Below are 72,089 nucleotides of genomic sequence, written 5' to 3'. Positions count from 1 at the left end.
TGATGTTGTGCATAGGTGGATCTATAAGATAATACTTGGCATAGATGCGCGCGCAGCAGCATGACGTGTAATTGACGTGTAACTAGGGGGTGAAGGGGACTTGACATTTAGCTCTACATGTGGAGACAAAAAGTCTAGGGGGTCAAGTCAACCTAATCCCAAATCATATCTAACATCCTATGTTTAAAGAACTATGTTATCCACAAGGAAGGACTCTCGGACAGAATCTATTCTATACTGACTGTGTGTGTGCGTGTACAAGCGTCTAAGTGTCTATATGAGATGCGAGAGGCAGAAACTTTCCATGGCAACAGGGCTATGATTTTCTTGCATGAGGACAGAAAGGCCGAGCCCTTTGCTTGGGAGCTGAAGGAAATGTTTACCTAAACTACTAGACAGGAATGCATCGGCTGAGGAGCAAAGTAGATAATTCGAAGGTGAAATACAGCTTCTTGGCAGGCAGACGAAACTGGCCGAGGCAGGCACCGTTAGCTGCACAGGGAGTAGGACAAAGTTCATGGGTACAGATGCGAGCTCAAGCTGAAGCTGTCAGAGGCAGAGAGCAGGGAAAGGCTTGAGGACAGAATCGGGCCTACTCTGCCTGAACTGCAAAGATGGAGTAACTTTAGCCATATAAAGTCGGTGGCCTTTCATACTTAGGAATTGAATATCCAGCCCATTGATGGCGGATCTGACAGAGGACATGTTGATGGTGGACGCACATGTGTTTGCGTCTTCGAAACTGGAACTGGAGGGAACATACATGTGTTGGTAACATGCACATAGAACCGTTGGGGTCCAAGATAGGGAACATAACTGATCAGGAAAATCCACATTTCCACATTCCCTCCTTGTCCCCTACTTGCCCTTCAAGAGATATCGATCTTCATTAATCCATCGATTTGCTCATGGAGCATCATTTCTTCTTCTTTCTTCTTCCGTGATTTTGAACGAAAACCTTGATGTGGAACACACGATGTGGCACACAGACCACAAATCGCTGGTCCACATTGCAGGCATAAGCAGCAACTGAATAGTATAAGAAGGCCAATACCTAGGAAGGACAGAACTCTCCATCCCCAGGCTGATATCACACTCCAAAACCACCCGGACCACGTCCAAGTGCCTGGATTCTCGTGTATCTGGCTCACAATCTTATGAAGGCGTGTTATAGCTTTATATACAGATGGCGAATTTTTTGGTATGAATATACAGCAGCTGGATCCGATGACCCTACAAGCTCCGCCCCTATCGGCCAGGATGACGTCAAGGACAAGACGATTTTGAAGAACAACAATTCTCATCACCGATTGCTCCTCTGTCAGATTGCCTAGGGCGGCTATAGTCTCATTCACTACAGCTTCAAGAGTCTTGGTTAGCCTACGTATCAGCTTACTGTTTGAAATTGTACCTATATAGGGAAAGATCCCTTTATTGAAATCTACATACTTGTCCCATGCCGTCTCAGTATAATCGACAATTGGGAGATCTCTTCGCTCTCTATTGTGTACTAAATGAACATTTCGATAATAATCAGGAGGAGCTAGGAAAACAGGTGGCAAAAGGAATGCTATGTAACAGGTACCATCCCAATCTAGAGGCAGACGCATATATGCGGTCTGACCACATATAAAGTAGGAATGGCGAGAAGCTCTAAATGAAGATTTACCTTGATCACTATATTCTACTGTAGTAACGCATTTGCTATGGCCCATATGTATTGAACCAACTTTTCTTACACATAATTCACCCTTAACTGGAAATACTGACATAGTGGGCAGAATTAGTTCAACTTCGGATTCAACATTCAGAATCATAAGATTAGGTGTAAAATTACCTAATCCATACACTTCATTTTCTAGATCAGTTCCTGTTCTACTGGGGTGACCCTCCTTATCAGGGTAACAGACTTTGAATAAAACTAGATTCAGATTTCCCCATATCCAATGGTATTGATAAACTGCTGTGTCTGAGTCTATGGAATTCAGTAAACGAAACCATGCTCCACAGGAGCCATTATGTGTGAACGGATGGGGGAAAAAAGGCAGAACTCCTTTGTTATTCTGATAGGGAGGGAGTCGGCCACACACCCAACAATTAGTGGCATTACTAGTCTGATGGGAATGATGTAACATACTAATGAAAGTGTTATTACGCAGCGCAAGTCTATAAGATAATTCATGTGGGGGTAGATCACTAAAAGAATGTTCATCAGTTATATTGAAAATATGTTTAGAAACAGGATAATACATATGCAACAATATACTTGCAGTAATGATTATAAAACTCAAGAAAAACAAAATTAATAATGTCACTATACAGTGGCTACGCAGTGCTTTACAGTATGTATGTCGTTTCAACATTGTTCTTGATTGTTCATGATTCAGACCTAAGGGATACATGTCGGGACAGATTCAACCGCTTCACCTAGGAGAGGACTTAAACAATCAAATCGTCCGACGGCCTGGGTCTAAGTTTTAGTTTGTAGAGGTCTGTGCTACTGGCCTCAGCCAAAGGTAGCTTTGAGTCAATGGGTGAAGACACACGAGGAGGACTGTTTATATCTGAAGGAAGTCCATGAAATTTCTTGATGTGGCTTGAATGGATCCAACCTTTTCTTCCTTCGATCTTCACGGCTGTCCTTGTGGTCAACAGGACTAGCTTGGGTGCCTTCCACCTCGGCTCCAGTTGGGTCTTTCTGTCAAAGTTCCTCACAAGGACATAATCACCCGGGATTACGTCATGGGGTTTCACCTCAGTGTTGTCAGGAAAGGCTGCAGCTACCTGTGAACGACAAGATTGTAGTGCAGACATCAAGGAAGCCAGGTAATCTGTCAGCATATTACAATCAACATCAGTTATTTTACGGGGTATAGGCGTCCCCCACATTCGGTGGTCTGCCGAAGATCACCTCATACGGGGATAGCCCTGTTCGAGAGTGTGCTACCATTCTTATGTAAAATAGTGCAACTGGTAAGGCTACTATCCAGTCAACACCTTTCTCCTGACATATTTTTGACAGTCTGATTTTCAAAATTTGATTATGTCATTCCACGAGACCTGCTGCCTCGGGGTGTCGGACACAATGAAACTTCCACTGATATCCCAGCAAAAGTGAAACATGTTTCATTAATTCAGATGAGAAAGGCTGGCCGTTATCTGAATATACAACACGTGGTAAACCGTACCGTGGGAAGAATTCTCGAACTAGCTGCTTAGCAGTGGTCGGGGCAGTGTAATCTGATACTGGGTACGCTTCAGTCCATCGGGAAAGAGCGCAGACAACTACAAGAACATATTTGAATCCTCGACATCGTTCCATCTGGATATAATCCATCTGGAGAGCTTCAAAAGCATGATCGGGAGGCTGAAATCCACCCTGCTCTACGGGAACACTTTTTCCTGGGTTGAACTGACAACATATCATACAGGTACGGACTTTTTGTTTAGCTGCTGCTCGTAAATGTTTATTGAACCAAATGTGTTGAATGCTATCTAGCATAGCTTTTTCTCCTAAGTGCGCCGGACTGTGAATTGTGGCTATAATGGCTTGAACCATAGAGTCAGGAAGAAACCATACAGATTTCTCCTTTGTCACCCATCCCTGATCTGTCTGGATCCCTCCTAGTTCAGTCCATTTCTTTATTTCTTCTGTTGTGGCATGTGACTGTATGTCAATTATATCAAGTGCGGGATCCTTAATTGTCATACACTGTGTTGGTGTCGGGACTATTGGCTTTGTCATGTCGGATGTGCGAGTCTGAGCAGTCTGTTTAGCTGTTCTGTCAGCTAAATCATTGCCTTGAGAAATGATATCAGTAACCTTCGTGTGTGCTTTACATTTCATAATCGATATAGCTGTGGGCAGATGGATTGCGTCTAACAACGCATGAATGAGAGACCCATGCTGAATATGGGTCCCATGAGAAGTTAAATAACCCCTCTCTCGCCAAAGCACCCCGAAGTCATGTACAACTCCGAATGCATAACGTGAATCAGTGTATATGTTAACTTTCTTATTTGTGGCTTGAATACAGGCTTGTGTTAGAGCAATAAGTTCCGCTGCTTGGGCTGACAAAGTATCTATACAGTTTGTTTCAATAACTTCAGTGTCTGTTGTGACTGCATACGCGGCCACTAAATTTCCTGTACTTGTTCTCATGCACGATCCATCTACATACAACGTCAGGTCTGGATCTAACAATGGAACGTCTGTTAAGTCTTGTCTGGGTTTTGTCTTTATTTCAATAACTTCAACACAATCATGAGCTAGCGGGTCTGTTCCAGTTACAGGTAAAAGTGTAGCAGGATTCAATGTATTACAACGTCGGATCTCTATGTGTGGCTGAAACAATGTCAGTTCATAACCGGTAAGTCTTGCTATGGTCAAGTGTTGTGTTTGCGTTCGGTTCACAAGGACTTCTACTGCATGTGGTACTTGTACTGTCAATGGATGTCCTAACACTATGGCATCGCTTTGTCTAATTGCTAAAGCTGTTGCTGCCACTGATTTCAGGCACGCAGGCAAAGCCTGGGCTACGGGATCTAATGTACTGGAAAAATAAGCACATGGCTTGCGTGATCCTGCTTGTTCCTGAGTGAGTACTGACAAAGCAGTACCTTCGCGTTCTGTAACAAAGAGTGTAAAATGTTTGCTGTAACATGGTGTCGCTAAAACAGGTGCTTGACATAAAGCTTTCTTTAAGCTTTCAAAAGCTTGTGTGTGTTCCTGGGTCCAAGGGAGGACAGTCGATGTGGCTGCCTCCTGTGTTGTCAACTGAATGAGTGGTTTTGCTAGAAATGCGTACTGAGGGATCCACTGCCTACAATATGAAGTGAGGCCTATAAAAGCCCGCACCTCCTTTTGTGTCTTGGGTATTGACATGTTAGCAATTAACTGAATGCGATCTGGTGTAAGCTGCCTTCCCTCCTTGGACAGCGAGTGACCAAGATAAATAACTCGCTGGACACAGAATTGCAGCTTAGAAGGAGACACCTTGTGCCCCTTGTCTGCTAGAAAATGTAAAACTGTCAGAGAAGCCTTTTCACATTCGGGTTCGCTTCGGGCGGTGATCAGCAGATCATCGACATATTGAAGCAGTGCAGTATTAACTGGCATGTGGATACTGTCAAGTTCTCGTTTCAGTGCTTGGCTATAGATGCTGGGGCTTTCTGTGAATCCTTGAGGTGCGCGTGAGAATTTAAAACTGCGCCCATTTAAACTGAATCCGAACAAATATTGACTGTCCGGATCTATGGGGACGCTGAAAAAGGCATTCTTGAGATCAATTACAGTAAAGAATGTTGCTTCGGAATCAATGGCTGTCAATAATGATGAGATATCGGGGACCACAGGAAATTGTGGCACAATGCATTTGTTTAATTCGCGTAAATCAATAACCAATCGATACACTGGCGGGGCTGTAGGATCTGTTCGTTTAAGAATCGGAATTATTGGTGAATTACATACATTGGAGTCTGTTTCTACAACTACTCCTTGGGCAATTAGCTCGTCAATGATTTTCAGCAAAGCCACTACAGCATCTTGCGGTAACTTGTATTGTCGCATTCGTGGTAGTACCACTCCTGCCTTTAATGTGACTCGGTATGGTGTAATGTTCATGCAACCAACATCAGTAGGGCCTTGTGCCCATAGATGTGCTGGTAAAGTCTGTAATCGGTGATCCATGTCTCTGGATACGTAATGACCTTTAAAATCACGTAAAAACAATCGTACTCCTTCCGGAGAACAACAGATAATGGCCCCTAGGGCTTTTAATGTCTTTATACCTAACAAGTTTTCTGGACAAGATTTGGTAAGCAATAAATCAGTAGTTCGTGTCAAGGGACCAATCGTAAGTGGAAGTGGCTGTGATACCTCATTAACAATAGGCTTTCCTGAAAAACCAAGGGAAACATTTTGAGAGCCTGAGAGGGGTGCCCCTGGAACTTCACTACGTTTTATTGTAGTTCGACTTGCCCCTGTATCGAGTAAGAATTTTCTATCTTGACCTAATAATTCACTATGTACATAAGGTCCTTCTTGATCTACAGGAATCTCAATAAGGGGTAAGTCAACTTCCCTCTCTAGGCTAGTTCATGCGTAACGCTGATACTCAGGATATTCATACTGTGCAGTCTGATACATTTGTCGTGTTGTGGTTTGTGTGGCAGCAGCAGGCATCGGTGGTGCAGCTGGCACAAACTGTATGGATTGTTGTGAGGCTGGCATAGACTGTTGCTGAGCTGGCATGGACTGTCCATGCTGCGTAGCTCCTTGTTCATTCTGATCCTGTCTGAGTGGTCGTGGTCTTTCTTTTGCAATACCTATAGCTATATTACGCTTCAGGACTTGACAATCGTGTACATAATGGCCTAGTTGTTTACAGTAATTGCATGTTCCCTTTACAGGAACTGCTGAATCTCCGGAATGTGTCACACCCTTTTTGTGACCATCCGCTGGTACTGTCTGGGAAACTAGCATTTTCATTTTTGTATCCTTCATACGTCTTTGTTCGTGTTCTTGTTCATCTCTAATTCTATTGTGATGATACTGTAACATTTGTAGCATTTGTGACGGAGTGTTACTTTGCCAGGTACTCTCGAATTTCAATATTCTATTCTTCACTGGAGGCAATGCGTTTTCCACTAATTTTGTCACAAATAAATGTGGATACGACTCACTACTTGTTTTTATACCACTATTTATACCAAAACATTTTTCAAATCGGGCATAATAATCACTTGTGTCTTCATCATGCTTTTGTTTACAGGCTGAGATTGCACCCCAATCCTCCTTTTTCGTAGTTAATAAACGTGGCAATACTTGTACTAGTAAACCTGGTAATGCTTTAACTTTATCCCCGAGCCCTGAACCTGCAGTTCGGGCCCTTTCCTCGGCTTCTAATGCTGTCCAATCTATTTTTTGGTCTCCCACCTCCCACTCTTTTTCTTTCAGCTTTTCATAAATGCCAGCAGGCATTAGTACCTTTAATATCGTCATAATATCAGGATAGGTATACTCTCCCATCAGTAACATGTCTTTAATTTCTCGGTGAAAACCCGCTGGGTCTTTGTCATGACTCGGTACTACTTTCTTCATTTCTAACAATTCAATTTTTGTTATGGGTGTGTATACAAATACACGGTGAAACTGATTGTCTTCGCCTTTTATTGGGTGCACTTCTCGTAAGGGATTTTGTCTATCCATGTAATACGGCATTCTTTCCTTGCTGGGCAGCGAGAAAGGATCTGGGCTTACAAAAAGGACGTACTGTTTACGTGACACTAATATTTCTTTAATCAACTTGTTACTAGAACCTCTCCATCTATTCGTGAGTAGTTCCGTTAATATATCAGGTAAAGGACCAGGATCAGCATGTTGGCTCTTATATAATATAAGGAGTTGCTGAATCATATAGATTCCAGCTAAACGTTGTTCATCTGGACTGAGGTTAAAAAACGTGTGTGCTACGGTCTCATCACCGTATTTTCCAGGACTGTCAATCCAGTGGACGGCTGATCTGGCTAATTCTTGCTCATCCATGGAATCGAGGAGGTGGTAACCCCTTCGTTCTCGGAGTATTTTATCTGCGGCTTGAAACAAATGTTCAGGAGACTTCAGATTTATTATTGGCGTCGGATACGTTCTGCTATTATTTGGACATACAGAGTGTATTGGATCAGAAAAACATCTAGTGTTATTACAGGATCTTCCTCTACCTACATAGGCTATGGTCTCTGACTGTCTGACGGAATCCCCTGATTCGGACACTTCATCTTGCTCGAACTCGTCTGTTTCTAATCTTTCCTCATGAATACGTTCTATTTCTTTACGGATCTTTCGGCACATGGCTATTATACAATTTTGCTTATCGTGTCTCCCTTTTGATATATTCTGGCTCCATCTTGTAAGAATAAGCATTGCATTTGGGTCTACCCCCGGTCGGTCTTGATTTCTGATCACACAGTTTATGAGGAAACGTAACAGTTCCCCCTGTATCTCTACTTTCTGGAATTCCATAGCTCGATTAATACATTCTGGATCTCGCCCTGTTTGAACAAAATGATATATTTTATCTAGATGCGCAGTCATTCCTGGTAACTTCGCTAAATACCCTGCGGCTCGTCTAATGCGTAATGATGCCAGAACCATTTCGTCCTCTTTACCGACCACCGGGTCATATCTACAATCTATAAGAAGTTCCTTAAGCGCACGTTCACTTACGAATTTGGGTGTACGTGAATGCGCTGACTCTTGAAAAACAAGTTTATTTATTCTAGGTGGCGTAAAAGTATTGCTAGCACCTCCCGTGGCCCCATCTGGGGCGTCGGGTGTGAATGGATTCGTCGAACGTGACACAGCAACTATAGGTGTGGACACCACTGTAGAATCGGTTGCGGAGACAGATGCGGAAACAGATGTGCTTGCCGAAGCTTGTATCGGGACTTGCTGTTGCACAGGGACAGATACCTGATCCTGACGTTGAACCCCCCCGGCAGACGGTCTATGCGGTGCGGGGTTAGCATACTCGGGAGCTGCGTCATCTAAATATGAGGAAAGAAAAACATCTTCTGCGGTTCTGGGATGTCCTTTAGGATGTACTTTAATTGGAAATAATGGGGGTGGCAAGTCTTTCGGTATGTCTGGAGCAGCTTTAGGTAATCCTTCGGCTAGAAGGGGATACATACCATTCATAAGGGCATTTCTTTGTCTATCTATTTGTTCTGACTTCACTCGGATACCTTCCTCAATTAATAGATTTTCTTGAACTTTATTTGAACTTTCTTTACTCTTCTCTTCTTGTCTACGTGCTTTTTCTGTACGTCTATGAGATTCTTTACGCCATAACTCAACAGCGTCTTTCTGTGACTGTCTGACCTTTCTTTTCCATAATTCTTCCTCGACTTTCATGATGCACTCTGCATCCCAGGTTCCCGCTGCGGGCCACCTTTGACTTTCTGGCAATCCTTTGGTATAATCTACCCATAAATCAAGAAATAATATGGCATCTAAGCCATGCTTGTGATACATAAAATGCCCTGGAGTGTCCCTAGGAGGAATAGGGACTGCTTCTTCAAGCACCCCTTTTCTAGTAGTAATCTGTCTTAACTTCGAAAAGAGCGGCATATTGACAACTGATCTGATACCTGGTCTTGAACACACTTAATACGAAAAAAACACAATAATGAACAATCACTCATACCACAATATGCAAGACGTTTAACACATTAAACATTAAACATTAAAACATTATTAAAAAAATGACCAACAATGATGACAGTCTGCATAACTAATCACCAAGCAGAATTCTCGACAATAACTAGATACTTCGGAATACTTGATATACTGCTAAACAGTACATATACACTGCTAAACAGTGCAGACCGGATTTGTGTACCCAAATCCGTCTTGACCGGCACAACCTATGTGCGCGTCAACACGCCTCCCCGGCGATGGTACTCACCGGGTAGCTCCTTGAAACGGAAGGCCTCGGAGAATGGACTGGACTCGATGACTGTGGACATCGGACCCTCTGGACATCGGGACTTCGAAAACCTGGTGGGCCTCTGTATACCTCGGATCTTGCTCTCTCAGCTAGGCTCTGGTCGGGATACTTCGCACTTCTCACCGCCTCGTCTGGGTTGATCGCAGCCTCAGTCGCCCCCGCTTGACCGGAGGGAGCTACAGGAAATCCTGCTGGTACGCGTTATGGTCCGTCCAGCTGTGGCAGGAGACCGGGCCTGCAACGCACCGCCGGCGCGTGAGATGAGAAAGTGTCCCTGTTCGGGCGCCATTATGTGGTAAATATTCTTTTACCTGGACTGAATTTCATACGGAATCTTAAATAAAACAGCTCAGAATAATAAGAGGCAGAATCCGTGGTATAAGAGGTTTCTGAATGGGCTTTATTCCAAAATGGCCGACTCGAGTCGCGGCCTTCAGGTTCCGTCACCACGAGGGTTCAGGAAGTGAAGAACAACATTTTATTGACAGGAAATTGCTTTTATAGATCATACATTACAATGAAACCAATGTAGAAGGCGTAACAATTGATAAGAGAAACGATGCTATAAGCGCGTAACCGAAAATGGGCGTAATGAGGAGTAAAAAGAAACATGATTGGTCATGATGTTGTGCATAGGTGGATCTATAAGATAATACTTGGCATAGATGCGCGCGCAGCAGCATGACGTGTAATTGACGTGTAACTAGGGGGTGAAGGGGACTTGACATTTAGCTCTACATGTGGAGACAAAAAGTCTAGGGGGTCAAGTCAACCTAATCCCAAATCATATCTAACATCCTATGTTTAAAGAACTATGTTATCCACAAGGAAGGACTCTCGGACAGAATCTATTCTATACTGACTGTGTGTGTGCGTGTACAAGCGTCTAAGTGTCTATATGAGATGCGAGAGGCAGAAACTTTCCATGGCAACAGGGCTATGATTTTCTTGCATGAGGACAGAAAGGCCGAGCCCTTTGCTTGGGAGCTGAAGGAAATGTTTACCTAAACTACTAGACAGGAATGCATCGGCTGAGGAGCAAAGTAGATAATTCGAAGGTGAAATACAGCTTCTTGGCAGGCAGACGAAACTGGCCGAGGCAGGCACCGTTAGCTGCACAGGGAGTAGGACAAAGTTCATGGGTACAGATGCGAGCTCAAGCTGAAGCTGTCAGAGGCAGAGAGCAGGGAAAGGCTTGAGGACAGAATCGGGCCTACTCTGCCTGAACTGCAAAGATGGAGTAACTTTAGCCATATAAAGTCGGTGGCCTTTCATACTTAGGAATTGAATATCCAGCCCATTGATGGCGGATCTGACAGAGGACATGTTGATGGTGGACGCACATGTGTTTGCGTCTTCGAAACTGGAACTGGAGGGAACATACATGTGTTGGTAACATGCACATAGAACCGTTGGGGTCCAAGATAGGGGACATAACTGATCAGGAAAATCCACATTTCCACAGCTTCCCAAAGATAAAGTGACAAGGTTTGGAAACTCACTGAGGCAATGTCTAGAAACCAAAAGGGTAACGTTGCATCAGTTGTAGAAAATTGTAGGTCAACTTAATTTTGCATTGCGTATCATACCAATGGCACGCCCTTTTTCAAAATCCATTGCGCAAGCAATGTCTGGCCTGAAGCAGAAGCACCACCACACCCGACTGAGCGAAGAGGTCAAGTAGGATATGCGTATTTGGTTGGCATTTCTGCGGGACTTCAATGGCTCTGTCCTGTGGCCCGGCCCAGTCACCTCCTGTGCGGAGTTGGGTTTAATGACAGACTCCGCGGGCAGTGAGGGGTTCGGCGCCATTCTGGGCACTCAGTGGGTGGCGCAGCGTTGGCCGGCATGGTGGATTGACGCTGGACTCACGGCGAACATTGGTTTCCTTGAATTGTTCCCCATCTGGGTGGCATTGTTAGTCTGGCCGGAACAACTGGGAAACAAAGCAGTTGTTTTCTGGTCCGACAACATGACGGTGGTGGAATGCATAAACAGTCAGCAAAATGTAGAATGATCCTCCGTTTAATCAAGGAGATAGTTTTGAAATGCATGCAGTTAAATCTACAGTTTAGGGCAAAACATGTCCCGGGGGTATTGAATCACGCCGCTGACGCATTGTCTCGTTTCAAGATGCAGGTTTTCAGATCTCATCTCCCGGGAGCAGCACCACACCCAATGCCTTTTCCCGAGCAGCTCTGGCAGATTGGTGCCCCCACTTACCGGACTTGGTGGCAGCTAGCCTAGTGCCAGGAACAAGGAAGGCATACGAAGGGGCGTTTGGGGCATGCTGCAATTTCTTGAAGGACCAGGGGGAGGGGCATTGGGCGGATTCGGCTAGGGTGTGCGCTTACTTGCAAACCTTGCGGGATGAAGGGAGGACAGTGGGGTCAGCTAGGAGACACATGGCAGCCATTTCCTTTTTTGCACAAATGAGCGGCAGGCGGGACCCTACTCAGACATTTGTAGTGCGCAAGGCATTGAAACGTTGGCAGCGCTTATAGGGGGCCGCGCATGACACTAGGCGCCCGATAGGTCTTACAACCTTGGCATAAATTTTAGGTGTGCTAGAACAGACCTGCACTACCGTGACGGAATGTTTATTATTCAAGGCAGCTTTCACCTTAGCTTTCTATGGTGCCTTTAGGATAGGGGAATTGGTGTCTAAGAATAAAGGGGACCTGGGGGGAGGCCTGCAGCTCGGTGACATACGCTTGCATAACAATGCCTTGCAGGTTACTATTCGGAGATCCAAGACGGATCAGGAAGGGAGGGGGAAGGTAGTGGTTCTGCGGCGGGCACCGGGGAACCCTTGCTGCCCGGTGTCACATATGGAAGCGTTTTTGCCATACAGACCAAGTAACAGGGGGGGCCCACTGTTAATGCACACGGGGGGGGACCCGCTGACCAAATTTCAAAATAAACGGGTCTTGGATATGCCGGTAGGCAGAGCGGGGCTGGACCCCAGTGATTTTGGAATGCATTCCTTCAGAATAGGTGCCGCCACCGAGGCAGTCGCACGGGGCCTTGGGGAAGGGGAGGTACAGAAGATTGGGCGGTGGTCCTCCAACTGCTTAAGGCGCTATGTGCGAGTGACCAATCAATCAAAAAAACTTTATTTCGGTTATTTGCTAACCATAAAAGACATACATAAAATATACAATACATTGTCACAAAAACACCAACCATTTCATCATAAGAAAGTGCAATAAAAGAGTGCTTACAAGGTATGGACACAAACGAGGGAAATGGTTTCACTGGTCCAGGCAGTTTGTCAGTCTAATACATAATTTTAAAAACTCCTTAATTTGGAGAATACTGTCACTGTGCAAAAGCTGCAAGTACAAAAGTGCCGGTCTGATTTGTTTAAAACCAAGTTTTTTTAAAAGAGTCACTAAATATAGTTTGCGTGGAAATTCATAAAATTTACATAAAAAGATAAAATGCAGCATATCCTGCGGAGACTTTCCGTCGCAGCCGCAGGGCGCTGCCAATTTGTTAAAAATGTCACACTTAGGTCGAATAAGCAGGTGATGGAACTGGTTGAACCTAAATCTGGTCAGTAAAAATTTCTCATGTGAAGACAAAGACCCTTCCAAATATGGTTCGATGGCCGCAGTAGTCTTAAGCATAACAAACTTTCTCACACTTGGTTTCTGAAGCTCCACTTCTTCTCTCATAATCCTCTTGTCCATCAGAAATGTTTGTTTGATGAGCTCCAGATCTCCCCTTGTAATTAATTGTGGGTTGGCAAAGAGTTCAGGGCGACCAAGTTTCTCGAAATTTGATTTTAGGTAACTTAGCCAAGGAGAGCTCAGTGCTTTGTCCAGCGACAAGAAATCCTTTATGATTAAATGTGTTAGGGGTATGTTCTCATTTAGCCAGATTTTAAGCCAAAACATCAAAGGGCGTAAGGAAAGCAAATCACATAAATATTGAGACCCCAACTCCTCATGTACAGCAAGATTAGCCGTACCAGGAGGGACACACAATAGACGCTTCATAAATCGATTTTCAGCAATCTGTAATTGCTCTCCGTTGACATACCCCCAAAGTTCACTACCATAGGATACAGTTGCCACAGACTTAGCATTGTACAATTTCAGCATAGCACAAATTGGCTTTTTCCCCAATTTAGTGGCAAAATTAAATATTGATGCGTTAACCCTCACCATTTCACCTTTTTTCTTTGCAAGATGAGGTTCCCAATTTAATTTTGTATCGAAAAGGACTCCTAAGTAAGAAAATGTTTTAGTTAGAGGGATTATTTCTCCACCAATCCTAAATGGGAAGGGTTTTCTTGGTTGCTGGCCAATTTGTAATACAAAAAATTTAGTGTTATTTACCAAGAGGTCTCTATCTCTCATGAATGTATTAAACGCTGTTAACAATGATTGAAGTCCCCTCTCTGTTCTAGATATAAGTACTGCATCATCTGCATAAAGAAGTATTGGAATTCCACGCCTACCAACTCTAGGGCAGTCAGCACGAACATCCTGTAACACCCCATCTAAGTCATTAATATAAAAGTTAAAAAGAAAGGGGGCCAGGATACAGCCCTGCCGGACACCCTTTCCAATACTAAAATTATTTGATACACTCAAATCCAAGGAATATCTTACATTGGCACTGGTATTACAGTGTAGGGCAACCAAAAAATCAACCAAGCCGCTATCAACCCCTTTCAACCTCATGGACTGCCACAGCTTACCCCGGTTGACGCAGTCAAACGCGGAAGACAAGTCCATAAAGGCAAGATGAATGGTACCTTTCTGTATTATAGTATATTTGCTTAAGATCAGGAAGAGGTTAAGGCATTGAGTAATTGTCGATCGGCCTTTACAAAATCCGTACTGCGAGGGAGACATAATATTCTTTTCCTCCACCCACTCTACCAATCTTTGCAGTACAATTCTTCCTACGATCTTGACCATAGAATCTAATAAAGAGATCGGTCGATAGCAGTGTGGGCTGCCCTTATCACCCTTTTTAAAAACCGGGACAATTGTGGAAACACCCCATGATCGTGGACATCCTTCTTTTGCAGCTGCATTAAAAACAGACTCTAGAATGGGTGCCCAAAAACTAGGATCAGATTTAAATAAATCCGGGGGAATCCCGTCCGGGCCGGGAGCTTTTCCACCTGTAATACCCTGTATGCCCTCCAAAACTTCACCTCTGTTAAAAACAATCTGTACACCAGTTTTACTACAGTCAGGAGTTGTATCCATGTCCTCAGTACAGCAGTACAATTTCTTAAAGTGCACTCCCCACTCCTCCTTAGATATATAGCTTTCAGTACCATTTCCCGGGTCCTGTGTCAAAAATGGTTTTCTCATCAAGGCCCAGAACGCTGTGCTACTTCCAAGGGTGGCAGGATCTAAGATCTCTGACCACCCACGCCTCTTCCCTGAGAGATTCCTTATGTCTTTTAATAGTTTTTTTGTAGATCATTCTACACTGCTGAACATCAGCTTTTATCCTAGGCTTAGATGTCAATGCTACTCTTAAATTTCTAGCTGCTTTTGAACAGTCCTGATTAAACCACCTAGGACCTTTTATGGAATCCGATTTTTTTATAGGTACTGATAGTAACTGAGATACCTTCCCCGCTAAACAGTTGAAGGCATTTAGGACAGTGTTTGGGAGTGCACCCTCTTGTGTGCATAACGAAATTTCGTCAGCACAAGTGGTTTTAATTTTGATGTACAGCTGATCAGGGGTTACCATGGACCATCTCAGTCGACGTCTGCCATCTGTGGTATTCACCCTACCAATAATGGGTTCCACTCTTTCTTTAACTATCAGTGGACCCCTCATAAGAGCAGTGAGAGGATTGTGGTCACTGAATTCACTGACTTCAATAGAGAAGAATCCCACAAAAGACTGCATTACAGGTGTTAACAAGATAAAATCTATAAAAGTTGCCCTACCGTTCCCCTTAAATGTTGGGGTATCAAAGCACTTATTCGGGGCCATCAATGCCATCATGGGAGTTAATTCTAACTCATTAAGCATATCATTGAGGTGTTCCCCCTCAGTTGAGTGCTCAAAATGGAAATTCTCACAGTACGGGCAATTAAGTTCCGTAATCATTTTAAAAAGAGGGTCTCCACAGGGATGAACATTAAAGTCCCCGACCACCATGAGGTTATGAAGACAGTCCTTCATGGAGTTACTAATAAAAGAGTTCAATGTAACTATCTGACTAGAGTTAGTACTACAATTAGTGGCATTATAAAAATTTACCAGACCGGCCATACAGTTATCTCCAATTAAAACTAATCCAATAATGCCAGTGTGGTTTGTTGTAATTCTCCGAACCTTACAACATAATACTATCGAGATAAACACAACCAGGCCCCCTTTAGGTCTGCCCCTAGTAGTTGCTACTGCCGGGACATAATAGGCCTTATACCCTTCCAGGAAGTGATTACAATCGATTGACCAAGTTTCCTGTAGACAGATGACTTGGTACTTTTTAATATACTCAATCCAGTTGCAATCCTCCATTTTGGTGCCTAAGCCCGCAATGTTCCAAGAAATTATATTATTAGAGTTGTTGACAGCCGAGATACATTCCGTACATTCCAGATTCACTGAGCCACGAGTTGCCTGCCCAACGGATACCTCATGTCAGTCACATAGCTCTAATCCCGAAAGGGCATCAAATCTGTTGTGAGTTACAATGTTAAAACCATTATCTCTCTGTAATCCCACATTGTGAACATATTCCCCATTGGGAGGCAGTGACTGTGAGGGTATACGCGATCTAAAGGGGCCAGGGGTAGGTGGATTTCTGATCAAATGGGAGTAAAAAACCCCAGTGGGCGTATGCAAATACTATTAGGTATGTTGGCCAATGCAGCAGCTCTAAGTAAAACTGTGGCAGCATGTTGAGGATGCCTAAAATTGATGATAATGCAGTCACCATTTGTTGCCTTACTAGATGATCCGATCCAGCTCACCCTTCTTGTTGTTAATATTTGATCAGCAAATTTAACGGGAAACCCACAATTCTTATTAAGCCAGAAGACCGTCTTATTCTTTAAAGAATCATGATTTTCTTCAGACACCTGATATGCTTGGGGCTGAATGGGTGGGACATTTGTAAGTACAGCCACGTAAGGTGCGCATTCAGGAGGAAGATTTACATGACGATTTTTCTTTACATGGCTATAGGGCAAATTTCCCTCAAAAGTTCCAGTAACAGTGGTATTCTGCATTGTTAATGTCGTGGCATCCGATAAGACAGGATCAGTAACAACCACTGAATTCTGCGTGTTAATCTGCCTGTTTGATGGAATATTAGGAACATTTCCTTTATATGTTCCCGAATCATCCACAGTTAATTTATTATTTGCTGCATCTAATTTACCTGATGGTCCAGCCAGGTGCGATTTTAGCAGGCCACCTAATCTTTCTACTTCTAAGGCCAAAGTATCTAATTTGGCTAGCAAAGGTTGCATCAACTCTGCAATTTTTGCCTCTATTTTTCCCTCCAGTGAGTGAAATAGAAGTGTTAATGGTTCTGGGGCGATGTTAGAACTGATTCCGCCCGTACCACTACCCTCTTCTAGATTCTTTTGCAATGCCCCACTATTAGAGACTCTGTTACCCCTCCCTGTTTTACTCTTGCAATGCTTGCCCCCGCGCTTAGCTTGTACCTTCCTGCACAGTCTCACTGGTCTATGCTGGGGCGATAAGAGTGATGGCTCTTCCTCTGTTAGTTCGGATGCTACTTCTGGGTCATCTACAATCTGATCTACGTGTATTTGTGCTGCATTAGTTACGGCAGCCCCATTTCCCCCATCCTGTCCATCTATAGGAACTGTGAATACCAAAGGAGACGATAGTTCTGCACTTACGTCAGAATCATTACTTCGCCCTAGGGAAGCTCTACGGGTATTATTAATTTGGGTCACCTTTTGCACAAGATAGTTATCCATGGAACCAGCCCCCTTGGTGGGTTTATTCATCTTGGCCTTAGACATATTAGCAACCCTAACAGTAATCCTTAGGTCCGGGCACGTTTTACCGGGGGCTATACCAAACAGCTAACTTCAATTAGCACCTACGGATAACCACATTACACAACAACGTATAATAACTGCACAAGTTCTGCATTACATACGTACAAAGTCCGTGGCCCAGTCCTGTCTCTTTTGTCCTCTGAGGGCCTCAGAGGGCCCGCCCTTTGTCCGGGCTTCGTCCGGCGCCCGCCCGCGCACGTCCCGCGGCGCGGAGGGAGCGGCGTTCTTTTAAGCGCTTCCGGGCGCTTGGGTGCCGTGTGTGGGACGCTAGGGCGCCTGGGATGTGTAGTCTGCCCACGCCGGGGCGATGCAATGGCGACCAGGGAAACCGCCACGGAGCGCCAGCAACAACAGCAGGACTCAGGTGAGTTTAAAAATTTCTTTGCCTTCGCGTTTGTTTTTCAGCCTTCCCGCTCCACCAGAGGAGCGGCGTTCTTTTAAGCGCTTCCGGGCGCTTGGGTGCCGTGTGTGGGACGCTAGGGCGCCTGGGATGTGTAGTCTGCCCACGCCGGGGTGATGCAATGGCGACCAGGGAAACCGCCACGGAGCGCCAGCAACAACAGCAGGACTCAGGTGAGTTTAAAAATTTCTTTGCCTTCGCGTTTGTTTTTCAGCCATATGTTATGACATTCCATGACAATGGTACTGATGGCAATATTTTCCTTGTTTTATTGTCAGTTCCCTCGGCCTGTCACGCAGGAAGAGAGACAGTGACACCTCACCAAGAAGAAGACACAACCAAGACAAAAGACAAAAGTCAATTCTCCGAATGCTAAGTTGGAACGTCATGCGCGTATTTTCAGCCATTCGTATGTCTCCCGTCTAAGTAACTTTTTTATCGCAGGAAATGAGGCAGCGCGCGCAAAGCGGTTAGGTTTCAGGGTCTCCTTTTTTGGACACGGGGGGCTGCGTTTCGATAGGTTCAGGGAACGGATAGGTCACATGCTTGCTTCCTTAGGCACTCCCCCTGACGCTATCATTTTACATCTTGGTGGTAATGACTTGGTGCACCTAAATAGGAGGATCCTGATTGAAACAGTGTTGTCAGAGTCAGCATGGCTGGCCAGGCGCTACCCAGGTGCGGTTATTGTGTGGTCACACATGATACCAAGGCTTCAGTGGCGGGGAGGGGAATCAGTGAGGACTCTCAATCACTCGGTTCAGAGGATCAATAATAAAATAGACAAGCTGTTTAGGACCCCCAGATTACAAGTTATTGCTCATGGCTGCATAAAAGGGGACGTCTGCTACTTGCGAGATGGGGTGCCCCACTATTAGAGACTCTGTTACCCCTCCCTGTTTTACTCTTGCAATGCTTGCCCCCGCGCTTAGCTTGTACCTTCCTGCACAGTCTCACTGGTCTATGCTGGGGCGATAAGAGTGATGGCTCTTCCTCTGTTAGTTCGGATGCTACTTCTGGGTCATCTACAATCTGATCTACGTGTATTTGTGCTGCATTAGTTACGGCAGCCCCATTTCCCCCATCCTGTCCATCTATAGGAACTGTGAATACCAAAGGAGACGATAGTTCTGCACTTACGTCAGAATCATTACTTCGCCCTAGGGAAGCTCTACGGGTATTATTAATTTGGGTCACCTTTTGCACAAGATAGTTATCCATGGAACCAGCCCCCTTGGTGGGTTTATTCATCTTGGCCTTAGACATATTAGCAACCCTAACAGTAATCCTTAGGTCCGGGCACGTTTTACCGGGGGCTATACCAAACAGCTAACTTCAATTAGCACCTACGGATAACCACATTACACAACAACGTATAATAACTGCACAAGTTCTGCATTACATACGTACAAAGTCCGTGGCCCAGTCCTGTCTCTTCTGTCCTCTGAGGGCCTCAGAGGGCCCGCCCTTTGTCCGGGCTTCGTCCGGCGCCCGCCCGCCCGCGCACGTCCCGCGGCGCGGAGGGAGCGGCGTTCTTTTAAGCGCTTCCGGGCGCTTGGGTGCCGTGTGTGGGACGCTAGGGCGCCTGGGATGTGTAGTCTGCCCCCGCCGGGGCGATGCAATGGCGACCAGGGAAACCGCCACGGAGCGCCAGCAACAACAGCAGGACTCAGGTGAGTTTAAAAATTTCTTTGCCTTCGCGTTTGTTTTTCAGCCTCCCCGCTCCACCAGAGGAGCGGCGTTCTTTTAAGCGCTTCCGGGCGCTTGGGTGCCGTGTGTGGGACGCTAGGGCGCCTGGGATGTGTAGTCTGCCCACGCCGGGGCGATGCAATGGCGACCAGGGAAACCGCCACGGAGCGCCAGCAACAACAGCAGGACTCAGGTGAGTTTAAAAATTTCTTTGCCTTCGCGTTTGTTTTTCAGCCTTCCCGCTCCACCAGAGGAGCGGCGTTCTTTTAAGCGCTTCCGGGCGCTTGGGTGCCGTGTGTGGGACGCTAGGGCGCCTGGGATGTGTAGTCTGCCCACGCCGGGGTGATGCAATGGCGACCAGGGAAACCGCCACGGAGCGCCAGCAACAACAGCAGGACTCAGGTGAGTTTAAAAATTTCTTTGCCTTCGCGTTTGTTTTTCAGCCATATGTTATGACATTCCATGACAATGGTACTGATGGCAATATTTTCCTTGTTTTATTGTCAGTTCCCTCGGCCTGTCACGCAGGAAGAGAGACAGTGACACCTCACCAAGAAGAAGACACAACCAAGACAAAAGACAAAAGTCAATTCTCCGAATGCTAAGTTGGAACGTCATGCGCGTATTTTCAGCCATTCGTATGTCTCCCGTCTAAGTAACTTTTTTATCGCAGGAAATGAGGCAGCGCGCGCAAAGCGGTTAGGTTTCAGGGTCTCCTTTTTTGGACACGGGGGGCTGCGTTTCGATAGGTTCAGGGAACGGATAGGTCACATGCTTGCTTCCTTAGGCACTCCCCCTGACGCTATCATTTTACATCTTGGTGGTAATGACTTGGTGCACCTAAATAGGAGGATCCTGATTGAAACAGTGTTGTCAGAGTCAGCATGGCTGGCCAGGCGCTACCCAGGTGCGGTTATTGTGTGGTCACACATGATACCAAGGCTTCAGTGGCGGGGAGGGGAATCAGTGAGGACTCTCAATCACTCGGTTCAGAGGATCAATAATAAAATAGACAAGCTGTTTAGGACCCCCAGATTACAAGTTATTGCTCATGGCTGCATAAAAGGGGACGTCTGCTACTTGCGAGATGGGGTGCACCTTTCGCGTTTGGGGAACGAGTTATTCCTGGGCAACATTTTAGCTTGGCTGGACCAATTTCAATGGTGAGTATGACCTTGGGTTTGGGGGGGGGGGGCCTGATAGTCGGTCTACTATGCAGGCCTGTGCAGTAAGGTCATCGGTTGGACAGACTAAATTTACTAATCTTTTGGGGCGCCGTATTAAGTGGGGCGCCCAGAGGGGAGGGACATGTGGCTCTCACCAGACTCCAGGGGCAGTTACAACCGGTTGGTTGGAACGGTGCGGGGCCAAAGGGGTGTTACGCTTTCCATTGGCTGGTTGGCCACCCCGCACACGGGCGTAAGTAAGCTGCGCTGTCTGCATGGCCCCTTTATGGAGTAAGTCTTGAACGTATGGGGTTTGCCTGGTGGGAAGTACTTCCGGGTCAGCTGGGCCCCCTGCGCATACGCCCCCTGGTTAGGGGGCGCGGGACAATTTGGATTAAAGGGGAAGGGGCCAGCGTGTTGACCTTGCCGTAGGCCCAAAGGAATACGCAGAAATGTGATCAGCAATATGCTTAGACTAGGATAGGAACATTATGTATTAGAGTTTTGTTAAAGCTAGGAATGAATCAAATGTACCGAATCCTGTCTTGTCATTTCTGCGTAATTGTATATTTGTTTGCAAATATGTGTGTTTTGTTAATAAATACGATCGGGGGGTCTACGACCCCCTATTCCAAACAAATTTCTAAGTTGGTTTCTGTCACAGTAGAGGGGAGGAGGGGGCGGTAGGCCGTACCGGACCATATGAGCACTCACGGAAATAACAAGCACAGCATACAGACATCAAAACAAAACCGTCTGTATTGCGCATGTGTTGTGCACATTGCCATGCTTTGGTCAGGCAAAATTTCTGTGACACCAAAAAAGAGTGCGATCGCCCAGCCAATCCCACAACAAACAAGTATTTCTTAATGCAATAGGACTCGTACTTACGCGAGACCTATTGCATAGGAAATGGGAGGGTGGGGGTCCAGGACTGCATGAATGGGAGTGGAAAGATGAGGGGGGGGCCGAAATGTCATGGACTACAGAGGGGGCGGGGAGGGGGACACAGGGCCAAAAATAGTTTTTGAGTAAAGGGGCCAATAGCCAGGGAAGGATATAAATGAGAACATGGCCATGAGGAGGAGGGACTAACAAGCCAAAAACAAATCAAAATGCAGCATTTATTATTGAAGCTAATCAAAAATATGGCCGGAAAGTGGGCGGAGCTTCCCCCCACAATACTGTATACAGCATCTCTCGATCAGACGGCGCATGCGCTGCCTAGCCGAGACCTAAAAAGACACCCCCCCACACACAAAATCAGGGAGGTATTCACACCAAATTGAAACATAGACTCCCGCCAAAGCTCGCACCAAATTCAAACATAGTGCCTCTCAGCTAATAAAGCAGAGTGTGTGACGCCGCGAGTGAGAGATCCAATCCCCGTGGGCGGGGCTAAAAGGAGACAAGGCGGCAACAAGGAGGGACTAATAAGCCTCCTTTTCAATGGTGAGCCTGCGTTTTGCATGCAGGATGACGCCAGCGAATGAGGAAGATGGGCGGGGCTTCAACTCAGCCTCCGAGACCTTTGGAATCTGTATTGATTCCAAGAAGCTCTCTTATGACGAGGGCAGCACATGCACGCTGCTTTCGCCAGCCGAGACCTATAAAACTATGTTCAAGACAAAATTCATAGATCGGAAACCCTAAAAAGTGATAAACGATCACAAGATACTGGTAAGTAGATGCATTCTTAGTAAAAGCAGTTTTCAAACTATTGTTAGTACGTTTGCAAAAGTAAGTCAGACTTACTTTCTTAGATATTTATTTTACTTATTTATTTAACAATTCAAAACAACTGCTAAATGCCGCATAGTTGTTGTCTAAGTGCTAGAGGAGACAAGAGAATGCAAGACAGGCAAAATGTTCTACTGACCTGAATGAAGTTAATGATGATCGGTCGTAGGCCAGTCAGGCGTGCGGGATTAGCCATCGAAAAGGCTTCGACACTGAATGTAATTTGCAAATGCAGGTTAAATAGGATAGAGCTAAACTGGAGTCCAGTTGAGAACAAAGGGACTTAGGCTGCAGTCTAGTTGGCCCTAAGTAGTGTTTAGAACAGTGCTCGTGGTGAAAAGGAGACAGTATTGGCATACGTCTCAAGTGACACTTTTTTGGATGATGTCACCCTTCCTGAACCCATCTCCGCCCTCCATCCCAGCAAAATGTCTCCCATAGACTTTAATGGAATCACTTGCCTTAAAACCTTCCTCTTCTTCCCAAAAGTATTTCATCCTATTAATTTATTGGGCACACCATCTAGAAACTGTGAATCTTACCCTCCGTGAAGTCTGAAAGATTGAGAGGGGTTGTGCAAGGGGTCTTAAATGACTACTTCGGAGAAAAGAAAGACCATATTCCGAGTATGGGGGTGAAGGGGGTCAAATGTATTCTGAACCTTAAGAAGTTCAATGCGAGTCTCAAGGAGAAAAGTAAGGAGTTCCAGAGGAATGATACAAAGGGTATTTACACCACAGTCTTTTGAGTTTGTGGGCTTTACATGTTCTTTGTGTTGAGAAGTTTCCATTTCTGGTCACCGCGCTGTTATCTGGGTAAGGAAAGCCTGCAGGGCTCTGCCAGTGCTGTATACGTTTTATGACTGAGGAAAACTTGCACAACTCTCTAGGGGAAACTAATGTTACTGCTGCCCTGTTTTTAGGTCTTGCCTTGCTATTGCGTAAGCGATCGCGTAAGCGAGACTATTGTAAGGGGGCATTTCAAAGTGCTCCCAAAAGCAGATTGCATGGCTAGCACGCGCACAATCACGCGCATCGTGCCGCCATGCAATCCGCTTTGGCATCGCACTTCAAAGGGTCCGCTCCCCCACCTGGAATGTGCTCCCCCGCCAAGCGCGCGCCCCACGCTCCGCCGGGCTTGTTTTTTTAATGATGTGATCGTATTTGCAATGAATAGATTGATGCCTTTCAGCTGCACCTTGCATGATTGTGGTCTCTCTAAAAATGATCAGACGATAATTGTCAGACTTTAACATGTGCTAGTTGTAAAACTCGCTGCATTATAATTGTTGCCTCATTTACACAATATGTCCTTATGTTTTCACCTCCAAATAATGTAAATCATATTGTACTCTCAGGATGAACAAAGGAATGCGCAGTTGAATTCCTCCCAGATCAGTAATACAAGGCACTATGAGACAGCTGTTTCAGTAACACACCTTTCTGAAACCAGAAATGGGTCACACTAATAACAGTAATAGATGTGGAATATTTGACTCTTTTTCACACGCTGACTTTGCCTTTAAAGATCACTGCCTGGATAGTCTGAGACGGAGAGCTATAAATCGCATACAGCTACGTTCTACTATGTCAACTCTGCTATCCATATATGAATTTCTCTATACATTTCCAAATGTCTGGGCTAACCTCGTCTGTACATGAGAAATTTTAACACGTTTTTAGAGTTGTATTTCTATTTTCAAACACACACAGATTTTTCATTTATCTACAACTACGATGTGATTTGAAATTGAATAATTTTTTCTTTAAACGCTGTGCTGTCACTGCATGCATTCCTCTAACCATCAAATCGGTGATATATACTATTTGAACAATCTTTTAATGCGCATGTTCATTCTGAAAGATTATTTCATGCTCTGTTATTTGTATGGTGCATTTTCGCCCACGATGGTGCTACGGTAACGTACGGAAACCAGTGCAAAGAGTGGTGATTGTCAGCATCACTTCTAGAGAGATGTCTGAGCATGTGAGTGGTTGATTATTCTCATATTATTTCTAGGTAGATATCATGGTGCTTACAATTGGTCTCAATGAGCTAGTCCTTTTGTCTCTGTCCTGGTGGCTTGTTCTTGCGGTTGATGTAAACCAATTTACGTCAGCTGCAAAAATATATCATCATGCATGGTCTGCTCACAACCTGCATCTTTTGTTGCAAACGAGCTTGTGATAATGAGCCCAATGCTCTCCTCGTCCCAATGTTTGCTTGTTCTGAACAGTTTTCATGTTTTCAGATCAGTTTCCACCTCTGAAGGCCCACCATCAACCTATAGGATTGTTCTGTTGCCAGAATACTCACTCTTTCTGGCATGTTCAGGGCTCCTACTCATTCCCTGAGAGAACCCTCTCTCCCACTGTCAGGCGCACAGACACTAAGGGCTCTAAGGTTGGTGGTTGTGACAATAGTTGCAGCACCAGTGACAGTTTCAGCAGTGCATGCATATGATCTGGAAAAAAACACACAAGGTGACAATAGCTTTCAAAGACTCTCCATTAACCTTGTAAACAACGTGCATTCATATGATGCAAAAGTAAGAAAACTTTACTGAAACGCATTGGCTCCTTGAATCCAAAAATGGATCCAAGATGCATGTTGCTCTCACAAATGGTGCAAGATTGCATGCAATGTGGCACATGCAAGAGGCCACGTTTGGCTTGTGTGTGGCAGTCGGCACCTGGCTGCCTGCCTTAAGTCATGGCAGACACAGGATCAGGTCCTACTGCCACTGATGCTTTGCCAGGCATGATCCCTGCAACATTTTCTCTGAGGACGAGGTAGTGACTCTAATTTTGTATCTGGTACATTAAATTCCCTCATGTTGGTGGCAGGCTGCAGACTCAGTAAGTGGTATAGCCTTGTGGAGTGCCTACTCCATTGATGACGAGTGTGGACTGCATGTGCAGCTGCACCAGCTCAGCGGCAGGTCATGCGTGGCTGTGCAGAGCAGATGTCGGCAGGGCATTGACTTCCATCAGGCCAGGCTCTATGTTCAACCCTCCCCAGTTAGCCAAGGCTTGCTGTGCATGACCTCCAGCTGTGCACAAGAGGGCCTGGCTGCACAGCCTGACCTACGGACAGTCCCTGAGCCCAGTCCTTCGTGGTTAGTCAATCCCTACTGCCGATTACCTTTAGCAAAGGTTGGCGGATGGGCCTATGCCAATCTCTCAACAGACAACATCTCCCCCCACCCCACTACTGATGGCTTTCGGCTGGGGAGCCTGATCTATGGTCAAGCCAGGCATACAACGCTCCACAAGTTTCCAAACACCTCAGTGCGCAACCTACCACTGTATGCAGCTGGGGTTGGATGAATGGCACAGTCTTCAACCAGGACGTGCATCGAAACATTTGTGAGAAATCAACCCCCACTGCACACGACTTTCAGCCCTTCAGAGCGGGGATTAGCGACAGAACGTGGCCTGTATGCCCTGAAGCCACCCATTTAAAGGCAGCCAACCCCCAATCTGGCTGGTGGCAGACTCTTTGCTCTTTCCTCTGCAATCAATTTCTGCTGCAAACAGACGTAGGCCCCTTTTTTCAATTTTTTTTTTACGGTTCACAGTCTAATGTCAACACCACTATCATAGATGATGTCATCGGTAATGCAATCACTGCTGTGATCACTGATGCCTTTGGCCATGCGCAGTGGGAGTAGGTCGAGAGCCGGACCAATGGCCATGGCCTGTACACAATCCTGCACCAAACATGACCTCTAAAGTAACAAGCATTTGCAATGCAATAGGTCTCGCATTTATACGAGTTTGAGCTATTGGCATTGTAAATGACAATGCTTTTTATTTAAGTTTGTTTTTTTTACAACATAAATAAAAGGCACTGTCATTTACAATGCTAATAGCTCAAACTCTCGCAAATGCGAGACCTATTGCATTGCAAATGCTTGTTCCTGTTTGCATCCGTGGTAAGATATTTTCCGTACCAATATTGTCCAGATCCTTAAAGTGATGCATGGCAGGATGGGTGGTGCGCATGCAACTATACATATTGACTTCATTCAGAGAAATGCATTTCAATTCCCCACATGAATGCCTGACACAAACATTCAGGAGTTATATATAGGGCAAGATTGAACGAGGTCCAACAAATGTATCCAAGATAGATGTACCTAGGGAACGTCGGAACTTACACTCAAAATGTTTCATGTCCAATAAAAACCAGCATTTGCAATGCAATAATAGGTCTCGCATTTACGCGAGTTTAAGCTATTGGCATTGTAAATGACAATGCGTTGTATTTATGTTTAAAAAAACAAAACATAAATAAAAGGCATTGTGATTTACGATGCCAATAGCTCCAACTCCAGTAAATGCTAGACCTGTTGCATTGCAAATGCTTGTTTTATTAGAACTGCGAGAGTTTCGTCAAGACGTGCAGGGGTGTGTTCCTTGCGCTGACGTCAGTGCTGTGGGCGGGATTAGGAGGAGCGATTGGCTGCCGCTGGTCGCAGACAGTGACGTTGGCAGAGCGCAGGGCACGTGTGTTCAACGGCCACTGGGACTAACGGAGATGCCGAAGGAAGGCCGTAACCGGGGTCGTGGAGGCTCGCGGGCCAGCGCTGCTTCGCGCGGCCCAGGCCTCGCCGAGCAGATACTGCAGGCCGACGCTCCACGGGAAGCGCGCGCCGGCAGTAGGGCCCAGTCCTCTGGTCCCGAGGAGAGCTACGTGGATGACAAACTGAGCGGACGCATCCTGCGCCAGGCCAGGGCGCAGCAGAGAGAGCTCGAGGAGGAGCATGGCCCGGGAACGGGCCCCCCTGCGAGGAGAAGCACAGTGCTTGGTACGAGTGAGATGGGAACTACTAATTAAGGCAGAACCATTGTCGGGTAGACAGGAATAAGAAGACATTAGGGCTAACGAGGTATGGCAGAGCTGAACGTGTGTTGCAGATTAAAGTTCTACCTTGAAGGAAAACTAGAGCAGGATATTTTTTTTTTACTTTTAAAGTTTTATATAGCGCTAGCTTGACCCGTAGGTATCAGAGCGCTTTACATACATGCTGTAAAGAAAAACAGATGGAAATTGCATTACATAGTAGGTGGCAGTAAGGAAGCAAAACCAGCGATAAAAAAAGTGTGCTGAATATGTGATTCGGAGATAACTCGTCCCCTGTTCTCTTTCTGCAAGTGAGCGTCCCCATTCTTTAAGAATGATTACAGTGTATGGAATCTTTCATTGTAAGAGCGTAGTTGTGCCTCATTACTAGTCAGCTGTAGTATGGCAATTGCTTAGCAATTGCAAGGGCTTTAAGGCGCAAGAGAATGTGACGTTACTCCAAAGCTGCCAGCTTCGGAACTGGAGAACGAGGTTCGAATCTCGGCGCCCGGTCAGTGCCCTGTGATTCTTGGCAAATCACTTAATCTCCAAGTGTTTAATAAACGAATGTGAGTGACATTGTGTAATGTAACTGGTGCTCATGTAAGTGCCTCAAGTATCTTAGGTTGAGTTCCTGCTCTGAACAAAAAAAGAAGAAAGGGAGGTTGGGGTCTCTTAAAAGGTGTGGTCAATGAAGCTAGGAATCCTGGTGCAGGGGCGTCACCTAAAGCATGTGAACTAAAATCCTTTGGCTCGGTCTATTTGTACCCTGAGCCCTATTTGGGTATCTCTGTGAGTTTTCTGTTATTGCATTCAAACATATAAACCAAAAAATATCATGCCTCTAAAAAAACAAACCTTGGTTTTGCTAATGCTTGTTTCTAGCAAAGAAACGTGTAACCATGACTTTTAAATTCGAAGTGAAAATGTTTCAGTTTTGAAAATACGAAACTAAATTAAAAATAAGTTCTCTGCATTGGAATAGTGGGCTTTGAAGTTCCTCCCTCATGGTCTCACAACTTTTCTCTCTTGTCTCTCGCGCTGTTTCACAGCTGTCATCAATGTCTTTTTTCACTGTAGACTTCTGTTTTTATTTTTTTAAGGTCTCGGCTAGAGAGCTCATGCGCTGTCTCAATGAGACATATGTTCTATCTGTGGGCATACAGGCTGCCCATCTTCCTACCATTGGTAAACTTCAGTGTCGCTCTAGTTTCCTAGAAGCCATTCTTCATGCAGGCGTCATGCCCTCTTCTTGTGTTTGGCTCTCTCATAGTTCATGGACCTAATACATGTCTCCTTACACTATTTTGCCAATAAATGTTTTTCCCATTGTTGCTTACCCATCTCCCCATACCCTCCTGCTTGACCTGTCTTCCCACTACTTTTCATGTTGCTGCTTTTTTTGTGTGGATGATCGATAGTATTGGAGCACTTGTTCTGTCCTCCATATTGCCATAGTACTAACGCCAGCCGACTGTTTTGGAGCACTTTCAGTGCTCACCAGTTACATTACACAGACCTTCCTTTTCGTAGGCGAGGGAAGCTTAAGTGATTTGCCCAGAATCAAATTGTTCAGCTAACCCTGAGATTTGAACCTGGTTCCCCTTTCGGTAGCTCTGGCTGTTACGCCACATACTCGATTCATTTCAAAGCCCTTCAACTGTTTCTCACTATCACTTCCGTTCAGCAAGACACTGTCAACACTGAACAAGCACTTGCAAAGCCAATAGATCTCGGCAATGCCCAAGTGATTGACCTTGTCAATGGGAATGTCTTTTAGGCATGTTTTAAGCAGAACACCTGCTGTTCAGCATGGCTGACAGTCACTGAAAAAAGTGTTATGATGCAGCCAGCGCAGGCCATGTCATAACGCTTTTTAGGTCATGCCTAGCGTTGCAGCGCACATGCGCTTCTTGCTCTGCTAGACATATTGTCAATGAGATTTTAGAAGGGGACTTGAACCCCCACCCATCACTTCCATTGGGTCGCATCAACGTTTATGCTAAACAGTGGCTTCCTATTGAAAAGGATGCTTTTTTGTTATCGCCCTTTCTCCTTTTCGTCCGGCCTTAAGAGCACGCACCCGGTTCACGGCAGACAATGGAGTTGCTCAGCCTGCTCTCTCCACCCAGCATCCCTCTCCTTGCACTGGTTATCCTAACCTGGGCTGCTGCAGGCATAGATGTGTCAGCCATTCAGTTGAGACTGATTATGATTGCAGCAGATGGGCTGGATTTGACAGCCAATCCTAAGCAGTTTCTTTAGAGCTGGGGGAACTAATAGGCCCCTCTTTGCAGGATCGTGCAGGGATCGGGCAGCAGCGGCCCTCCCCGATGTGGAAAGTGCCACCTCCCTCGCCAGCGGCCCTCCCCGAGCACATTTTCAACATCCTGGAGCCTGAGAGGAGCAGCTCGCCAGGCACACAAAGCGAAAGGAGAAGCCGGGGGTGGGGAGGGGTGTGAAGCTCAGCCTTCTGGGGCTGCGCTCTCTGGCTTGCTGCTGGTCTGGGCCCGCTCCCTGCCTGGAAACTTTATCCACTCTGGCTCCTGCCCCCTGCTTCCTCCAGAGTCGCTCGTTCCACTCTGGGATTACAAAGTTGTGGTTGCAGGATGCGTCAACTCCCTGCTGCCCTGACCATGTTTTTCCACAGAGCAGTTAAGCAGTTATGTCCGCGCGCTTCCTCTTTCCCAGAGAAGGTCTACAGTGTTTGCACGCTGCCCTGATCGCTGTCCAGCCGCGCGCCCCCTCCCAGCACTATTTCATAAATTTAGTGCCAGCTTCAGGTTGTGCGTCTTTGGTATGATACGTCATGCTGCCACGGTTGCTGCCCTGACCTATGCATTTATTTCCAATGCACATGTCCCCCTGTTTTGGAACAACATATTGATTTGTAATTGAAAAGTGCATTTGTGTTAGTTGCTGGCACCGAGGTCAGAAAGGGTCCCCGTCTCCACTGTTGTATTTTGCCCCACACTGTCAGTGTTGTAGTGCATAGGAGGAGTCTGCTGCTCGACTGAATACCCTCTTCAAACTAAACTGCTCTGCAGCTGAACAGTACCTACGCTGGCCTGAGACTGGAACAGGTTGTACTTTTAGCCTTTCAGAGTTGTAATAAATGTTCTCTAGCATGGATGTGCGGATTTTGCCTAAGCTGCTGCACTGGAATACCCTGGAATGAAGGAAATTGTGACTTTTAGTAATAATGTGTATGGGACACTGGCCAAATATCCGGATTAGAATTACTTGCTCTGTGCTTAAAGGGGCATTTCATGACATCCACGCTAAATGCACAGGAGAGTGTTCCCTTGGGCTCCAAGGGGGTGGTGCAAAGTGTGCAGCAGGTGTTTGCTCAGGGGTGCAGCAACTGCAGTTGCACGGGGGCCCAGAAGCTCGTGGGGCCCATTGAACCGTGCCAATGCTGTATTTTACTGTCCGAACCGTGGCCACAAAGGGCTATTTTCTTGCTTGCAACATGGTCCATGGCACTTGCTACGTTACTCCCCACCTTAGACCTGAATAACAGCGCACAGCTCTGCACACACACACACCCACCCACCCCACTTCGGACCTGAATCATCATCAATCAGCTCAGCACACACACACACACACATACCCCACGCACACAGCTCTGCGCACACACACACCCCCCACTGGTTTCTTGGTTATTCGAGGGACGCACGTGGAAGCCATCAGGTGCCTGTCGTGCTGGACGTGCAATGTTGAGGCAATAGTGAAACGGTGCGATAGCTGTGCCAGATGTTTACTAATCATCAGTCCATGACGCATGCACTGCCCACAGTGCTTGATGGCGCCTGGCATGCCACATGTCTAGGTATACAAATCCTGTACATCTAGCAATACAACAACGAATATTATACAGTCCTGTCCCCCTGAACATTGGAAAACAAGCATAGGCATAGCAATAGGTCTCGCGTTTTCGAAACATTAACATATTAGTATTATAAATGACAATGTCTTTTATTATTGCAGGTTTCTTTAACAAATCATTAAAAGACATTGCCATTTACAATGCCAATAGCTCAAAATCTCGCAAGTACGAAACCTATTGCATTGCAAATGCTTGTGTACCCTTCCTCTTCGTGAAAGGACCAGTACCATTTACAATACCGATAACTCACACTAGTGCAAATGCAATGCTATAGATTTTGCAGTTACCAAAAAGTTAGCTATTGTCATTTTGCATTAGAGCATTTTCTTTGTTTTTTTTACAAAGGCAATTTTTTTTAAACCATTTCAATTACAATGCCAATCGCTCCAAATAATGTAATTGCGAGACCTACTGCATTGTAAATGCTTGTTTGTGTTAGGAGGGGCGAGTCAATCATCTCAACATGGGGGGCGTAGGGACTCTGTGTTGGCTCAACATCCTGTGATTCTGGACTTTCAGCCATGTTGAACAGCAGATGTGCTGCTAGACAACATGGCTAAAAGACATGCACATTGACATGGCCGAGACCTGTTGGTATTCCAATGCTTGTATTGTTAGCTCTTTCTAATTACCCCCAGATCTGAAACCCACACCTTCACCTGCAAACATTGCATTTTCTTTTCCTTTTGTCACTGTCCACATTTCAGCAGCTGTGTACCTCTATACGCTTTTGATTGTCATCGCCTGGGGCGGTCTGCAGAGACGCCATGGATTGGATTTGCATGTAATCTGAACACCTTTACGACCCACTGGCTAGCACTATGAGAAAATCACACTGCCTTCAGCCTAAACTCGAGTCAGTCCTTGTCCTTCACTAACACTCGCCTACTTGAACTGTCTTACCCACCTACTTGAACTTGCCCAGACATCTAGTGTTGGTTCGGTTCACAGTAAGCACTTTACAATTGCATGGAAAAGCCCAAAGAGATGCATCTGGAAAAACAATCCCTTTTTAGGGAATGCAAGATGAAGTATAACTTGAAATCTAAATGAGGGCTGCATATCTAACATGGGTAACATTAAGGCGTTTAGTCACTTTAGAGAAATTGATCAGTATTTTGCCTGTTCGGTTGAGGGTATTAACACAGGGCCCTGTAAGTACCAGTTTTAAAAGAATAAGATCTGGTGTTGACCCAGACCTTTTTGATTTGACTAAAATTAGACCTGAGAAGACTCACTGCTTTAAAGCCCTCTGCTTAGCTACTCCAGTTGAGTGGTGTTGTGGCATAAGGATGCATTCTGTCAGAGCGAGTTGGGAGACCATGTGAAAAGCTGTTTCAGCAGAACGCTTAACTGTCCTTCAAAGATCTAAAGAACAATAACAAACTTTTTAGATCCTTTTTTTCAAACTTATGGTCTCTCAAGGGAATTTGGTGAGAGACTGCCCCCTGGAGAAGATATGTATGCTCTTTTATTGAGATTGAAATGTGTGGCCTCCAGCAGGCACATTCATTTACAACTCCCCAAGCTGTTCTACATGGATTAAAGAATGTTGCTGGCAGGATAATGCAGATCTTGCGGGAAGCAACCGGAGCTACCTTACTGTAAAGCGGTCAATGACTTGCAGCATTCGTATATCTATTAGCTACGCGCTCTATCGACAGCAGGTACATCAACCTGAGTAGGAATCATATTGCCATTGTAAAGTGCAGCCTGCAAGTTACTAGCTTATTTCTGCTACAAGAGCATTAACCCACCTGGCCATATTACTAGTGTTAGATATTGTGATCTTCAAATTACACACAACTTTGGCAGAAGTGCTCAGAACGCTGTGTTACCGTATTGTTACACAGTTCTGAACAAAAATAATCTTAACTCACAGAGTTCAAGTGTATCCTAGGCTTCTTGCATGCAGCAGTCAGATGTCTTGGTGCTTGATCTTCTTCCTTTCCTTGCATTTCCTGTTTATACGTGACTCTTCCTTCCCTTATCCTTCCTTTACTGAGTCTCCCTCTTTCAATCACAACCTACTTTTCCTCGCTCTTCTTATCCCATTCCTTACCCACTATTTTCCCTTTTCTCATCCGTGCACATCCACCCTTCTCTACCCCATTCCCCCCGCCTCATTCTTCACCCCTGAAAAAGAAGTGAATTGGCAGCGCATGGATGGGAGGTGAGATATGGGATAGGGGAAGGAAGGAGAAAAGAAGATCACGGTCTTCCATTCTCCTACCCTCCCTAATCCCATATCTCCCCTCCCTTTCATGCGCTGCCACTACTTTTCCCTCCATTTCTATTGCCCTCTTTGGCTCCCCTGCTTATAGTATACCCTTTACTCTGTCGCTATCAATGCTTGCGTCAATCTCCTCTACCATTCATACACTTCGCTTCTGTCCCTTCTTACCTTATTTCTCTCCTGTTAACACCCAGAACTTGCTTTACCCATCCCACTCTTAGCCCCATTCGCCTCGTCATGGGTTCCTACCCATCCTATAATCATCCATCATGTACCACATTCTTTTCCTTTGTGCAGCTGTCAGTGCCCTATCCCACAATCCACCATTGTAATCTGCAGACCCATGGTGCCAGTTACCTTTGTCTACTACCCAAGCTGTGGTTTGGAAAAGTAGATGTGGAGCAGTGACTGGTGGACTGGTAAAAGGGAAGTAGTAGGTTAGTTACCTGGTACATCATGACCAACCTAACTTCAACATTGCATATCTGAGCTAGGCTTCTCTATGGGGTCCCCATGCACAGTTTGCTGTATTCCTGGTCTGGAAATGTCTAGTCTTCCTGTCTCTCTATTTAAATTTTCAGCAATATGGCCATCCTCTTCTCGCATGCATGTCCTAGACAAATGTAGTGGGTGTTGCTTGGAAACAAAATCCTAGAATTCCAACTGCTGTATGTGCCCCTTTTCCCAGCAGTAGTACCGGACTCCTTACTGTACATGGACCCGTCTTTGGGCTGGCTCTAAGCTTGCTGAAGAGTGGTGAGATGTTGGCAGAGAGTCTGTAATCTGTGGCTTTAGCCCCCCCCCCCCCCCCCCCCACCCGCTTTGATATTTAGTGACCACAATATTACCCGCATTAGATATCAATCCAAGACCATCGGTACCTTCCTATAGCACCCCATATCCATGATCCATAATCCCTAACTTTGCTACATTAATCCTTCAGGTACTGGGGCGAAAGAAGATTCTGACTCCGATGATGAGTGGCCTTCTCTGGATAAAGCAGCAAATATGGATCAGGGGGATTACTGCGAGGACCTGCAGGTAAACCCCGAAGATGAGGCGGCCATTGAGAAGTTCATGAACAAGAATCCACCGATAAGGTAAAGAGTAAAATATTTATTTGTGTAGTGCTCCATATTAAGCCAGTAAACTTCCATATTCTACACATTGTTTTCTAAAGAGGATCATTCTAAAGAAACCTGTGATTTCCACCTCGGATCCAAATAATTTTTGGATGACCTTAGACATAGTGTAGTCAACAGGATAGGGGAGCCTTAAGTTCACAAGGGCTGTCGGCAGCGTTCAATACTTCTGACAATGCCATCCTGCTCTCCAGAGTACAAGAGACATCTGTGCTGTGACTGGTTGTCAGCATGCTGGTTTGAGCCATTTCTGACATGCTGTACACAAACCATTTTCCTTCCATCCTTTAAGCTTCAGTCTAAGTTATCTTTCGGGTTACCACAGGGATCAGTATTGTCTGGTACTTTTTAACATCTATTTGGTCCTCAGAGTGTAACTCTCACAGGCTATGGGCACACATTTCTACATGTATGCTGATAAAACACAGCTTGTTTTTAAACACCAGCAGTCAGATTGCTCTGAAATGGCCTCTGTACATGCCCTATTTGATCTGGCAACAATTCTCACTAGTTTGCCAGTGGTTGGCCACAAACTTACTGAAATGTATTCCAGCAAAAAACAAATTAATAACAACCAGTAACAAGGTGAACACAGTGCTTCCTTGTATCTGGTCCAAAGACATGAGATCCTGTCCTACATATGGACAATTGTGTGTGTCAGCGTCGTCTCACTGGAACCCAGCAGACAACTGAGGGTGAGATACTTTGTCGTTGTCGGCTAGTGAAAAAATAAAATCGACTGAGGCGTGAAACAGAAAATAACCAACAAAAAAGTTAAATGAAATACTAAAGTAAGCAAAACGTCTAAAGGATGTTGCACTAGTTCTGGGGGACGGTAAGGGGTTCAGTACATAAGGTGGGAATTGGATGCTTGAATTTCCTTTTATATTGAAATTTTTTTTTTATTAAAGAGCACACTACACAGATTAAAATTGAGGAAGACATCCCTGTCCTTCCCCGGAGTTAAAATCAATGACACTGCATCACAAAATATTAAGCTAAACGCCGTTAGGTATTTAACTCTGATTGGCCCTAAGGGTCCTAAATTCTTGATTACTTTTGCAAACCATTCTCGTTGTGCCTTCGCACTTTCACCTTTGCTCCATACCTGGCACCTCGGTTTTTCATGATCAACCTCACAAAGGAAGGATTATGCTGCTGCAACTTGAACTAAGTCGCTGTGTTTCCCCACCTGCTACCAGACAGGGAATCGTAGGCTCCCTTGTTGAGAGCCACTATCTTTCTCTTATGGCCCTCTATATTACTTCCTGTGGAAGTTTTGAATGCCTTCGACTCACTTATTAAGTGTTGTCTACTAGACCTTGCATGCCCTGTCTGTTGCAAGACATATTGTTAGCTTACAGTGGGCTTAGAGCCTACTATTGATTACCATTGTCTGTTATTAGTGTCACTCATTTATTTGCTGCTTATTAGTCAGTTTCTGTGGCCTTTCCTTCGTCTGTTTACACCTCCCCTGGAGTATGAAAACATTACTTGGCCTTTCACTGCTCGTTTTTCATGAACTACTTCTTTTTTTTTTATGCAGTCCATGAGACTGCAAGTTTTCCTGCTGTTCCCCCGTGTACTACTTCTCTGCCACTCTCCATGTTCCTCTCACATGTGTGCTTCTCGCTCCACTTTGCTCTCTGTGCCCTCCGGGTTTGCTTCCGCCTCCATCTGTGTCAAATCTGCCACCCCCTCATGTTGCTTCAGCCCCCTATACCTTGTTGCTTCCCCACATATGCTTTAAACAAAGACTCGACCCCCCCCCCCCCCCCCCCCCACCCCCCCTGCTTTAGGTCTTGTCTAGGCAGCACTTGCGCTGTCTCTTCAAAACATTCAGGAAATCGTCATGAAGCTCCGCCCACTTTGCTCTCATCTTTCTAATTAGCTCCTTTCCATGTCCTTTGTAAATTGTGGCTTTCTATTGGTCAATAGTCCTAGTAGTCCCTCCTTAGTACCGCCTTGTCTCTTCTTGTAACCTCTCTTGAGGACAGCCGCGCTACATTTGTTGTTACTCCCTAGGTTTTAATTACAGCCTCAGAGCACTATTTTCTTAAAGGGCTTTCAGGCAGGACACGCTTGGTCCTAAGCAAGGCTGGCAGTGGTTACGGACTCATTAGGACATCTTGCTTTTATATAAGACCACCTACGAATTTCCCCTCATCAGCTCCACATAGATTACAACCCAATCCTGAATTAATATATTCTATTGCCACATTTCAAAGCTACTAATTGGATACTCTATATGGATAGCTATTTGAATGTGCTCGTAGTACAGTCTTGCATGCAATGCATTATGGGTAGGGTGGATTTACCATATCTTCTGCAGGGTGCAGTACCATATGTGGCCAACGGAAGTCCCAGACCTCTTCTGGCTGCATATGGTACTGCACCACATGGCTTAAAAAATGGCATTTACAATGGCATTAGCTCCAACTTTGCAGGGTGCAGTACTGTATGGGACCAAAAGAGGCCCCCAGGGACCTCTTTTGGCCACACAAGGTACTGCACCCTACAACAAGGCTAGGCACAAAAACATTGGCATTTATAATGCCAATAACTCCAACAAATGCGAGACAAATGTGTTTCCAGTGCAATAGGTCTCACATTTGTTAAAGTTAGAGCTGTTGGCAGTGCAAATGCCAGTTTTTTTTTTTTTAACAGTCTTTTTTATTCCACTGACAGTAATGCTATGCAAATATATTAACTACTCTGGTAAGCAGATTCATACGCAGCCCCAACCCTTTAGCGATTCACACATCCCAGCCTAGGGAGTGAAAGGCTCTGGGAGAGTGTCTCAAGGATCAATGATTGGAATCTTCTTAGAGAACCGGAGAAGTTGTGGTCATCTTTGACGCCATCTGACTCCACCCTCTAATTGCCATTTGATCGTTTGGTTCATATCTTGGAATATGATTGCCCCGTTAGTCCATGGTACAGGGCCTGTTTTGCACATGGGTCTGCTATGTTATCTTGTGGTGTGTTGTGTGGTTTGCATATTCTATGATAGTCACATGTTGTGGTTAGTGGTAGGAGATGGTTTTTGATTCTAGTAGTGTTAGTTTCCATGAGTTTAGGTGTGAACCTTATCTTGAAGATGGGACGAGCTGGGTTTTCAGGCATTTACAGAAAATGAGATGTCAGTCTATGTAACAATTGTGTTTAGAAACACAATCCCCAAATTTGCCTGCTGTAACCGATAAGGATCTCCCACTTAAATGGACTCCGTAGTAATGGTGAAGAGGAGCTGTGCAGCCATTTATCTAAGGTTGCGCTTTAGCCTTTATATTTTGATTTTGCAGTGGAGAAATTCAGTCCAATTTTATGACTTGCTCTGTGGGTAATACATAGTGATTTGAAAGTGTAGCGGAGTGATACTGGTAGCTAGTGATGGGCTTTTAAGAATGATGTAATGTTTCAGCAGTTTATGTGAAGTTAGGGGTCTTGTGACTGCATTTTCTCTGATCTTGCTAGGGGAACCAAGATAGAAACAGATGGAGTAATCAAGTCTTGAAAGGGTAATGAACATAATAACTTGGTAACTTTTGCAATGAAAGCTGGGAATGGGAAGAGGCACTAAAGAGAGGTGAAAGCTATTTTGACCACATATATGCATCTGGGCTGGCAGTTAGGAGGCACAAGTCCTCCTATCCTCTCTTGGGCTAACCTCTTCTCCAGACATGCCTTTTAAGCCTTCAGCACCCGACTTTGCCCCTGGTGGCTTTTCATAGAAAAACTTTACATCGATACTGTGATCGTTGTATATCTTTTGATCTGTGAATAGCTTTTGGCCTCCTTGTTGCCTGCACCAGATCTTTCATTCCCCGCTCTCTGCCCCTCCCACAAGATCAACTTCAAAATCGAGCCATTTTAACAAAGTGATCCCTGCTGTACAGAAGCAAGCAAAAAGCGTTGATTAAGGAAACGGACATGATTATTGGAGGTTTGCTCTAGCTCCTTCTGGAGATCTATGTACTCTGGCACACTGACAGTTACTGTATATAGCAGAAACTACACCCATTATTATCCCAGGACAGGACATACAGACGGTCCTAAGAAATCGGAGGTTCACGGAAAAAGTGAATTAAATCATTCACTGACTTGGTAACCTGATCAAACATCTGAAAATTCAAATGTCCTGATGAGAACCTGTGAAGTCTTTCACATCTTTACCACCGCTGTATGTACAATACGCTATGAATATTTAATGACTCCTCTGTATTATCTTTGTTAGTGACTACCTTGCTTGAGTGACCGCACAGCACTAAGCTGTTGTATGGCATTTTGTAAACAAATGCTTAATGTTCTTACAAAGAGTAAAACTAAGACATGTCAGTCGGGCACCACTGTTATCGTAGTTGCAAGTTCTTCCCAGAGTCCCTACACATAAGGGGCAGCAGAAACAAAGGTTGCTCTATTTACGTCAAAGGGAAGCTTCTTCACTGACTATGGGGAAAACAGACTCCTTGTCCTGTGATCAACGCTGCAGGACCAGACCGGAAGACACCATTATAATTCGTAGATTTATATAGCGCGGCTGATCACCCGTGATGTGCAATCCCAGCTCAGTGGGCTCTCTTCTACTACAGGTGGACGCTGGCTGATATCATCATGGAGAAGATAACAGAAAAGCAAACTGAGGTGGAGACGGTCATGTCGGAGGTGTCCGGTCGGCCAATGCCACAGCTGGACCCCAGGATACTAGAGGTGTACAAATGTGTAAAGGAGGTAATAAACTGGAAGAGAGTGGCTCTTGGTCAAGAGTTTTTCAGTAGACTGTGTGACATTTGATACAGGTGGCTAGTAGCATTCTGGCGGTTAGGAGGCCCAAGTCCTCCTAACCTCTCGTGGGCCACCCTCCTGTCCAGCTATGCCTTTAAGCCATCTGCACCTGACTCTCTTCATGGTGGCTGTCCTAGAAAAGCTGCACATGGAAGAACGTGTGATCTGCTGGTTTCATAAAAAGAAAGCCACATTTTGTTTTCTATAGGAACATAGTGTGTTATGCAGATTTGTAGAGCGCTGTATCACCTGGCAGGGTATCCTGGCGAAGAGTAGGTGAGAATCTAAGCACACCTACAGCCTAGTGGGACTACTCTAAAAAGCTAGGTCTTCACCTTCTTGCAGAATTCAAGAAGTGAAGAGGCTCTTATGGGCAGCTCCAGGTTGTTTCACTGTTAAGGAGCGATGGAGAAGGCTCCAGGAACATAGTGTGGGTGCTTCGTAATTCACAGTTTGAGAGCAGTGTCTCAAATAAGAGTATCGGGGATATTCCCAGATATCAACGAGGTTAAGTAGATGTGCTGTGCCAAAATGTGATGGGGAGCAGAACTAATGCAAGTACAAAAAAACAACCTGAAGAAAGTTGTAGCTAAAACAATGAAAGGAAATTACAAAGGTAGAGTGTAAATTGAGGAAAGCAGAAGCTGCAACTTAGTCTTTGACCTGTTTTCTACAACTCCATAGTTAATAGGGACTCTTAGCAATAGGTAGTGTGGTTTAAAACATTTTTTTTTTTTATACAAGCCGTTACAGTCCATCTGATTCTAGAATTGGACTTCTTGGGCAATGTTTTCCCAATTGTATTTGACTGAATACTCTTGCATTAGTAGCCATTGTTTCTAGACAGGACTGTCTTGTGATTGCATTTTTTTTATCGCAATACTGGGGGGGAGGGGGTGGGGTCTGGTTTCAGATTGCTTTTGCCACTTGGAGTCACGGAATACTGGGAACATGGTTGGTGAGGAAACTTCCTTTCATACTGGTTGGGATTTGCCAGTATCTTGTTCTTGAAGAAAATGTTTTCCTTTCCCCTTCTGTATTCTGCAAATGCCAGATCTTGTATTGCTTTCACCGTCAGTAATGCAAGGCCTTTTTCTGCAGGTGCTTTCAAAGTACCGGAGTGGGAAACTCCCCAAAGCCTTCAAGATAGCGCCTGCTCTATCCAACTGGGAACACATTTTGTACATCATGGAGCCAGAATCGTGGACAGCCGCCGCGATGTATCAGGCCACTAGGTGAGTATAAAGGTATGTTACGGAATGTCTCTTTATAGTTGCTTCTTTGGGTACTGGAATTAGAAAGGTGAACATATTGCTGCTTGTGTCAGTGTTTAATGTTAAATTTTAAGGAGTTTTCCACTCTAATAATGCCATCAACCCCGGTATGAAAGCATGCATCATTTATGCATACTCTGTCTGATCCGCAAGTTTCCTCTAAGCTAGCTCTTAATAGTTGAGGCAAAACCTAAGCCAATTGACATGTAGGTGTAACCCCCACCTATTTCTCCTCTAAACATAGAAGTGGTGATTCTTGGCATACCTACAGTGACACTTTTCCCCCTAAAGTCCTTACCTGGTCCTCCTAATACTCGTGCATTTTTACAAAGGTATGTTTCTCCAACACAGAAATAAGCAGGGAGCTTCCTTTTGGAGTATAGTATAGTAACGTGTATAATGCAAGAACAAAAGTCTAGAAATCCTCTATTTTGTAATGTGCACGTCATTATCTTTGCTGCTTTCCTGTAGGATATTCTCTTCAAACTTGAAGGAGAAGATGGCCCAACGATTTTATAATTTGGTCCTGCTGCCCCGAGTGCGGGATGACATTGCAGAGTACAAACGTCTCAACTTCCACCTCTATATGGCCCTCAAGAAGGCACTGTTCAAGCCTGGTGCTTGGTTCAAAGGTTTGTTCTTGTGAATCCCTGCTTCTTAAGTAGGTCTGTTGAACATAGTTCCCAGTCACTGCTTAGCACACATCGAGTACATTTCATTGGTGCCCCTTTTACATGTCCTAGTATTGTTGTTTGAAAGAAACATGAAATGAGTCTATTGTGCGAATTGATTCAAATCTAAACTTCTGAGCTAAAAAATGTTGTATGGGCAGAAGACCTGCTGCTGCAGTTTTGGTCATGAACATCCATGCCATTTATATTGAATAGTGCAGACTCCATCTTGTTTTTTTAAAAAAAACATAAAAATGAAGAAAAAAATCTTTATTCGCATCTGCTTGTTCTAAAAGTCTTTTCTTCCTGTGTCCAACGCATTTTATCCCTTAACAGACTTCTTCGGGGCTTAGTATAATGTTGGTATACGTATCAGCCGAAGAGACAGAGACCCACACCCCTTGCCAGTTACGGGCTCAGATGCCTACATATGCTTGGACACGACTCGCTGCCGACAGTTCTGAAGAGGGAACAGTGGAATTTTGACATTTAAACATTGGATATTCCTATATTATTAGGACTAGACACAGATCGCACGAGTACTGAATATGCTACTTACCAGTATGCATCTGTTCTTGGCATGTAGGGCTGCTGACATTCATATCTGTGCATAGATCGCCGCCTAGTTTTGGGTCCGGATGATTGCACATTGTTGTCCTGGAAGAGTCTTCGAAGTATCACGAGATAGGTGACTCCTCCCCTGGACCACAGTGCGCATGGGCATCCTCTCCATCCTTGGATTGTTTTTCGCCATTGTGGCAGTGATGGAGTAGATACAGTAAGTGATGACCATGCTATACAGTAATTCTGAGTGCTGCAGCCTTACAGGCTCCGGGGAGGAGGGTGGGCGATATGAATGTCAGCAGCCCTACATGCCAAGAACAGATGCATACTGGTAAGTAGCATATTCATTTCGAGGCATGTGGGCTGCTGAATTCATATCTGTGCATAGAATAGATAGCAGTACCTCCGTTAGCGGCGGCTACCTGTGCCAGCTGCAGCAGTCTGAAAAAGTTTTGAGAACAGCCTGTCCTACAGCTGCCTGCTGTTTTGAGTGTACATCTACACAGTAGTGTTTGGTAAATGTATGTATAGTGGACCATGTGGCTGCTCTACATATTTCCTGTAAAGGAATGTTTCCTAGGAAAGCCATGGACGCCCCTAACTTTCGTGTTGAGTGGGCTCGTGGGGGAATCGTTAATGTGCGTTTAGCTTTTTGATAGCAAATGTGAATACATTTAACGATCCATCTGGCTATAGCTGCTTTGGAAATGGAGTTGCCCTTGTGTTGTGGAGAAAAGGCAACGAAAAGTTGTTTTGTTTTCCTAAAGTCCTTAGTTCTGTCTATATAGTACATGAGGGCCCTTTTTACATCTAGTGTATGGAGCATTCTCTCTGCGACATTTTGTGGATTTTGAAAGAAAACAGGCAGTTCAATAGTTTGATTCATGTGGAACTGCGATGTAACTTTGGGCATGAATTTGGGGTTGGTACGTAGTACAACTCTGTTTGCGTGAACCTGTATGAATGGCTCTTGAATGGTTAGTGCCTGGAGTTCACTAACTCTTCTTAACGAAGTGATTGCCACTAGGAAGGCTACTTTCCAGGTGAGGAATTGAATCTCACATGAATGGAGAGGTTCAAAGGGTGGACCCATTAATCTGGTGAGGACCAAGTTGTGGTTCCACAGTGGTGCTGGTGGGTGTCTTGGGGGGGGGGGGGGGGGGATTACTCGTTTGAGTCCCTCCAAGAAGGCTTTGATGGCAGGCACTCTGAATAAAGAGAGGTGCTGCCTGTTTTGGAGATAGGCTGCTATCGCGGTTAAATGGATACGTATTGAGTTGTATGCCAGATTGCATCGGTATAGGTGTAGGAGGTAACAGATGATGTTTTGAATGGATGCGTCCAGCGGGTTAATGTCATTGTTGTTGCAGTAAATGACAAACCTCTTCCATTTAGCCGCATAGCAAGCTCTGGTAGTGGGTCTTCTGGCCTCCTTGATGATCTCCATACAGTCAGGTGGCAGGTTTAGGTAGCCAAACTCTAAGACTTCAGGAGCCAGATTGCCAGGTTCAGCTGTTGCGGGTGTGGGTGCTGAATTTCGCCATGGTTCTGCGTTAAAAGTGCGGGTTTGATTCGCAGCCTTTGATGCGGCACCACGGAAAGTTCTAGAAAGGTGGTGTACCATGGTTGGCGCGCCCATGTGGGAGCAACTAGGATGAGTGTCGGTGAGTGTTGTCGCAGTTTGCGTGCCACCAGCGGTATTAATGGCGCTGGGGGAAAAGCGTACGCAAATCTGCCAGACCAGTTCATCCATATCGCATTGCCCTGTGACTGTGGATGTGGGAACCTGGCGGCAAAGCTTTGGCATTTTGAGTTTTCGTTTGTGGCGAATAGGTCTATCTCTGGGTGACCCCACTGTTGGAAGTACGGTTGGAGAACTGACGGATGTAGCTCCCACTCGTGCATCTGGTGGCTGTCTGCTGAGCAGATCCGCCATCTGGTTGTCCTTGCCGGGGAGGTGTTCCGCCATGAGGAATATGTTCCTCTGAATGGCCCACTTCCACATGCTCTGAGCCAGATGAGACAACTGTGGAGAGTGTGTTCCTCCCTGCTTCTGTATGTAGTACATGGCAGTCATGTTGTCCGTCCGGATCAACACGACTTTGTTGCACAAGTGTACTTTGAATGCCTTCATGGCGAGGAAGATTGCCATCCGTTCCAGAACGTTGATGTGCATCTTCTTTTGTTGTGTTGTCCATAGTCCCTGCACTGTGTAAGTGAGTACATGAGCTCCCCAACCCTGGAGAGAGGCGTCCGCTGTCAGTATTATTTGTGGAACAGGCTCTTGGAACGGTCGGCCCTTGCAAAGGTTTTGTGGATTCCACCAATGCAGAGAGTTGTATGCCCGACCGCTCACCAACACTAGGTCTTTTAATTGCCCGTGAGCCTGATTCCATTGACATTCCAAGCACTCCTGAAGCGGGCGCATATGTAATCTCACGTGCGGGACTATGAAAATGCAGGAGGCCATCATGCCTATTAACTGCATGAACACTCGCGCAGGAAGGGAGTGTTGAGGTTTGAACTTTGAGATCAGCAGTTGCATGCTGTTGATCCTCACTAAATTTGGCTGAGCTGTGGCTGCCAGAGTGTTTATAGTCGCGCCCAGGTACTGTCGTACGTGTGCGGGTTGGAGATGTGATTTTGGGTAATTTAGTGAGAATCCCAGACTGTGAAGAAGGTGAATGGTGAGGGACATGTGGCTGGCACATTGCTGGGCTGACTTTGCCTGAACAAGCCAGTCGTCCAGGTAAGGGTAGACGTGAATGTGTTGTCTCCGTAGATGTGCAGCCACTGTTGCTAGGCACTTGGTGAAAACCCTGGGTGCTGTTTTTACTCCAAAGGGGAGAACTTTGAATTGATAGTGATGTCCCTGAATAGTGAACCTGAGATATTTTCTGTGTGATGGGTGTATGGGTATGTGGAAATACGCATCTTTGAAGTCCAGTGTGGCTATGAAGTCTCCCTGACTGAGTAGCGGGAGAACCTGCTGTAGGGTGAGCATATGGAAATGCTCTGAGAGAATGTATTGGTTGAGGGGTCTCAGGTCTAGTATAGGTCTGAGCGACCCGTCCTTTTTTGGGATTAAGAAGTACAGAGAGTACACCCCTGTCCCCTGCTGGTTGACGGGCACAACCTCTATTGCACCTTTTTGCAGCATACTTAGCACTTCCTGCTGCAATAATGCCAAGTGCTCTACGGACATAGGACGGTGCCTTGGCGGTATGTTGGGTGGAGTGGACGTTAATTCGAGACAGTAACCGTGCTGGATAATGTCCGTGACCCACCTGTCTGTGGTGATGGTTTTCCACGCAGACAGGAACCGTTGGAGTCTCCCCCCGACAGGTGTTATGTGGTCGGGGGGGAAGGGAGAGGGCGTCACTGTTTGTTTTTGGGGGAGGACCTGGTGTTGCCGTAACCACGTCCTCTGCCCTTGGTGCTGGAGCCAAGATATCCACCTCTGTTGGTTTTATCATAGGTACTTTGTGTGCCCCCTTTAGTGTACTGCTGCTGTGACCCCTGACCTCTAGCTGCTCCTCTACTCCCGGGGCGACGAAAGGAGCCACTACGAAACTGCTGTATTTGCAGAGCCCCCATTGATTTCGCAGTGTCAGTGTCTTTTTTAATTTTTTCGAGGGTAGTGTCAACCTCGGGGCCAAATAAGTAGTCGGTTGATTTAAGATATTGTTCTGAATCTCCGGCTTGAAGCTTGAGATTCTCAACCATGCGTGCCTTCTCAACATGACGCTTGTGTTGATTGCCCTCGCCGCTGTGTCGGCAGCATCCAGGGCGCACTTGATGGATGCATTGATAAGGAGTTGTCCCTCCCTGATGAGGAGCTCCGCAGCCTCTTTATATTCATCTGGCAAATGTTGGAGTAGGGATTCTAGTGTGTCGTAGTGGGACCTATCATAACGGGCCAGGAGCGCATGTGTGTTGGCAATGCGCCAGATGTTTGCTGCTTGTGCTGCAATTCGTTTGCCTGATGTCTCCAGCACTTTGGACTCCTTGTCTGGGGGAGGAGCATCACCTGTTTGCGAATGGGCTCTTTTGCGAGCATTAGCAACCACCATGGAGTCAAAAGGTAACTGACCCCTAATGTACATAGGGTCTCCGGGTGCAGGCTTGTATTTTTTTTCAATCCTGGGGTTCAGCACCTGTGCCCTGGTTGTTTTCCTTAAAAATGTCTTTTGCAGGTTTGAGAACTCCTTTTAACATGGGCAGAGTTTTGACAGTTCTTTCGGAAGAGGCGAAAGTGTCCACCAAGAAGTCTTCTTCGACAGTGTCAGAATGGAGTTCTACTCCATGATTGGCAGCAGCCCGTTCTGTGAGGGCATTGAAGGCAGCAGTGTCCTCTGTGGGAGATGTCTTTGTGCTGTAAAGCTGCGTGTCATGGGTATCTGGTGCGGTACCCTGGTCTGTAGGGTCATCCCATGCCTGATCTGGGTCTTGCAGGTGCTCATCAGGACCGACATCCCCAGGGTAGGTGGTATTATCCCCTACATAGTCCTCTATTGCGTCTGTCTCTGAAGGCGTAGGAGAAAAGGACTGTGGATCCTGATGGGAGGGTTGAAAGTGTTCATGAAGCACTGGCTCCGACCCTGCTGGCAATTTGTGCTTGAGAGGGATTTTGTAGGAGTCCAATCCTCTCTGGCGTGATTTTCCGCTTGCGGAGCATCAGCCTACCAGTGTTGGCGTCGATGGAATTGTGGCTGTGAAGGCTCAAAATCTGTGTCCAGTGGATGGGGACTGTGTCTGGCGAACACGTGTCCGAATTTCGAACATTTTCGGCGCCGTGGAGGGCGGCAAGCCAAACGGGATGTTGGTTGGCGCCGAGGGTGCTTTTGGAGCCTTGTGCGTGTCGGGGCCCGACGTAGAGCGGAGGGCTGCCCGTTCCCTGATGCGTTGCAACGATGCCGCGACCTGTTGCACGGAGAACGCAGATAGCTCCTTGGAACCGGTCGGCACCTTGGAGGTAGGTGTGGATGCGGCACCCGACGTTTTTGCAGCCATGGGGTCATCGATCCGAAGGGAGGTATCGACGCTCGTTGTAGTCGACGACTTGGCAGGCGCCGCTGTTTTCGACGTCGACGCAGACTGGGTGGCCACCGTGATTTTGGTGGTCGGGGCCGATGTCTTCGGTGCCAGAGGCCGAGGCGCCTTGCGGGGACCGAGGGCTTTCTTTTTGGGCTCGGCACCCATATCCGCTTTGGTGAGCTCGGCACCGAAATCCCTTTTCGTGCGTTCGGAGCCGATGGCCTTTACCGGCGTCGAAGGAGTGGAGGGCTTCGAGCCGATCACAACCAGTTTCACTTTTGGTTTCGATGGAACTGGTGCGACGATTGGTTTCGGTTTCGCTGAAGGGAATCCAGTCGTCTTCGGTAATAATGGCTCTTGCGAAATGTTCGAGGCCGGGCCTGAAGGCGGGGCCGAAGAACCGTGAGATTGATCTTGGGTAAGGCCCGAAGGCGATCCCTCGACCTGAGCCTCAAGACCGACGTATGTTTTTGGCCTCCGTATCGACGGGTGGGCCTCGCTGGAGCTATCTTCCTCGGCCCCAAAGGCCTCACTGTAGTCTCCTACCTCTTCGACTTCTCTGTGAAAGATCACCTCATCGTCATCTTCCGATCGGGAGTCGTGTTCGGAAGCGGGGCTGGAGTCTACGTCTTCCACGCTCTCTGCGTCCTCGTCGCTAAAGATGTTGGCCGGGGCAGGCGCCGATTGCTGCGCCTCTAATCTTGCCGCCCGTCGATTCCGGAGAGTCTTCTTGGAGCGAAATCGGGCACAGGCCATACATTTGGACTCATCGTGATCCAGTGAGAGACATTTGTTGCATACCGGGTGGATGTCGATGTGTGGGTATTTCGCGTGGCATAAAGGACACCGTTTGAATGGAGTCCTCGATTCCATCGTCGATCGAAGTTCGATGTTCGGACCAAGCGGATCCGAAAAGCTGTAAGAAGGTGCTAAAGCACTAAAGAAAGTAGTCGATACCGAACGGGAACAGTACCGACAAACTAAAGGCCTTTTGGCCTTAAACTGATTTTTCCTAACTTGAGCTAAGATAAGCACATCCGAACCCAATGGCGGAAAAAAACAATCTAAGGATGGAGAGGATGCCCATGCGCACTATGGTCCAGGGGAGGAGTCACCTATCTCGTGATACTTCGAAGACTCTTCCAGGACAACAATGTGCAATCATCTGGACCCAACACTAGGCGGCGATCTATGCACAGATATGAATTCAGCAGCCCACATGCCTCGAACATGGTACTTTTGAAAGTTCAAAGAATGCTACAAATCTTGTTAACTCACTCTTTGGCTGATACGTCAACATTATACAAGGCCCTGAAGAAGTCTCTGTTAAGGGACGAAACGAGTTGGCTGCAGGGAAGAAAAGATTTTAAAAGAACAAGATGATGTGAATAAAGATGTGTTTTTAAAAAAAAAAAAAATATTTACAAAAACCAGGGTGCAGTCTGTACACTATTTATTTTGTAATGTCCATATATTTAACTAATGAATTGCGGGTGCTGACCATCTTTGTAGTTTACTTTATGGAGCTGCGTTCCTGTGTGGAAGATTACGAGGTTCATCTTCCCGATTGATGCACCACTAGTTTTAACTAAAAACCTTACTCAAAGTGTTGTGTGCATTGATTGCTTCAGCCTTATTTTTGTAAATCACTCCTTTAAAACTGTTTCTGTTCGGGGAAATCTGAGAATGTAGTTTAGCCATGATTGTTCCATGGTTATGCTGTATGTTATTTTTTTTTTCTTTCATTGTGTGTAGATTGACTGGTGGGGTACTGTTCTTTTATAGAGATTGCGGTAACATGAAACTTGAATCTATTGGCTAAACTGCCAGGAAACACTAGGGATAGATCATGGTATTTTTAGTCTGTGTTAGACTGTAATGAATTTTACCAGTTCTTCCACTGTTAGAACACTCTAAAACGTCAAGTAGAGCTCACTGAGTTACTCTTTTCCTTTCCAGGTATTTTGATCCCCTTATGTGAGTCTGGCACCTGTTCCCTGAGGGAGGCTGTGATCGTGGGTAGCATCCTTACCAAGTGCTCTATCCCTGTCCTGCACTCTAGGTAATGACCATGGTTCTTGATATGTTCTTGTCCCCTCCCCTTGAATGCCACTTATAAATGACTGAATCTCCCTTCTACTCTTTTCACCCTTATTAATAAACTTGGCAGCTTGGCCACCTTCAAAAACCTCTCGCCTCAGAGAAACAGGACTAATAATATACAATTGCATACAGGGTGCAAAAGTACACACATGCAGTAGAAGAATGGTAGAAGCAGTATGTTGTATTTTTAGAAAGACTAGGCACAAGTTTGAAGCATTCTTTTTTTGTGAACTGGGGTACAGACATTTACTAATTACTGGTTTGGAGAGCTACTGAAATTACGTAATCTTTTCCTTACATGTGCACACGTATTAAAGTTTCAGCAGTACTGATTAGATTCCAGCAGATATTATTGAAAATGCCTTAAACATATATAACTTATATCCAGGTTTGGTGGGAGTCTCATTTGTTCTGTGTAAACGTGGACATGGTTGGGTAGACAATCAAGAGCCAAGTTTGTTTCGGTGCATATTCGTGCCCGCTCCCTTGTTCCCCCACCCACCCCAACTGGTGGCAGGAATGATGGGGTCTGTCTGCTAGTCGTAATGGCTCTTTTCTCCCTCCCTCAGTGTTGCGTCCCTTCAGGTATTACGGCTTCTGGTCCTGTAGGCAGGCAGTGAAGCTTTGCTTCAATCCTGTTGACGTCCAGCTTAACTGCCGGCTAGCAAAAGTCTTTGAGACGGTAACCAAGAGACTTAAAAACCTGTCGTTATCTGAAGTATGTTAAAAATAAGAGTACAAGGGCTTCAGGAGGGAGCTCCCGAAAAAGGAATAATAACACACTATAGTTGTACAATTATTTTTACTTATTGCCCAAAGGTTAAGAAAATGCTTCTCACATGTAAAATTAACTTAATATCTTACTTTAGTTGCACTCTCATTTTAAATCATCAAGCCTCAAATTTGAACAATGGACTTGGTCAAGCTGGGAAATTAATAGTAGTTGTCAGTTCAGCACTACTTGAAATGCAAGAATCCAGGAGTATTATTTTTTAAAACGGCCAATTGCACAAACCGGGAATATTTTATTGATCTTTTTAATGCTGTTTTTAAACGTAATAATTTGTGTTAATTATGTATTTGCAAAGATTTTAATTAATCAAGCAAAAATAAACATGATCTTATCTTACCCTCCCTCAGTGCTGCCATGCTGAAGATTGCAGAGATGGAGTACAGTGGAGCCAACAGCATCTTCCTGCGTCTCCTCATAGATAAGAAGTATGCACTGCCCTTCCGTGTGGTTGACGCTTTGGTTTTCCACTTCCTGGCTTTCCGTTCAGACCAGCGGACGCTGCCCGTTCTTTGGCACCAGTGTCTCCTCACTTTTGTGCAGCGCTATAAGGAGGACTTGTCATCTGAGCAAAAGGAAGCGCTACTAGAACTGCTACGAACACACACTCACCCACTGATCTCTTCTGAAGTGCGTCGTGAGCTGGTGAACTCTACCTCGAGAGACGCAGAAGGTGCCCAGCCCATGATGTTTGAGTGACCAAGGAACTATGTGCCCATCAGACTGCAAACTGATCTATTATCTTCATGCTCTTGGTGACTCAAGCCCTTGTTTGTGGTGGATTTGCTGTGCTGACTGACCTTGATATGACTACTACAGAGCTTCGGCCTAGACTCCTGTTGCTGTTTTGAGATAATAGCCGTTCCTGGGTTACAAAGTTGTGCCCCACTGAGGTTATGCTAATGATTGCACCAGCTGAAGAGTCAGTCTGTCATCTCATTGTACCAGGTTTGGTTTTGGACATTCGAGGTATTACAGTTTTGCAAAACAACTTGTAAGATCTGTGGAAATGTGATGAGGCAATAAATGTTGAGATTGTTGGTAAGAATGGTGTCAAGCAGGACTGAATTCTGGAATTGTGTGGGGAAAAAAACAGATGGGGGAGGGGGGGGGTGTTATGCTGTACAGGCATCCGTTTCTCACCTCCTCTGATATAGCTCTGCCTGATTTCTCTGGTATTCCGCCGTGCAGCATATGCGTTTTTCTAAAAGTCAGTGCACGCTGAGGCAGCATCGCTGGGTTCTGTGGCTCGGTTGCCTCTTTCGCCACCCCCACGTTACCCTATTAATTGGAAAGCTGTAACAAATAACTGTAGTTCTGTTTTCTACGAAGGAGTGACTGCAAACTAGGAGCTGTAACTGTTTAGTCTAGGCACATAACTAGCTTAAACTGCAGGCTAAGCTGCTCGGCTAACTCCACCCATCTAAAAAAAAAAAAAAATTTGATGAAGGACTTGACTTAAACTCTGTCTTGGTCCTAGAATGCAGACAAATTAAGATGTAGCCTATATAGCCTAAGCCTTCCTTTATTTGTGACATGTTGACAGTCTTTTAATTGGTTACTGTGAAATTGTTAATTAAACGAAAGCTGGGGCCATTTTATTGAAAAATGGTATTACAAAAATAATGTGTGTATTGGTACAATATGACCTTGTAAGCATTGCTTGTGATTATAGATCAGTCGGCGACTAGTTTGAATAATTTGACTGATTTATATGTGAATCTAATCAGTTGATGTAAAAAATAGTTTGTTACAAGGGAGGTGAGTTCAGAAAGTTTATCAGCGTTTAAGGTTATGCCTTGGATGAGTGTTAGGGTGTGAAATGTAATTTCTTAGCTTTTGCATTTGAAATGTGTCAGTTCTGTTAAGAACACATGTGAGTGCCTTTTTTTCCCTTTATTTTAAAATGCAGCAGGCTATTCAAAACAGCAAAACACATAAGGACTGAGAGTCTTTAATAAAAAAATCATAACATGACCTCAATTCAACAGCCAGTCTAGAGGCCCCCTCCCTGTCAACCATTTGTTCTCTTTTCGTTGGTAAATCGTCACGTGTTGAACTTTTCACCACGCAGTCACTCTTGCTTGTTTTCAATACCTTTTAAAAACTATATCGCATTTCAATGTCTGAACTGTATATGACAACCATTTTTAATAGACTGTCCAGCACACAACGAAAGTAGTTTTCAATTCAATGCAATGTCTTAAACTGACGAACTGAAACATTTCAGATGTGAAAGGAAGGCAATCTTGTATTTTAGGTCTAGGTGCTAGGATTTATCACAATAAATAAGTTACTTGCTGTAATAAAAATAGATAACTACCATTGATTGCTAATAAACCTATTACCCAGGTTAGACACATTCTTGACGTAAAATTGCTTAAATGCTGATTTTGAACAACAGTCCACACATTTCATAAAGTCTTCTAAGTGGACACTGGTTAGAATGGACTTAAGTCATAGCGCCTCTCGGTGCAATCTATGTTGCACATTCAATATCATTGCTGGCTTCTGACATGATCCACCTTACCCACCTGACCACACTGGATCCCTAAAACAGGGCAAATGTGTTTTGAAAATAAATAAGCAATTGTTTCCCATTACTAGTTTTGTATTTACCTTAGCATGATTCGCGCTGTCAAGCATTGTACTAGGCATACGTTCTGGAAAACTCTAGTATGAGATGGACCTAGTGAATATCTCTGTTCGTCCAGCAATATTAAAGATTACCCCCAGGGAGAAAAAAATGCGACCTTTTAATATACCAAGCCCTGACCTCAAACACTCAATAATATGAGATCGAAGACTGGCAACTTTGCTGAAATTTGATTCCTAGGTAGTTTTTCAATGACTGGCCTACGATGTAAGAAACTCAACACTATATACACGTCCCACAATCTATTGTATCTTGGCTCACAAGGCATGCGAGACGTTTACAAACTATGGATGTTGCCCAACAGGAACATCTGACCTGTAAATATTTAACGTTTTGTATGCTATTTCGGCTTATGCCAGTACTGAAAGAAAATTTGACTTGATGAATAGTGGCTTTAATTCAATCGAAATCCTGTCCCAGACAACAGCTTTGTCAATGTCTCTAAGCTAAGCTGTAGCATTTGCAGGTACTGTCTGCCCAAACTCATTAGATGTAAGAGACCTCTTTTTCTGAAATTCCAGACATTTGCCATCTACTCCAGGTAACCAGACGAAGGCGCTCTTCTAGCATTAACTAGTATTTCCCAGAAGGAAGGCTGGGCAGTTACATGAGAGCTTCAGAAGTATCTGGTACCACACCTGGGACCTCCACAAAGGGACCACCAAGACTGCTTCTGTTAACTGCCTGTGAACTTGAGCTGTACCGCTTAAGGAAGGGTATGTCCGGTAAGACTTGTTCGTGTTTGGACCCCTACTCAGCTCGGCAGTTCGCATTGCTCTCACTGCGGCCTTGCCTTCCAGCACCTTTCTCTGCCCACTAATTTACCTACCTCTTTCTCCGCTCTTCCCAATGGAGAAACATGACTTTTAATATTGTGTGTGCTTATTAATGTGAGGTTGTTAGATAAGAATTCCTTTGCATTCCGTGAGTTTTTAGAATCCGGTCAAATTGATTTTGCTTTTATAATGGAAACATGGGCAGATGGTTCCTCTGTCCCTACCGACAGGTTCTAAAATTCACAAAGTCGACCGAGTAGGTAGAAAAGGCAGCGGCATTGCTTTTAATCTGTAATCAAGTTTTAAATCTTGTATTGAAGCGCTACCGGAGTACCGAGATTGTGAAGCACTGGAGTAAAAGAATTAATTTAGATGGACAACACTCCCTTTAAGAGCATTTTTCTCTGTCGTCCACCTAGTCCTAAGGCCTTTTTTATTGATAATGTAGGTCTCCTAGCTCGCAAAGCTGAACATTCCAGTTTCTCTGTTAGGTGACTTTAATTTTCACTTGGATGACGTCACCGACCCGGACACTGAAGTGCTTATCGATCAGATGGCCAGTGTGGGATTATAGATTAAACAAAACCATTTAAAATAGGGTCCAAGGGATATATATTTTAAAGACCCACACCTGATTTTATCCCCAGCACCAACTGAATGTATAACACACGAAACACAGGGGGTCTAACAGCCAAATTTGAGAGGCTACACTGTCGCTACTGAGTCAACAAGATCTCAAAATATCTTTATCGCACACACAACGTATTAATCAAGATAAAGAAGGAAAAAAGGCTAACACTACATGCATAGAGGCGACCGGTACATCATCGATTATTCGTAAAATGGCTGATTAATCCACAACAGATTGTAAAGGGTTTCCATCAAATTAGACTCAATGATCAGTCCTATCATTTGGCCAAACCCATGTGCAAATGAGGCTGGTCCCCTGATCAGTGGGACACTCGGCTCCGCACCTTATTGTTGTATCAGGATTTGGTCCACCAAATACACAAACCGTCCATGATGACTGATCTTTTGATGGTAAAGTAAGAAGAAATAGTGCAACGAACAAGAAAGTGATTTAAAATAGGATGGAATGTCCTCCTTCTAAATACTTTATTCTACGGACTGGACACGCCTCCTAATTAAAAAAATAGAACAGTGCAAAAGAAGACAGTGACAATTATCTGTCTACATAAGGGCCAACATGTTTCTGCCTAACGGGTATTTAATCCCTTGGCATTTGTCAGGGCCTCTGCTCGTATAATAGTTACACTTTTAATTAGGAGGCGTGTCCAGTCCGTAGAATAAAGTATTTAGAAGGAGGACATTCCATCCTATTTTATATCACTTTCTTGTTCGTTGCACTATTTCTTCTTACTTTACCATCAAAAGATCAGTCATCATGGACTGTTTGTGTATTTGGTGGACCAAATCCTGATACAACAATAAGGTGCGGAGCTGAGTGTCCCGCTGATCAGGGGACCAGCCTCATTTGCACATGGGTTTGGCCAAATGATAGGACTGATCATTGAGTCTAATTTGATGGAAACCCTTTACAATCTGTTGTGGATTAATAAGCCATTTTACGAATAATCGATGATGTACCGGTCTCCTCTATGCATGTAGTGTTAGCCTTTTTTCCTTCTTTATCTTTATTAATACGTTATGTGTGTGCGATAAAGATATTTTGAGATCTTGTTGACTCAGTATCGACAGTGTAGCCTCTCAAATTTGGCTGTTAGACCCCCTGTGTTTCGTGTGTTATACATTCAGTGTGGGATTATGCCAACTTGTAAAGGGTTCGACACATGCCACTGGACACTGTTTAGATGGGATCTTCTCTGATGATCCTTCTCGAACATGGATTAGATCCATGTATGATTTGGTACAATTATAAGGCAATTCTCATTGCCACGAAATGCCCAACAGTTCTCAGTGAATCCTTTGTCAGTCGTTCGTGGAAAAAACTACAGGCTAAACAGCTAAACCCCCTTTTAGAAACCTTACCACCTACGACCTCTGACTCGTGGCTTGACTCAGCTATGACGCAATAAGATCCCCCTCCCCAAATAGCCTACATTCCAGAAGCTCACCTTCTGAACCCTGGTATAATGACACTTGGAGCTCAAACAGCTATGCTGTAAATTGAAAAGGAAATGGAGACTTGAGGACCACTCTCTTTCTAAAACAGAATACAAATCCTCCCTTCAAAGGTATAGGAACCTTATCCTTAGGGAAAAGGTTTCCTATTTTACTGAGAAAATAAGAGCGGCCTAATGGATGACCTAAAGTTTTGTTTACCATGGTAAAGCACCTGTCCAAACTTCCAGCTGCGCAAGACACAGGCCAGTCAGGAGTTCTGCAACTCCCTAGCTGAATCCTTTCAGCACAAGGTTAAATCCATTTTTGACACCTTTGTGCTCCAGGACAATGGTTTGACTCAGACCCCTGTCCATCTCAACAAGATACAATCCACAGTCGAACCGGATATTCCAGTTCTCTCACCCTTCACTGCCATGACTATCGAACAGACTACTAAAATCGTTGGCTCAATCAAATCCGGTTCTCCCTCTGATCCCATGCCCCCCAAAAATTCTGAACTTGTCTCCTTACATCATAGGCTTTCCCCTCATGGCTATTTTTAATGCCATGTTTACATTAGAGCAGTTTCCAACAGAGTGAAAGAGAGCTTCCATATTTCCTTTAGTAAAAAAACCTAATTTGGATGTAAAGGAGACCCTTATTTACAGACTGATATCGAGACGTCCCTTACCCGCAAAAGTGATTCAAAAAGCTATTAAAACTGAATTGTCCTCCTTTGTTAATGATGTTATTCTGGACCCCTCCCAATTTTGATTTTGTGCTTACCAGAACATGGAGCTGGCTCTTATCACAGCCACTGAGGAACTCAGGCGGACTTTGGATGATGGTGGGGAAGGGGGGGGAGGGGAAGCGCTGGACCTCTCAACAGCTTTTGATACGGTTAATCATGTGCTACTGTTGGTCTGTCCAGCTTCGATTGGAATCTGGGATAAGACGCTCTCCCTACTGGACTCCTTTCTGTCAGGGCGATCTCAGTTGGTCGCGTTGGGAAATTATGCTTCACCCTCCTCTACGCAGTCGTGTGGGGTTCCACAGGGATCTTCCCCGAGTCAAACGCTTTTCAATCTCTGTCACTCCCCTGGCCAAATTGATAAAAAGCTATGGCTTTGCCCTTATATCGTATGCAGACGATACTCCGATTGTGTCGGTGAGCAGCTCTTCCAGCCCCACAGGTACCAGCTCTCATGACTGTATGAGCCGTATAGCCAATTGGATGTAAGACAACTGTCTGAAGTTAAACTCATCCAAGACTGAGGTTCTGGTATTTGGTAACAATCCTTCATTTTGGAAAGATAGCTGGTGGCTGGTCCAACTTGGTCCTGTTCCTACACCACAGCCTAAAGCTAAAAACTTAGGAGACATCTTTGATACTAAGCTGTCCTTAGGAGCGCAAGTCAACTCCCATCACCTCTGCCTGCTTTTTTTTTTTGTCCTTAATTTTGAGGGAGATACTTCCTCATTGCCTATGGATTTAAGGAAAACAGTGGTTTCAGTACTGATAGCATCTAGATTAGATTATTGTAATGCTCTTTTCACCAGCGCCTCTAAAAGTAGCATCCCAAAGCTGCAAACCGCTCAAAATGCGGCAACGAATTCTAGGTATCTCCAAATTTGATTCGGCTTCCTCCGCTTTATCTCATCTGCACTGGTTGCCGGTAGCTAAATTAATTCAGTTTATATCACTTTACATTGCCTTTAAATTGCTGAACAATTTGGGGCAACACAGCTGGCAAAACATCCTAAGCCTTATATTCCAGCAAGGCTCCTCAGGTCAGCTGACCTTGGAAATATTGCTGTTCCTAGAGTAAGTAGGGTCAGGTGGGGGTGGCAGGAGCTTCACTTATGTAACAGCTAACCTGTTAAAATTTAGAAAGTGCTTAAAAACATGTTTTTTCAAGGCATACTTTTCTAAACTTAGTCCAGTTATATCTGCATGTTTATGGCAGCGTCTAGACACCCAAGGGTATTTGTCGCACTTTATAAATTCTTTATCATCATAAAGACCCAATGAAGAGCCGTCAACTGGTTTTGGAGAAAAGCATCCATTGCTTTCGCCTTTGGGTTCAGTCTCCAGAAGAAGAACTGGAGCAGTTGCCTTTTCATGTGTGAGGCAAACCAGTCGATGGTAGGAAACCCTGTGGTCCATCAGCCCTAAGAATAATTCTTGTTACAGCATCCAGTCGCTGTTGTCTTATCAAGACTTTGGAATCCAGTCTGCAATCACGTTGGAGCTCCCTGGTAATTGTTCCACCAGATAAACCGCATTTAAATAGTTTTTTTTAAATTTCAAATCGTTTTTATTAAAGTAACAGACAATACAATAACTCTTCCGTAGACAAAGTTCAAAGTAGTCATGACCATACATACAAATACAAAAAATAGAAATGAATAACAAGACAAATGAAATAAAGAAGAAAACCCATTCCAGCTCGCATCCTCAATATACAGGTACAGCCCTAGTTACATTGCTCGATGTGTGGGCGCAGCGCCCTTGGACTCGAGAGGTCAATCACGCCTCCCCTTACAACAACCCCATTCAGAGGGACCAACCACAGTATACCTCTCAAGGTGGCTCATAATGAAAGGAGGATGCATCCAATGATTTCCAAAGCTTTTTGTTAGAAGGGCTCCAGGTAGAAGCCGGCAGCGCCGGATTGCTAGACCCCCTCAGGAAAGATAGCCATTCCTGCCAGATTTTAAAACTCACTTCAGTCGCATTTTTCCACTTGCAAAGAATCACTTTACATGTCATTGTCAACATTAAATCCATCAGCTGGCGATCTCGGTCTGTTGTTATTTGCGGATCCAGTGCCCCCAGAATAACGTAAACAAATTCCTGTATAGGTTTTATCTTAAAAACATGAGAAATGCAATCAAATATCTTCCCCCAATAATCCCCTAATGAAGGACCGGAAAATAGCATGTGTGCAAGATCCCCAGTACCTGACTGACAGTTCCAGCACACAGGTGAGTCTCTTAATTTACATCTGAAAAGCCTGTCTGGCGTCCAAAAGGCCCTGTTGAGAAGCATATATTTCGTCTGAAATAGGATGGGTGAGACTTTATGTGTAAGGGCAAACTTATGAATCACTTCCCAATCAAAAGATATGCCTGATAGATTTGGCTCAGCCTCCCATACGACCTCCACTCTTTTGTGTTTTTTCATGGGTAGAGGCAACAACATTTTATACACCTTCGACACAAAGTGGCCAGCATGTACCAGCCGTGGGATATGCTGTAGTAGCCATGGGACATAAGGAGAGAAGTTACTCGCTGTCAGCATCGATTTAAGTTTTAGGAAATCATAAAAATCCATCGGGGTAAGGTCATGCTGGTGCTGTAAGGTCGAGAATGGCAGCGGAGCATTATCATCATATAAGTCCTTCACCAAATTAATGCCCTTCTTGGACCAAGACTCCCAGAATATACTACTACCCTTATGTTTAAGACGGGCATTCCTCCACAGGGACATAAACGATGCACTGGCAAATGTCAAGTTTGTTTTATGTGTTTGGTCGAGTCTAAGTAAGGCCCTTCTAGTATTCAGAATGATATATTTAGAATGAGGAAGGTGTGACCGGTCCATCGTGAGGAGGGCCTCCAAAGGCGCATGATCCACTAATGCCTCCTCAATATTAATCCATAGTGGTGTATACGCAGGGGATTTTAACAGCCACTGAGCACCTTGTTTGCACAGAAACGCTGTCTGATAGCACCTGAAGGAGGGGAGACCCAGACCACCTTTGTCTTTTGCTAATTGTAATTTCTTCAGTGAGACTCTGGCCTTCTTGCCCTGCCACACAAAATTCCCAAACAACTGATCCACCTTAGTAACAAAAGCATTAGAGAACGTCATGGGGAGCATACTGGCCAGATAATTAACCAACGGGGTCGACATCATTTTAAGCGTCTCTGCTCTACCCCACCAGGAGAGAAACTTTGGGGACCAACCTTCCATTAATGTAGAAATCTTTTTCAGGGTCAAGTCTTCATTTACTTTCAGTGTAGAGATCAAATCCTTATCAAAATCCAGCCCAAGATATTTAAAACACCGAGGCTGCCATGTAAGCCCAGAATCTCTGATAATCCCCTTGCCCCCAACACTGTTCAAAAGTTTGACCTCCGTTTTATCTTTATTGAGTTTATATCCAGAGACTCTGGAAAATTCCTCAATGTCAGTCATGAGCGCCGGAATTGCCTCATCCGCTCTTTCCGACATAATCAGCACATCGTCCGCATAAGCCGTTAATTTTACAGTGCAATCACCAAACGGTATACCCGCTATATTGGGGTCATGCCTTATATGATATAAGAACGGTTCAATTGCCAACAGGAACAGTGAGGGTGACGGGGCAACCCTGTCGCGTGCCTTGCTGTAAGCAAAAGGGAGAGGAAAAGGATCCACCAGCCCTAACACGCGCCGAAGGGCAGCAGTAAAGGGACATTACCAGTTTAGTAAATGACTCCCCTAAGTTGAATTTACAGAGAACAGCGCGGAGGAAGGACCAATCAACCTTATCGAATGCTTTTCAGCATCTAGTGTTATTGCTGCAGTCGGTGTGTCTAAAAGTTTCGCTTTTTCTAGTACATGCGCCAAAATTCTTGTATTGTCATTGGACAAACGGTTCTTAAGGAAGCCTGCCTGGGATGGGTGGATCAGCTGCGGGAGAACCCCCTGGAGGCGGGCGGAAAGTATCATGGCCAGGAGTTTGCAATCAATGTTAATCAATGAAATCGGCCTATAGTTTTTCGGAAGCGAGGGGTCTTTCCCATCTTTAGGAAGTACAGCAATTATGGCCTCTGCCAAAGTACCTCTAACCTCACCCGATTTATTAATACCTTGAAATAGTCTTAGGAGGGGTTCGACCAAAAGGGAGCGGAAGGTTTTATAAAATTTTGCAGTGAATCCGTCCGGGCCCGGGGCTTTCCCTACTTTTAAGCGTTTAATAGCAATCTCTATCTCCGAAGAGCTAATTGGACCATTAAGACTGATCCGGTCCTCATCCGAAAGCTGTGGGAGTTCGCATTGATCTAAGTAGTCCTTAATTCTAGATTCTTCTACCGCCTCATTCTTTTCATAGAGGTCCTTGTAGAAAACCCTAAACACCTCCGTTATTTTCTCAGGGTCTGAATGCGAGTGTCCCAATGCATTTAATAAATGTTTAATCTCTAGATTCCTAATGTCCATCTCCAAAGCCTCCAACTTCTCATTATAAGATTTATTCATCTCTGACCTAATTTTGATACACACTCCCCTTATAGTACTTTTCAGAGCCTCCCACCTAATGAGATCGGACGTGTCCCCCTGTTTATTGATCTGAAGGTAGGAGGATATCGCCTCCTGGATTGTGGACCGATGCTTGTCACTAGTTAGGATTTCATCATTCAGCTGCCAAGATGTCTGACGAGAGGATGGTTTGACATTAGTAATTGTTAATGAAATGCACGAGTGATCGGATAATACACGAGGTTCGATGGTTGTAGATTCTAATCTAGGAACGCCATTCTGTGTGATAAGGAGGAAGTCAATCCGGGAATACGAGTCATGTGGTGAAGAATAGAAAGTATAATCCCTCTCAGTGGGATTCTGGAGTCTCCATGTATCCACCAAGTTAAAGCGCTTACACAGACTAAGAAAAGCTTTATGCGCTTTTGTTGACTTAAAGGTGCAGTGTGAGTCTATCTAAAATTGCATCTATTGGAAGATTGAAATCCCCAGCTACTATATGCACCGCGTTGTCCGGAATAGTTTCAAGGTGTTTATTTAGTTTGTCCCAAAAAACCAAGTCGCTAGTGTTGGGGGCGTACACGCTAGTAACATAGAACTCTGTATTATCCTTACTCATTTTGGCCGTGACCCATCTACCATCTGCACTAACTTCAGACGACAAAATCTCCACTTTAGATTTCCTCGCAACAAGTATCAGGACACCATTCTTTTTGTTCACAGCCTCAGCACCCACCACCTCATTATAACATTTATTCCTCAGGTGGTAAAACTGCTTAGCCTCAAGTTTCGTCTCCTGGAGTAAAACAATATCACCCCTCAGTCTTTTAACATAGTCTAATATCTTCTGCCTCTTAACAGGCTGGTTCAGGCCCTTAACGTTAAACTATAATACCTTCAATCTGTCCAAATTACATACTCCCATCGGAGAGCTAAGTGAGCTATTTAGCATCAGGAGGTTGCATCAACATCACAACAAGCACACACTCCACAATGTAAGCGCATTTAAAGCCGCAGTAGAGCCCAACACCACCCCCACCCATGAGCAGTAAGAAGATGAAGATCATGCAAGCCAGAAAAAACAAAAGCAAAAAACAAGGAACACATACCCCTACCCAAAAAACCCCCAGCCCCCCACCCTCCCCACCCCAACTGTACGATTTAGGCATGGTGACTGGAAAGAGAATGCGTCGGAAACTCCCCCCGTGCATAGCTGTTACAGAGAGATAAAAACCATGGAACAGAGGAACTATCCCCCTTAAACTAAGGCCTGTTACCACCCCCTGGACATCAACACCCTCCCCCACCAGCACAACCTTCGGGTACCTCATCAACCGTTCTAGACCCAGCCGCTTAAACAACAGCCCGCCCCCATCAATCACTACAAACCCACGGAGTAAACTTGTGAAACATGAAACATGACCATTAGCAATCTTGGCCAGTTAAACTGAACCCCATCTATTCGAAAGGTAGTAATTCTAAAACATATTATGTGGCCAGGTACCCTGAGCATCTGCAACTGCATCCTGACAACAGAACTGTCTTTGGAGAGAACCTCGAGGCAGAGAACATGCCATAGGCAACCTGCCCCTTCGAGTAGAATTAGCTCATGCAGAGCTGTGGTCACTTATAACCTGAGGCTGAGGCCTGTGCTACTGCTCCCATTGAGGAGCTTGTGACCATGTCCAGATCGTCCGGTCCATCAAGCATGCGTTTCAGTTTCAAAGGATCCGAGAAAAAATGTGGAGATCCGTGGACCCACACACGGTACTTTGCAGGGCCAGCAAACCCATATTGGCAGCCCCTTTTCTTTAGCATTGGTCGCAGTGCCAAGAACGCTTTCCTAACCTCCACCGTCTCTTTACTGTAGTCCTGTGAGATGTATACCTTGACCGATTTCCATAAAATATGGTTGTTTTTCCTCATGAAGTCAAGAATCTGCTCCACATGTTGATATCGCAATGGCTTGCACACAATCGCTCTAGGGCCTTTCTGGTTTTTACTTATCGTGCCTGGCACTCTATGAGCCCTATCAAACTCCAGGGGATGGTGAAAGGACAGATTAGTAGCCTGGGTAAACCAAGACTCCAGGAAGGCCCCACAGCTCGCATGCTGATCCTCCGATCCCTCCGGAAGGCCAAAAATGCGTAGGTTCCCCCGTCTGTTTCTGTCCTCCAACTCCGCCAGTTTCCGCACAGTTTGATCCGAGGTTATGCATAAGCGGTTGATGGCGGCACACGACTTTACTTCTAGATCCTCAAGTCTGCTAATCCTCGACTCTGCCTCCACCAATTTTGCATTGGTTTCGCGATTATCCTGCCTGATAGCTGCCACCTCATCCTTGGTTGCCTTAGCTAGCTCCCTTACTTCTTCCAGCTTATTAAGTAGCAGTTCCATCGGGTCCGGATTACTTTTCGCTCCCTTGCTGGGTGAACTAGGGTTCGACTGATCAGATTTGAGCCTCTTCATGCTTTTCACAGATTCTTTACTATCAGCCATGTTAGTCCGTCGTGTAGATTCCGTTGCCGGTCAGAAATGTCCCAGAGTGCTTCAACCTTCTCCTATGGAGTGCCTCCCGACTGCCGCCCCCTCTGCCGACTGGTAGCAGCCAATGCAGGTAAATTCACATTGACTTAACACATCACCACGCGTGCAACTATGGATTCATCACCTGGCGCCTTCCCGTCCGTTATCTATATGATTGTAGGATCTCCGAAAGGGCGCACGTGTTACCCCTCTAAGCGCAGAGGCGCGTGATCACATCATGGAGATCAGCGAAGACGAACAGGGTATGGTCGCGCCACCACACACGAGGACCATGTTGCAAGGCAAAAGATTTCAGGTGGACTCACAAGGTAGCAGGGAAGCCAGGCAGGCCCAGAGCAGCAGGATAGCAGCAATGAAGGTTCACCCCACGCAACGTGGCGCCTGCGACATTTACAGCTCCATAACCCCATGTAAGGTTCCTAGAACTCCAGATGATTAAAGCAGATCGCGCCACAGGTGGAGCTTCAGGCTCGATCTTACAGGCTTAGTACCACCCTGGAGGGAGCCGTCCACTCCATGCACGCTCCACGACGACACAAACACAACCACCATTTCACGGGCAGACAGAAGGGGGTAGAGCCAGCTTCACATTCCGACATCTAGCAGCACCAGTGTACGATCCAGAAGGCACACATCACTCACGGTAGGCTGATGCCTCAGTAGGCTCCAACACCCCACAGGCTCTGCAGCAGAAGCGCAAGGGCTCTCCGTCTATGTCGCGGTAGCCGCCATCTTGTCTCTGCGATATGCACCAACGGCTTCCCATCGCGCTACGAACTCCTCTGCCTCATCACCGACGCGCTCCTGCCCACATACCCGCTGAGCTCCGGTATCAGTCGCACATGGGTCCGATCCACTCCGGCAATCGCCCCGACCGCCGACACACCTCCAGTCACGCGGTCCCGTAGCCTGCCGTAGTCTTCGCGGTCATCGAGCGGATCACTTAAGGCTGCGGTAGAGCCGCTTCTCAGCAGCGAAAAGCCTCCAAACTTCGCCTCTTAGGCCCCCTCACATTCCGATCACTGTTTCCACCGTCAGATGCTGGATAGGAGCGGTGAGACCCGTTCCTCTGCCCTCATACTTTTCACGCACGGGCAGAGAGAATCACCGAGCCGCCATCTCTCTCGGCGTCCACACCACGCCCCTCCATTTAAATAGAGTTTAACCATCCAGTTGTCTAGTCGAAGGTTGTCCCTTCGTATTTAAAATGTTAGTTCAGTGAAGAATTGAACTCCCTAAGATTTACAACCACCCTGTGGCCTTCACCCTTCTTGTTACCTACAAAGATATATCTTGGCGTCAAGGGTGGGAGTAGGATTCCTTATTTGTGAGTTTTATATAGTGCAAACTTCAGCCAAAGGCATGTGAGCGTTTCACAGGGTAAGCACACAATAATAACATGCAGTACATAAAGGGTCAAAAGTAATGGGGGAAAAAATGCATACAGTATACAGTGGGATATAGAAAAATAGTAGCACATACCAGGGTTACATAAAGTGCCACTCGAAATATATAGCAACATTTTTATAAAAGAGGAGTCCGAATGACAGTAGGATACAAGTAACAAAGTCCTGAGGTAGATATGAAATGGAGCTGCCGTGGAAGGGAGAGTAGATGTATAGATTAGTTTGAGGTAGTGAAGGTACAAGGCATCTTAGGGCTTTTGTTCAGGGCAACTTGACGCTATACAACGTAGGGATGATATCAGCAGCACGAGGTACTTGGTGAGAAAAAATAAAAATAGTCCACCAGGAATAGTGGGATTTATAAGCAGAATAGCAACGGTACCTGAGCTATGTAAAAGTGTGAACAGTCGCGCAGATAGTAAAATGAGGAGTACGATCAACGGTGTGCATAAAAGTACTGACATAGTTAAGGCGGGAGGAAGCCAGGTGGGGGAACTAGTGGCACAGTTATCACCGAGGCTGCGATGCGTAGAATAACTGGGGTGGAGGCAGTGAAACAAAGGTCCATGAATGGGGCAAGTTACTGCAGCGGATTGAAGGGGGGGGGGGGGGGGTCAAGTGGGGAGCGAGGGGCATGGCCAAGACTTCAGAGAGGAATTTGTTGTATAGGAATTTTCTTCACTACTTTCTTGAAGAGGGCTGAGGATGGGTTAAATCTGATCTCCGTGGGGAGAGAATTCCAGATATTAGGAGCCATTCCGGAAAAGGAACAGTAGTTTTCTTCTTGAATTTTTTGGGTTTGAGCAGTAAGGAGCTGGTATTTCTGGACGACGATTTGTTCCTGGCAGAAAGTGTCAGTTTCTGGGACTGGTACAAAGGGGTAATGTGGTGCAACGCTTTGTCATGCAGCCAATTTCGAAGGGCATCCTAGCCTCAAGTGGCAGCCAATTCAGAGCTCGTAGGTCTGGGGTGATGTGATCACTTTTTTTTTTTGATCCTGTGATGAGTCTGACTGCAGAATTAATGGTGGCCTTAAGAGGAGTAAGTGGGGTTTTCGGAAGGCCCACCAGGGTAGCACTACCATAGTCCAATTTCGAAAGCACAAGTGTCCGAGTCGCATTTATGAGATCATCCGTGGTAAGGAAAGGTTTTAGTTTGACACATAATAAAATTCCAACACCAATTTATAACTATAGGAAATATTTGTATCTTTAAAATTACACCAAAACGACAAAAATCCAATGTAGGGGACTGGAGATATGAATTTTCAAAGATTTAATAAAATATAGCACTTAGAAGATTATAGCACCATATTGTGATACCTGCTCGCGATAGACCGGGGCAAAGTCAAAGATTCAGGCCGGGTGCGATGGAGCCCTGAGTGGCTACAGCTCCCGACAGGTCCCGGTCTCAGTTTCTACCTTCACACGTTGAAACTTTTCTGGATCTTTTCTTCCCGAGGGTCCTCAAAGCTCCCAGCCAGTCCGGATCTGGTGAGGGTTCGCCGGCTTGACTTGTGACGAGGTCCCGGTCAACTTCCCTGGAGCGGACTTAGAAACTATTTCAAGATTGCTTCAGCGGGGCAACCTAGGAATCCAGGCCGGTGCAGGCGGCTTGGCTCTTGCGGTTGCTCCCGGTCACCTTTTCTACGAGCGGACTTAGAAACTTTTCTGGAGCTTTTTCTCACGGGGTTTCTCGATGCTCCTCATGTAGCCGGATCCAGTGAGGGTTTGCCGGCTTCAGTTTTCTTGTAGTCTCGGTCAAACTCTGGAGTTTGTACCCATGGAGCTTTTAGCAGGACAAACCTGGATGGCTTGGCCGGCTCGCGGTTGAAGGCAGGCGGCCTGGCTGACCAGGTTGAGTTGGTCCCTCTATGGAGTCTTTTTTTTTTAAGTTGCTCCAAAGTTCTTCAAACTTCTTGAACTTCTTCCTGCAGTTCCTCAAGGGGTCACAAAGTGACTCAAACTTACTCCAAGGGTCTGGAAGCTCCAAGATGGTCCTTGAAAGTTGAGGATGTCAGTTCCCACAATCCACTGGTACAAAACCCTTACAAATCCACTTATGGTTCTCCAAGGTGTAGATTTAGTTGGTGATGTTCCAGTTGAGCTCTTTTAACCTGTATTTTTCAGGGAGTCCACTCTAGTTCTTTTTCAGCAAAATAATCCACAGGGCTGTAGTTTCAGATGGTGCAGTTTTCACAGGTCATGCCGTAGAAATCTTTGCACAGCAAAACTTCTCAGCAGGGCACTTCTTACTTCAGTAAGTTTCAAGCAGCAGATCTGGAGGGCTCTGCCCCTCTCAGATACTTATTCCAAGTTCTCTGTGTCATGCAGGAGGTCACTTCTGACCAATGGGAGCAGGGTAACTCCTAAAAGATATGAGCACATCCTGTAGAGTGTGGCATTATTTTGTCCCAGAGTGCATCAAATCTTCCAAATCCATATTGGCTGATTTTACAGCAAGGAGGTAAGAGTTGGTTAAACACACCCCTAGGATGGCTAATTTACTTAGACTCTAACCCTCTGCATCTGCTCATACCTTCCTTAATCCTACCATCTGCCTGAGGTGGTAAATTCAGAGCAGTAAATGACACTGGCCTCTGCTTTCCTCTTTGAAGACCATGGTTTACGACTCCTTCCCCCTGGCCTGGCATTCCTATGGAACAGCACGCTGCCGTCCCAGCAGAGCTGGTCAACCCCAGGGGCTCTTTATCATCTCTACAAGGCAGCCTGGCTAATCCACGTAACTCTGACCAATCAGGGCAGACCACTGGAAGGCTGAATTTGGACTTACAAACAAGAAAGTCTTATATCTTGTATGTACACTTTAGGAGAAATTCAACCATGTGAAATTGTTGGATTTAATAATACCTTTCTGGGAAGTCTTTGGCATTTCTAGCCCTCCTATCCATAGTTATTAATTAATAACTGCCTACCATGTTAACCTATGTAACGGGATTTGCAATGGGAACAAGCATTGAAAATGCAATAGGTCTCGCCCTCGTTTAAGTTAAAGCAATTCCGTTTGTAATTAGGTGGCTTTTAGCTTTGCTTTTATTAGTGTTTTCCAAACTTTCATGTACATAACATGCATATATATTTAAATAGATCTGCAGATGTGTGTGTATATATATATATATATATATATATATGTTTATATGTTTATATTTCCTACTGGCAGTCGCCAGTAGGTAGTTATAGTTAGGACCTATTTTCCATTGGAAATCCGCAACATTCTATTTGGAATAACGTTGGCGCCGATTGACGAATCTTCGTGAAATTTTCCAAACTTTTGGCCAGCTCCGGTCCGCTCCTATCCTGAAAATTTCACGGTGATTCGTCAAGCGGGGGCCGAGGAAAAAAAGGGGGGGGGGGGTCCCAAAACGCGTTTTCCCTATGCATTTTCCCATAGGAACTGTTGACGCAGCTACAACCTGAACTGCTGAACGGAATTACACCAAATTTGGCAGAGGTTCAGACTCGTGCCTTTTGCTTAAATGGTGTAAATCCGTTCAGTAGTTCCTGAGAAAATTAGAGTTAAACAGATAGATATATGTGGACGGAGCCTAACCACACCTCATCGTGAGATCTGATTGGCTGTCAGTACTTCATCCAAGAAGTGTTGGCAGCCATCTTGGGACCAATATACATGATAGCACCTCATTAAAAAGCATTGCAGTTAGTAGAAGGTTTTAAGACTTTAGTTACATTATTAATCATTTGTTGATGGTACCATACTCATTTTAGGAATTGTGGTGTGTTCTAAGGTGATTTTACCATGTGAAAAAGCCTTCTGCTGTGATATCATGAATCATGTTTGAGAGAAAAACTATTTTCTCATGCTTTTCCCACAGAGGTTTGGAAGGTGATCTATAAGCTAAACTGAGGGCATATTTTCTGTAAATTCACATTATCTTTCTCAGTCATGTGAGAATGAAGTCTGACATTCTCAGTAAAACATTTACATCCAACAAGGGCAGAGACTGTCAGTTGATTCCTTTGTGTTCTACTGCAACTTTCCAGAGTGTTCTAAAGAACAACTAGAGCGCTAACAGTCCTACTTATGACAAACGTATTGCACACCTGAAGCCATCTTGATTGGAATAAAGTGGTAACTCTTACAACATTTAATTTAAAAAGGAACAAAATGAGGGGGTTCATTTTGCCATAGAAATTATGATTAGTGCTGAAGAAAGAAAAATTAGGGCACATTTTGAGTGACTTCTCAAATCCTCTTTGTTGGAAACAGCCCACTCCCACTCCGCAGGGTGGTGGTGGACTCCCCGAACACACTGTGGTAGCTTGGCTCGAGTGGTCAGGAAACAGGCGCAGTGCTAAGCATACAATATACCCATACAATAACCATGCGTGCATCCGTTCCAAAAACGACTCTACACCGTAAAAAATTATGAAAATATTCTTTCTTTATCTTTTTCTCTCAGTTGCTGATTGGAAAAATAAATAGGTCAATCACAATATACAAGTTTCAATTAGTGCAGGTCAAATAAATATTGGCTGTTTGATGAAATAAATAGGGGTGATCATAAATAACAGGGCATAAATACAAGTGCAATATATACAGGCAATTAAATACTTTGAGGCAATAAATACTGTACCAATAAATATTGTACACCAACAAGTCCTGTGGACCTATAAATATAGTGCAGCAATAAATAGGTAAAAACTCAATAAATACAGTATCCCCAATAAATAATTAAAAGTATACCGCAACCCTCATATAATCAGATGACACTTCAATTCTTAAGGGCTGATAGGGCCCAGGCACAGCTTGTAGGGTTGTGGAAGGCTTGAGGGGGGCTACTCCCTGGCTGGGACAAGGCTGAGGCCTAATCTGAGGTAGATCAAAGGGGGGAATACCAGTGCCCTGGCTTTCTCTCTCCACACAACCTCTCTAGGTTAGTCCCAGTTCACCCCTTGCACAGTCAGGTTGGTTTCAGCACCTCCCTAGCCCCTTAGAGCAGTCTCTCAGGTCTCCACAGGGCCTTAGGCGCCCTCTACTCCACTTACTGCCCTTTTTCTGATGTTCCGACGCCGCTGGAGTCGTGTCGACGCCGTGAGGCGGTTCCGGTTCGGTCTCGGCGGCCTCGGCACAATGTCAGTTCTTTGACGACGCCGGCAGGCGGTTCCGGTCCGATGTCGGTGGCCTCGGTTCGATCTCGACCTCCGATTCGACGGCGTCGGGCAGTCTCTTCACGATGTCGACTTCGGGCGGCTCCGGTCCGATGGCGCTCTCGGCTCCGATGACGTCGGCCGGCCTGGCCTCGATGTCGACTTCCGGCGACTCCGGGGTGCGATCCTCACCCCCGACCTCCGGTGCTCCTCCTCACAGGCTCCGGGCGACTCCGGAGTGCGATCCTCACTCCCGACCTCCGGTGCTCCTCTACCTCGGTCTCCGACGACTCCGGAGGGCGGACTTCACTCCTCCGATGACGCCGCTCGCTCGACCTCGGTTCACTTCCTCCTCGACCTCTGGTATTCCTCACGACCTCCGTCGGCGCCCTCTCACGACCTCAGGCGGCTCCGGGTACGACGTCTGCTACTTCAGTCAGCGCCGCTTCTCCACCTCGGGCTCCAGGTCTTCAGGCTACTCGACGCCGGACTCCAGGGAAACCAGTTCTCAGGTCAGAATCTTGCTGTTTTCTTGGTTCTAAGGCCTGTTCCTGCTGTCCAGGTCCTTAGGATAAGTTTCTTCTGTCTTCTTCCCACACAGGGCTATAGGCTGGGATCCATCAGTAGGGACAAGTATCAAGGGTGGGTTTATGGACCCCACTCCAGGCACAAGTTTCCACCCCTGCTGCTTCACTCCTTCCTCCTTCACTGTTGTGCTCCTCTCTCTTCACCAGTCAGGTGCCAACTGCCTCTCTTATCCTCCCAACATTCTAAACCACCTCCAACGGTCACAGGGATCTGGAAGCTCCTGGAATGTTCTGGAAGGTGCTGGTAGGTTCCAGTGGATGCTGGTGATGTCACAGGTGGCCACCATTTTGTGCTCCAGGCCCTCAGACAGAAGTTTCAGGGGTAGCTAAAATGGTTCCCTGAATCTGTAGCAACACGAAAAAGTCTGGTGGTTCCCAAAAAGGAAAAATTCAAACAGGGTTTGAGGCAAAAGTGGGACAAAATAAATAATGATGAGGAGGGACCACCCAAAGGGCTGACAGGTCTAACACGCGTCCCCCCCAGCTGAAAGTGGGGAGAGCTACCCAACCCCTTGGGAGTTCTCATCACTAAGGCGGAAATACCTTGAGAGACCGTCTGCATTGGCGTGGTCCACTCCAGGCCGATGTTCCACCTGAAAGTCCATTCCCTGTAGGGAAATAGACCACCTCAACAACTTGGGATTCTCCCCCTTCATTTGCATCAGCCAACGAAGGGGTCGGTGGTCGGTCTGAACTAGGAAGTGCGAGCCAAACAGGTATGGCCGCAACTTCTTCAGAGCCCATACCACTGCAAAGGCTTCACGCTCTATTGCACTCCACTTCTGTTCCCTGGGAAGTAGTCTCCTGGATAGGAAGACCACGGGTTGATCCAGACCCTCTTCGTTGAGTTGCGATAACACTGCCCCAATGCCATGTTCTGATGCATCTGTCTGGACAATGAACTTCTTGGAAAAGTCTGGGGCCCTTAAGACCGGGGCCTCGCACATGGCTTTCTTCAATTTCTCAAAGGCTTGCTGACAAGCCTCCGTCCAGACTACCCGTCGAGGTTGTTTCTTGGACGTGAGCTCCGTGAGAGGGGCTACGATGGTACCGTACCCCTTCACGAAGCGGCGATAGTATCCCGTGAGGCCCAAAAATGCTCGGACCTCAGTCTGTGTCTTGGGGGGTTCCCAGGCCATGATGGCCTCGATCTTCGCCTGGAGGGGTTGCACCGTTCCCCTACCCACCAAGTGTCCAAGGTACACTACCGACCCCTGCCCGATCTGGCACTTGCTGGCCTTGATCGTCAATCCAGCTTGTCTCAGGGCCTGGAGAACAGCTTGCAGGTGACGCAAGTGATCCTCCCAGCTGTTACTGAAGACGGCTATGTCATCCAGATAAGCAGCAGAGAAACTCTCCATTCCGGTGAGGATCTGGTTTACCAGGCGCTGAAACGTGGCAGGTGCGTTCTTGAGCCCAAAGGGCATCTCACAGAACTGGTAGTGGCCATTGGGCGTGGAGAAGGCTGACCTTTCCCTTGCTCCATCAGTCAACGAGATCTGCCAGTACCCCGAAGTAAGGTCAAAGGTACTTAGATATTGGGCAGCTCCCAGCCGGTCAATCAATTCATCCGCCCTAGGGATCGGATGAGCATCAGTTTTTGTCACTGAATTCAGTCCCCGGTAGTCCACACAGAACCTCAGTTCTGGTTGGGCACCCGGTGGTGCAGCTTTTGGTACTAACACCACCGGACTGGACCAGGGGCTGCTAGAAGGTTCAATCACTCCTAGCTCCAGCATCTTAGTGACCTCACTATGAATGCTGGCCTTCACCTTGTCT

General features: G+C 45.6%; 1 protein-coding gene across 1 annotated transcript; it reads left to right on the top strand.

Moving 5' to 3' along the window:
- The first annotated feature begins 27,027 nt into the window (after window positions 1-27,027).
- Window positions 27,028-51,864, top strand: LOC146869525 (bystin-like). The gene is made up of 7 exons (XM_085603610.1): window positions 27,028-27,350; window positions 34,454-34,610; window positions 39,245-39,383; window positions 40,539-40,672; window positions 41,183-41,343; window positions 48,943-49,045; window positions 50,227-51,864. Exons 1-7 carry the CDS (start codon window positions 27,080-27,082, stop codon window positions 50,573-50,575), a joined length of 1,314 nt encoding a protein of 437 aa, XP_085459736.1. The 5' UTR covers window positions 27,028-27,079; the 3' UTR covers window positions 50,576-51,864.
- The last annotated feature ends 20,225 nt before the right edge of the window (window positions 51,865-72,089 follow it).

This window comes from Triturus cristatus, chromosome 1_1 (genome assembly GCF_964204655.1).
Source record: "Triturus cristatus chromosome 1_1, aTriCri1.1, whole genome shotgun sequence".
Classification (NCBI taxonomy): Eukaryota; Metazoa; Chordata; class Amphibia; order Caudata; family Salamandridae; genus Triturus; species Triturus cristatus.
Note: the sequence above shows the minus strand (reverse complement) of the source record. Positions and strands in the feature narration are given on the sequence as shown.

Bases quoted from the DNA above. Each gene is read 5' to 3' on its own strand.
- LOC146869525 (XM_085603610.1), top strand. From the start codon at position 27,080: ATGCCGAAGGAAGGCCGTAACCGGGGTCGTGGAGGCTCGCGGGCCAGC. The intron at 27,351-34,453 runs GTACGAGTGAGA...TTAATCCTTCAG, and splicing joins GAGGAGAAGCACAGTGCTTG to GTACTGGGGCGAAAGAAGAT. The intron at 49,046-50,226 runs GTAATGACCATG...ACCCTCCCTCAG, and splicing joins ATCCCTGTCCTGCACTCTAG to TGCTGCCATGCTGAAGATTG.